At 37.9% G+C, this 55,642-nt stretch overlaps 3 protein-coding genes across 7 annotated transcripts; 2 read left to right on the top strand and 1 right to left on the bottom strand.

The window, feature by feature from the left end:
* Window positions 1–15,107: 15,107 nt before the first annotated feature.
* On the top strand, window positions 15,108–16,969 carry LOC103413078 (uncharacterized). Its single transcript, XM_008351569.4, has 2 exons — window positions 15,108–15,493; window positions 15,847–16,969. The coding sequence occupies exons 1-2, from the start codon at window positions 15,431–15,433 to the stop codon at window positions 16,576–16,578; spliced, it is 795 nt and encodes a 264-aa protein (XP_008349791.3). The 5' UTR covers window positions 15,108–15,430; the 3' UTR covers window positions 16,579–16,969.
* A 2,771-nt stretch (window positions 16,970–19,740) lies between these two features.
* LOC103413077 (DNA ligase 1) lies at window positions 19,741–27,405 on the bottom strand. 3 transcript variants are annotated; one of them, XR_011573006.1, is made up of 18 exons: window positions 26,609–27,396; window positions 26,215–26,331; window positions 25,579–25,680; window positions 25,382–25,498; window positions 24,923–25,153; window positions 24,700–24,794; window positions 24,155–24,242; window positions 23,681–23,812; window positions 23,348–23,460; window positions 22,941–23,042; window positions 22,792–22,853; window positions 22,455–22,526; window positions 22,278–22,351; window positions 22,136–22,192; window positions 21,218–21,295; window positions 21,031–21,108; window positions 20,803–20,952; window positions 19,741–20,122 (listed from the first exon to the last, which is right to left on the bottom strand). XR_011573006.1 is itself a non-coding variant. In XM_070807889.1 (17 exons), exons 1-17 carry the CDS (start codon window positions 27,218–27,220, stop codon window positions 20,884–20,886), a joined length of 2,199 nt encoding a protein of 732 aa, XP_070663990.1. In that variant the 5' UTR covers window positions 27,221–27,405; the 3' UTR covers window positions 19,741–20,883. The 3 variants fall into 3 exon arrangements, 1 of the variants encoding a protein (XP_070663990.1); XR_011573007.1 differs by having other exon boundaries at window positions 19,782–20,122; window positions 22,459–22,526; window positions 26,609–27,369; XM_070807889.1 differs by having other exon boundaries at window positions 19,741–20,952; window positions 26,609–27,405.
* Window positions 27,406–34,354: 6,949 nt separating this feature from the next.
* LOC103448049 (protein SOSEKI 3) lies at window positions 34,355–38,688 on the top strand. 3 transcript variants are annotated; one of them, XM_070807890.1, is made up of 7 exons: window positions 34,355–34,436; window positions 34,846–35,094; window positions 35,211–35,280; window positions 35,379–35,503; window positions 35,693–36,575; window positions 37,849–38,155; window positions 38,264–38,688. In XM_070807890.1, the coding sequence occupies exons 2-7, from the start codon at window positions 34,905–34,907 to the stop codon at window positions 38,336–38,338; spliced, it is 1,650 nt and encodes a 549-aa protein (XP_070663991.1). In that variant the 5' UTR covers window positions 34,355–34,436; window positions 34,846–34,904; the 3' UTR covers window positions 38,339–38,688. The 3 variants fall into 3 exon arrangements, with proteins under 3 accessions (XP_070663991.1, XP_028944431.2, XP_028944432.2); XM_029088598.2 differs by lacking the exon at window positions 34,355–34,436 and having other exon boundaries at window positions 34,443–35,094; window positions 37,849–38,156; window positions 38,266–38,688; XM_029088599.2 differs by lacking the exon at window positions 34,355–34,436 and having other exon boundaries at window positions 34,443–35,094; window positions 35,379–35,494; window positions 37,849–38,156; window positions 38,266–38,688.
* The last annotated feature ends 16,954 nt before the right edge of the window (window positions 38,689–55,642 follow it).

Here is a 55,642-nt window from a genome sequence, read left to right on the forward strand (position 1 = left end):
TATTGATTTTAAATATTAGGGACCAAAGTTATGTGTTATGCAAATCTCAATAATCATTTTGACTAAAACAACCTTTTTAGAATAAAAACAAAAGGAAAAAACTAAACATTAAACTTTTTTGCTTTGTATACTTAAAACTCATAAAGAAATTGCAAAATGATTGTTAAGATCACACAAAGAAACAATTTTTTTTGCTCGACACTTGACGGGTTATATTTTACTAAAATGTGAATATTTAATAGGAATAGAAATTAGAATAGAAGGATAAATATTTTGATAAATAACTTTACACTTCTTTTTGGCCATTAATGTTTATGACATTTCTTGATTAAGAGTGATGTGACCTTAACTGACGTGGATTTATATTTAATATTATAAATAATAAAATCCAGAAGAAAAAGGAAGAAAGAACTGTAAGTGTGGATGCAAATTTCTTCCTCTTTGATCTTGGACAAAATTGCACCTACAAAACAATTAACACATTTGGCTCAATGCCAGATCTAAGTTTGTGGCCATCTCCTTACTGTTCTGCTCAATGCTTTGTAGTAGAGTGATGATACTTGGCTTGATGACATTGGGATGAATGATGGCTTCTGAGACAAATGCCAAAGAGAAATGAATATCACCGGTTGCTCGTCTTTTGGTGGTGCGATATGCCCATAGACATCCGGGGAGTTCGTCTGACCATTTTCCCTTCTTGTTGGTAAAGGATTTCTTGAGGCAGTCGAGGATCATCTTGTTAGATGCTTCAGCCTGCCTATTGCCTTATAGATATCTTGGCATGGACATGTGCTGCTTGAAACCATACTTTTGGAAGAACTTCACCAAATCTTTACCCACAAACTGCGGGCCGTTGTCAGTGATGATGGACTGTGGGATGCGAAATCAGAAAATGATGTACCTCTATATGAAGCGCTCTATGTCCATCTAAGTCATAGTCGTCAAGGGCTTTGCTTCTATCCATTTGGTGAAGTAATCGGTTGCCAAGATCATCATGCCTCTGCCCTCAGTAGCAGGCTGCATAGTTCTTACCAGGTCGATTGCCTACTGTATGAACGGCCAATGACTCGTCTGTGGGTGTAGCTCGCTGGCAAGCAGTGCTGGTACCGGTTTATAGCGTTGGCAGTGGTCGTACTTTTGTACTAACTCCTTAGCATCTTGGTGCATGGTAGTACTAGCCTGCGTTAAAAGCCTTTTATGCTAAGGATCAGCATTCGGAGTGATTTCCACAAACGCCTTCGTGGATTGAGCTTAGAACCTTTAGGTCGTCAGGAGGTGTTAGGTAATGGAGATATGGTCTAGTGTAGAATCTTTGGATGAGAATCTCTTTCCACATGTAGTAGCGTGCTGCCTTTATTTGGAGCTTTCTATACTCTAACCTTTTCGCGGGAAATGTGCTATTGACCAGGTAGTCTATAATAAAACTTTGCCAGTTTAGAGTTGTACTAACCTGTGACACTTCGGCTGCTGGCTCCGCCTTTATGGTTGGCTCGTCTAGATACTTCACTGGAATAGAGCGTTTAAGTTGGTGGTTAGGGGCGGAGTCTAGGCCTACTAATGCGTCCACGTGAGCATTGTCTGCTTATGGAACTTGAGTGAGGGTGTAAGTCTGAAACACCTCAAGTAGTCTGGCTAGTGATTAGCTGGAAATCAGAATGAATTGCGAGCTTTTTCACCGCCAAATCTTTTGCTATTCGGGGGCCTGTTAGTAGGGTCTCGTACTTTGCTTCGTTGTTGGATGCTTTGAAGCCTAGAATGATCGTTTGTTCGGGTATCAAATCGTCTGGGGTGACAAGGACTACGCATGCTTTACCTTTGTAGTTAGGTACGCATTCGATATACAAATGCCAGAAGTCTTCATCGGGTGGAGCAGGTGCAGCTAAGGTATGCTCGACTACTTTCGAGGCATCGTTGAGCTGCTCTGTTGTGTTATGAATGCGCGGCAGGGAGTAGTGGAGCTGAGATCATGTTACACATAGTAGGAGATACTCAACTGCTGGTATTGGACCATTCTAAAGCTAAATTATGGAGCAATGGTCGGCTAGGGTTGTGTGACACGCAGTAGGAGGTGGTGCTCAAATGCCGGTACATGTTGCTCCTATGTAGAATCTTTTAGGGTGACGAGGACAAAACTTGCTTCTGAATGTGTCCTTCTAGTATTTGTCTGCCCTTGGTGTGTCTTTTGGGCCGAGTTGTTACGTTTGTCAGAAAATTTTGCATCCGCCAGGGTCTATGCCTTTATCGTCGCGCATTTGGATTAGGTGGAACAGTATGTCATGAGGATGACTGCATGTGTTTAAAGATGAAGCTTCCGGGTTGCAACAAATATGGCCAAAGTTAGGTTTTGAATTTATGATAACATCGATGAGAGCTTTTGAACTATGGAATACAAGTAGTCGGGCCCTTAGCTCTTCTCGCATGCTGGTAGACCTTATTGCTGCTTTAGATACCATCAAACATACGAATAAGTCATCTGCTACTTCCGTTTTGGATATTAGGGAGGTGATGTCGGGTACTTCTTCAAGTCCTTGAATATGCATTGGTGAGCCGCGTCCTAAAGTGCATGCTTCTCTGCCAAAGCAAAAGAGTCTGTCAGAGTTTGATCTTCTTTCATGATCAATTTTCCAAATAGCGGGTGGTCTGCTAGAAGTCTTTTTTGGAAGATTGCTCTAGCTATCGAGTCGTTGCATCTGACTATCGTTGTCTTCTCTGTTTTGAACTTCTTCACATAGTCGCGAAGTAACTCTTTTGGGTTCTTCTTGACGTTGAACAAATGGTTGGACTTTTTTTTTATCGAGCGATAGGATGAATATTCTTTGGTGAAAACCAAAGAAAGTTCGTCGAAACCCTGGATGGATTGTGGCGATAGGGTGTAGAACCAATCTTGCGCTTCACCTTGTACAGTGGTGGTGAATATCTTGCACATGAGATCGTCGTTGTTTTGATAGAGGATCATTGCACTTCAGTAGTGCTTTAAGTGTCTCTCCGGGTCTTCATCCGATTTGAAGGATGTGAAATGTGGCATGCTGAAGTTGCGTGGAGGCTCTACCTGCTCGATCTCGTCCGTGAAGGGTGACCTGCTTATGTTGGTCATGTTCCGTTGTAGTGCCTCGTTGGCGACCTCTTTGCATTGGAAATTACGCAATCGTTTAGTCAAGAATCTCTCTACCTCTTCCTGAATTTATTTTTGTTAGGGTAACGGAGCTCTCAGCTACCCCCAGTCGTGACTTGCTAGTCTAGGTTACTCTTCCATGTGTTTGGCTCGTCTATGCTGTGGATGCAGTACGTGTGGTACGACCCTAGCAGGCGAGAGAGTTCTTCGCAGGCTACCAATTGAACTTGAGCTAGATTGAGTGACTGCTTCTCTCCGTTCGTCGTGCTGCCTACTCCGATGTGGGGTGGAGAATGCTCATTGCGGGCTTAACTAGGAATGAACACTTCCCCTAGAAGATTGCTTATGTTGACTATCAGAGTGTGACTTCAACCATGAATGTACTCTCGTCCAATGGCCTAGTCGAGAATGCACGTTCCTCCCCGCGCTAAAACGGGAGTATACCGCTATTTTGGGGCCCAATCGGGATTCTACATTGCCCGTATGCTCGGTTCATGACTGGTCGAATGGCTGTTTGTCAAGACGCTATTTGAGAGGTTCTTTGTCTGCCCTTGTCCTACTTTAGGACACCTCGTCTAGGGCAAGTTGCATCTCAATGCGCTGCAAGAGCTGGTTCACCAAGGTCGTCTGCTGTGTGAAGGCGTTCGTCAATTCTATGACTTGTCGAGACAAGTGTTGTTCTCTATTTGGGTTAGAATAGCTTGGAAGGAATGCATCTCCTTGAGCAGTGGAAGTGTGGTAGACTTTGAGCGCAAGATTTAAGTTGGGAAATGTCAAATCCGAAGAAAAATGTGGTGAAAATGCTCCCGGTTCGATCGTCAGTCCGAAAATTTGGAGCCGGGACAGTTGAACTAATCTTAGATCGATTTGGGCTATTTGGAAGGCCACAGAAGTGGGCTGCTCAGTGCGTGATGCATGCGAGTGTGAGGTTTGGGTCGTGGCTTTGGTGTCATAGGCCTTGGATGGCACGGCTCGGGCCGTGGTGGTGACACCATGGACCTTGCCGTGGGTGGCTACCGTGGTGGCCATTGCGGTGGTTGCCATGGTAGAGCTTTGTGGTGATGGTGCCGCTCCATTTATTGTCACGTTTAGCCTCGTCGTTCGCCATGGTTCCGTCTTTTGAACATTGGAATTTTCGTTCGTTGAAGTTTCTAAATTTCTAGCCATTGTACTTTTCTTTTACGTTTTATCAAAGAATTTTTGTAAATAAAAAATTCTAAAAATAAGAATGTACGAAAAATCTACAAATGGACAAGAAAATAGAAAACCTTGGATGCGAGAGTTTTTTACGAGTGTGGGACTCAACTCTTAATGAAAAGTACCAATTTGTGGATGCAAATTTCTTCCTCCTTCATCTTGGACAAAATTGCACCTACAAAACAATTAACACATTTGGTTAAGGCCAAAAGCCTCACGTGCCCACGATGAATGGAGGGGTTTGGCCGAAGAACCTCCAATGTCAAAGTTAGAATTTAGAAAGAAAAGTGTTTAAAGAGTTTTTGGAATTTTGCAAGAGTCTAGACCTAGGTTTTTAGAGAAAATGGGGTTCAATATATAGAGCATGGTTGGTCCACCTTTTGAGAAAAGGTGGTCGGCCTTTTGGGGTATTTTTGTGTGAAATGAGTGATTTAATTGGTAATTAATGAATTAATTGGGAATAAATCCATTAATTAGCCAATTAACTCAATTTATATGGAATGTTTTGAAGGTTATGAAATAATTACCTTGTGGAAAATATAGGATGAGGATGGATGAAATAACTTTCAATTTGTTACCTATTTCGGGTATTTTTGACTTGATTGAGGGATGATTGTCCACTGCTCGCATGTAGGAATCCTGATGTGCCTTGAGGGTAATTTTGTTAATTTTACCCAAAAATCCACGTGTCGCCTCTTGATTATTTTTTGCTTCACAATAAGCGTTCGAACTTTAAAGTGAGAGGGTGGGTAAGACATAAGACACCTCCATTGCTTTGCCATCTTATCCAAGTCTTTTTTTGGAACTTTAACGAAAAGCTCATAGTACTGTTCACTTTAACGAAAAACCATATTTTTACACTAAAAAGTCAATCCTGGTACTATTTATTTTACCCTTTATTTTGTCCTTATCGTTAAAACTTAAAGTTTTCAAGCATTTTTCAATAGTTTTTTTTTTCTTTTCTTTCTCATCTTTGGTTAAAACACCTTCTTGATCTCTTTATTCTAGAAACTCGTGTTATTACTATTAATCGAGAGATATTTTTTCCCTCTAGTTCAAATTATTTTCACATTGATCTTGCCTTTTGGCCAATGAGGGAAAACATCGTTTTCTACAGCCTAATTTATCACTCAAAAATAACAGGAATGAAGAATGAGAGTTTGGGGTTTAGTTTTATTTACCAAACAAAATGATTTAAAAGATTGAGTGATAGCTTGATATGTTTTGTGTGCATTTTAATTTTGTATCAATCGAATCAAATCAACATGTAGTGAAGACGATAGATTTTTCTCGGTCTTCTCACGTTCGTGGCCAGTCTCTATTTCCTGGATTTCATCGTTGTTTTGATTTTTTTTTTCTTTTGAGTTTTATTCTATTAGTTGATTCTTATATGATAGCAATAATGTAGTTTAAATTTGCTTTCGGCGAGAATCAAACCTAAAACCTATTACAAATGAAGAGGGATATCATTAGTCCATAATATTAAATGGCAAATTCATGTCATTTTGAAGTTTAAAATTTTAAACATTACTTTGAGTCAATACCATTAAATGTTATAAAATCTAATGGCTAAAAAAGAACGTAAAAATATTTGTCCCTTGATAATATTCTTATTTAGTATCATATATTCATATATGATACTTGACAAATAATTATAGTTTATATAATATAACATATTAGACTGCATATAATTATATATATGTACAGGTCTTTTATGCAAATGAATCTCTATTTTTTTTTCAAAAAATAGGGATTAGGTGTGGAGCCCACTCCACATCGAACTTCAACGAGCCGAACCGTCTATTTATAAGTCTCGTTTTATAGACCATCCTTACAAAAATTCAATTCAATCCGAAATCATTTGTCTATTTAATTATCAAAATAAAATTTCATTGTTTCTTATATAACAAAGTATTCATTAATTTCTTTGAACTCAATTAGATGTCTTAAACATTACCAATTTGGCTAATACTTTGCAAGGATGATCTGTAAGATGCAACGTAAAAATAGACGGTTCGGATCGTTAAAGTTTGATGTGATGTGGACTCCACAATTAATCTTCATTTTTATAAATAAATTAAAAAAAAGAATCTCTTCCATTAAAGGTTTCCTATAACATTCAACGGTCTAGATTTTATAAACATTTTGATAAACATTTTTACACTTTCTTGTAACCTTTAGATTTGTAACATTCAACGGTCTAGATTAAGAGTGATGTGGAGAGTTTTAAACATTAAATGACTTGGATGATGATGTGGGATTATAACTAATAAAGAAAACACTAATCTAAATAAAAATTAATATCTAATAGGATAAAATTGAAAAAACCAACAATCAAACTTTGAACATAGCGTAAAAAATAAAAAAAATAAGAAAAACAAAAACATGAAAATACTGTAACCTCCATCTCCCTCCCTGCAATGCTTTGGATGAAATCTCCTCTTTCATTTTATAAAAAATGAACCCCAATAAATAACAAAAAAGTAACGATTTAAAAAAAAGGTGATATCAGTGAGAGGATTAATACTTAGCGGAAATAAATCAAGTTGTTTGTTTGATTCGAAAAACTAAAAAAAGTAGAAAAATCATCAATGACCTAAATCGGCAAAACTAAGAAGATTTTGCAAAGCCTAATTTAATCACCCTACATATATGAACAATAATATACGGTTTAGGGCTTTGTACGTTTTGATTATGTAATAAAAATTCAAAAGACTAATAGCTTGATTTGTTTTAGAAGGTATTAAAATTTCATATCAATCCTATGAAAGTTGCAGACCTCATCAGAAAAGAGGGACATGGAGGTTACACCGTTACAGTACTTCAAATCAATAAGGTTCGACCTCCTTTCTTGTTTGCATGCTTAAAAGTTAAAACTAGGGTTTCTTCATTTTTAATTTTATTTTTAATCACCTTCCATATTTTATGCTTTTTGAATTTTATTTTTATGTTTATTATTAGTTAAAATCCACTTAAACATCCATGTCATTTAATAAATGAATATGAACCTTTGATGCTTTGTAATCTAAATGTTTAAAAAAAAAAAAAAATATTCGTCTTCTATTCCTATATATATATATATATTTATTTATTTATTGATCTAAACCTTTCAACCCTACTGCCCTTCCCTTTCTTCGAACTGCAACAGAGTGGAAAAGTTGGAGGTGTCCGTGGTCTTTTCATTTAGTTGGTCTGATGCTTAAGTTTGCAGCTTCCTAGGGTATCGTACATATATATATGCAGCTGAAACATGCCAAGGATAATCGCACCACAGATGTGACATAAAGGTTCGGCGCCCCATCTTATATTCTTTTTTGAAATTTCGGGTTGTTACCATGGATGTTTTTCCCTCCTCTTTATCGAAATTTTAAAACTAATATTTCCCCAACTAACTGATATGAACTAATCGAATCTAATAACCCACAAAACACAATTAACATATTATAATCGATGATAGTGACTTCAGACCTACAGGCCGTACACGTATCCCATACTGAACAGGATACGTATGCAAAAAGAGATAGTATTGTTAGATCACTAATTTTTTTGGTATATCAAGATTGTCGTGATATTGTGTTAATCTCACTTAAATTGTAGACACGCACATATGTTTTATTAACTTATAAGTTTAACAAATCTATATTATGATACATGAAATAATAATATTACGTGATAATGTTTTTGATACACATAATATTGTGAGCAGGTTAAAGCATATTGCATAAAATAATAGTTTCAAGCAAATAAGTCTAGAATTAGTCAAATGGAAGGCCCTCTCCTTTCTTCCAAGGAGGACTTTATAATCCTGCACAGAGGGGGTCCGTTACCTTTCTTTGGACAAATGCCAAAATATTGGTGGGAAAGTTTGGTTACCAGCTCTTTTTTTTTTTCTGACCAACGAATGAAAGCAGCTCACTTGACTATATATCATTATATCTCTCTGTGTAAACCAATAAGAGACAGTGTCATAAGTTAGGAGCATATTTGAGAAAAAATATTCAAAATAAAACTAATGAAAATGGTTTGAAAATTTTGAGTTATAACGATAATGACAAAATAAAAGATAAAGTAGTATTAGGATTAACTTTTTAGTATAAAAATATGATTTTCCTTAAAGTGAATAGTACCAGAAGTTTTTTTATTAAAATTCTCAATATCCAAGCATATATGTATGTTCAGGCTTTAGGGTTCACTATGCTTAGAAGAAATGCACATGCTTTGGTTGCTTGGAAAACCTTCGAAGTCAAACACGAGAGCCACAAGATGTTTATATATATCACATGCTGGATTCCTAGACATCACATAAGGTTTTGTCAAATAATACATGCTACTTCTTCTTCTTTCCTTTTTTATTTTATTTTATTAGTCATGCATGCTGCTTCAATTATTCTCCACCTAGATATGGCTAGCTACGGTGCAACACTAGCCAAACTTCCTTTGAACAATCGTTAACTAATGTGATTATTTTCCCCCTTGGAATTTTCAAAAATAAGAAGAAAGGCAAAACAAGACAGTTCAGACATTACTAAATATATAATGTCAAGTCATTTTTTTTTTCCAACAGAATCCTCTTTGGATCATTTTGGTAAAGATCCGTGAATCGTGTCCGTTCATTGTACATTGTACGGTCATTTTTTGTCAGGTACGTTTTGTGTCCGTTCATCGTACATTGTACTATCAGTTTTTGTCAGGTACATTTTGGATGTAATGCAGGTGTGGTTGTGTTCAGTTGGGAGGAGAAAAAGATGCGTTAGTCTTCTTTTTTTTTTTTTTTTTTTTAAGTTTTTAATTATACAAAAAATAAAAATTGTATTTTAATTTAAATATTTTTAATCCACGTGGCATATTGAATTAGACTTGTAGGGTCCAGTTATGTGTCATGTCATCACTTAACAGAATATTTGACGAAATTGTAATGGAAGGACTAGATTGATTTGCAACACCCATTTTCAGGGACTACTTTGATTGATTTTCAATTTCAGGGACCATTTTGATGGGGTAAGTCAATTTCAGAGACCATTAGTGATAAAAACCCTTACTAAATATATAATGTCAAGTCATAGTTTTTTTTTTTTTCAACAGAATCCTCTTTGAATCCTTTTGGTGAAGATCTGTGAATCGTGTCCGTTCATCGTACATATTATGGTCAGTTTTTGTCAGGTACGTTTTGTGTTTAATTTTAAATAAAAATATTTTAAATAATTTCTGACTACACGATGTATGATGAACGGATACGATTTACGAATTTCAGAAAGCCTCACAAAAAGGATCCGGCGAGGATCCGGATTTTTTTTTTTTTTGACAAACAATCGCTTTAATAGATTAAATTGTTATTTGTTAAGGAGAGAGAGATTGATGAGGATCAAACTCGCACATGATACATATGTATGATTGTTTTTCACCAATGCGATAAAGCGCATCTTTCAATCCATTATTTTCTTTAGAACAATACAGTTTGACAATATATACATAAAATGATGAATATCTAAAATACAAATAGTAGCTACAATGAAGCGTATGAAAACATTTCAAAATATCAACAACAGCTTCTAAAGATAAACTCATTCTATATTGACAAAAGTGTGCAAGCTATCAAGTTGGAGAGCAACAGCATTGTTCTCTAAAAGAAAAGAATTCGACAGCATTCCAGGGACAGAAGAAAACATATGTCGCATGAGACGACCGCAAGTAAATTGTTTAAACCATGAAATCAAAAATTCTCTCGAATTTCCAAGTAGAAGTTAAAGAATCCTACCTAATATTAGCTTTAAAATTTACTTTAATGCGACTTATTCTTATTAAAATACTAATTAACAGAACCAAATTTTTAATGAAGACTAGTCAGTTTCTAGATTCTTATGCTTATACCGTTCAGACAAAACCTATATATACATTCTTTGCAATATTTACCCTAATCATAATAAAAGGAAGACTTCTGTGGCCTCATGCCAAATCAAATGCTTCCACGTGGTAAGCATTTGGAGCATCGCAATTGAAAGTTGAAACCATAATTTTCTTAGTGCTCGTACCTACGGCGGGCATAAAAACGTGAAATCGTAGAACTGGTTCAGCTCGGGTTGGAACTGAACCAACCGGTCATATCAATTTCGGTTTTGATTTTTATCTCTACATAACCGGTTTGGATCAAACTGAATTGTATTATTAATTAACTTTTTTATTTTAAATATAATCCACATTTGGCCTTTGTTTTTATCTGTCTGTTCAACCTAAATATAAAAGTTCATACCTAAAGCTCTCAAACTTAAGCCCAAATAACTTAACATTGCCAACCTTGCAGAAAATCTAGTCAAAATTTCAAATCCTAAGTCATGATAACCTCTCATTCATCTCCCAGCCGTCACACTCTCTCTCTCTCTCTCGATCTCTCTCGATCTCTCTCGATCTTCATGGCCTTTGCTCCCTCCTTACTCATCGATATCTCAAAATCTCCTCACTTGCTACCAAAATTTCCACCTTATCGATCTTCACGGTCTCTCGATTTTCTGCTTCTTCCTCTCCCACTGCGATTTAGGCACCGAAAAGGTGATGACAAGAAAAGAAGATGAAGCAGTGCATCCGCTTCCCTCCTCTTCCTTGTTAGATTGTCACACTTCCCTCCTTAGATATGCGGCTTCTGTTTTGGCTTTTCACAAAGGGTAATTCTAGGAAGTGAAATTGTAAACAAAATTTACAAATTAAATTATGTGTCACCAAAATGAATGAGAATATTTATCAACGTTTAAACAGTAATCCAATTATCAACTTACATGTCATTTAATTTATATATTTTTGTCTATAAATTTAATCTCCATAGCATTATCATTTCATAAAACCCAAAAGACCAACCAAACAATAAATGAAATGAGCTAAGGCCTAGAACCGGTTGTGAATCGAACATCTGAATTGTTCGGATCAAATTCGATTTGGTTTTTGTAACTAATATTGATAAGAACTGAATCGGACCGAATTGTAGCTTTTCTCTGTTCCAATTCTAGTTTGAGAGGTAAATCGGACCAAACCAAATTCTGTCCACCCCTACTTTTACCCATAGTCATACCTTAATTTGTCGAATACTCATAGCAAAAGGAAATTTCAATGGAAGGCATATTCAAATGTAATTGATTGAAGAAGAGGAAAAAAATTGAAAGTACAGTTTAGACAGTCCTCGTGCAAAAACAGAAGAAGAAAGTTTTAACCAAATTAAATGTTCCATTTTAAAATAGGAGTCTCAATATATGATGTTCTGAGACTATCAACTAAAATGGTTCAAATAAATATAATTTGACGTAAAGTAATACATATCGAATTATAACGAGAGTATTACTTTGTCTTTGTCATCGTTTGCTACATATTGTCATACAAGCTAAATAAAAATATTAGAAGCAAGAAAAACTTATTGTTGTGAAGAAGGAGCAAATGAATAGGAAGAACAAATGAATAGGAAGAACAAATAAGAAAGGTGCAAGAGAGAAAACACGGGGAGGGTTTGAAATTGGAAGAACGAATAAGAAAAATGCAAGAGAGGAAGAAGAAAACATGGGGGAAAGTATATAAAGACCATTATTCTGTCGCTTACAACGGACACCGGGTTTTAAAATATTTAAAAAAACTAAAATCTATGTCACTCATAATCGACGCAGGCTTTAAAATGTTTAAAAACAATAAGGACAAGTTTGTGTGGCGTTGAAATAAGGACAAGTTTGCGTCGGTTAAAACTGACGTGTCCCTGACAGTCTTGACAGTCGTAGCAGGCGGCCTTGAAATAGGACAAGTTTGCGTCGATTCAAACCGACGTGAGCCTGACATGTCAGTGCACTTGGATGTGGCATCGAAATAAGAAAACTTTTGCGTCGGTTAAAACCGACTCCAACACTAAACTGAAAAAGCTCTTCCAGTCGTTTGCCCCTACACTTATACTTTATGTCGCTTAAAAGCGACACCAGTATTTAAAAATATTAAAATGTATGTTTACGTTGGTTTAAAAGCGACACCAGTATTTTATGACGTTTATAAGAGACAGTAGATCCGATGTCATGTTCATTTAGTGTCGCAACTGTCTTGTGTGCCACTATATTAAATTAAACCGACACCACCCACTGACACTATAAGACCATTTTGTAGTAGTGGCATAATAAGGGACATGGTTTTAAAGAATAAGGAGTTCTCGTACCATTACAAAAGGTTTAAGGAACGTTTGGGAATTGGTATAAGATATAGTTATCCCAATATTTCTTTTTGACAAACTAGTAGATATTTACAATTCACCTACTATGTCACAAGAAAGTTCACTACTAAAAAGTTTGGGACTATAAAGACTTGTTTCATTCAGTTTCTTTTGAGCTTAACACAATCACAATGATACTAGTCACAACTAAGTATGGAACTCATCAAACAATTATGTCATCTTATCATTTATGTAAGTTGGACTTGTAACCTCTTTAAGGAGAGATAAATACTACTAGGCTAAAAGTTAGTTGGTGATGGGACCATGATTTTCCAAGGCAGAAGTAAGGCTGATTGAAATACAGTTACCTTAAAAGTATGATCATAGACTCAATAGCTCCGAGCAGAGCTAGATCAGACGAAGTAGCGGTGCCACCATCACCTTGTTTGGGGGCAATAGGCGAAGTTCGAGCAGTTCTGCTGGTATGACCACGCTTGTTCCACAAAATACCAGATGTGGAATCAATCAGATCATTCATATGTCTTGAAGTTCCTACAATCTAGAAATTGGTATGCACCGCAAGTAATCACAACTCCTAAGAGGGTGCAATATCTACTTCTAGATATCCTCTAGGATTCTCTTGACTTAGAACGATGATTCTATCCTAAAAATGTCACTCTTCCAACGTATAAATACACCCATCTAGGGTTTATCTTTGGTAATGCAATCTTTGTGTTCTAACTCTCTTGCCCATTACTTGAGTCTTAAAACTTATTTACTAACTTGATTGTCGGAGAGTCTTTGGCCAGCACACCCATCTCGCGTCTTAAGCTTGTTCACAGTTATTCTTTGTTTTGCAAGTTACTCAAATTCGTGCCTTCACCATCTGCGGCGATGTGTAAGTTTGGTTCCAATAATTGGTGCTTTCATTGAAAGTGAACTCATATATCTCTTAACCAGATCACTCTACAACAAACATGACTGCTGAAAAAAATTTTGAACGCCAATGTTAACCCTGTATCGGAAAACAATCCACTTTTTTATGCATCTGTTGTCCCAATGACAGGAAACCCACTGCCTGACACCTCTGCCACTCCTGGAGCAGGTAACAACCCGCAAGAAAATCGTACATCATTGATCCAAACAGAGGTCCTTTGCGTGACGGCCAAATCACCAACATTGCTTCTAGAAGCAGGCTTCGAGCCCCACATGACTCTCCCTCCCTGAATGCAACAACGGCACTAAGAACGGAACTCGTCACTTGAGGTTCTATGAACCATAATCTTTTTATTAATATACTCTCATCCACCTATATTATAACACATAAAATCGTACATCACATGACACGTGTTCATGGTACACTTAAAACTTGTCTCTGCAATGGATATGTGATCAATTTGTCTTGATGGCATATGTGACAATTATATTTGTCTCATAAAAAAATTGTCACTCGAAGGTTTGAATCCGGACTCAGTTGATTAAAGAGGAATGCCCTAACGACCAGGCAATCCACAACTTACATGGAGCAGTAAAATGAAGTTGTCTAGGCATTTGACTAATCCTTTGGGGGAGTTAAACCAAACTGAAAACCTGGATGCATTGTTGCCTCGTGAGAGAAACTTTCATAAAATTGATTTACAATCACCATTGTACCTCGGGCCACTCATACAAGACCATGTTAAGAGAGTTTACTCATAACATTATATTAGTTATTAGTGACGTCATACTGCCAGCTACTTTTTCTATGTAATTTCTTCTCCTAGGTTACATTGTCACAATTCGAAGGACAAACCAATTCCCTTTTTTTTAGTACAGAATCCGTCGATTTTGAAAAGTTTGCTAATATGTGAAAGTGAATAAAAATATAAAAAAACAAAATAAAATAAGGAAAACTAATAAAAATGACTTAAAAACTTTGAATTTTAACGATAAGGACAAAATAAATGGTAAAATGAATAGTATCATGATTGATTTTTTAGTGTAAAAATGTGATTTTTCGTTAAAATGAACAGTACCGTAAGTTTTTTTTTGTTAAAATTTCCAATAAAATATGGTTACTGTTTGCTTCAAATTCTGGTGTTTAAACACTATTCACATGTCACACAAAAGCCATTTACCAAATATAATGGAAAAGCATACCCATAATTTATAAACTAAGGTGTCTTATCAAGTTTTGTGCTTTTTTTCAATTATAATTACCTTTAACATAGTAAAGGCTTTTTCAGAAATTTGGATGAAACATTTTCTGCAGAATTTCTTTCCCATTTTGTACAAGTTGGTGGAAAAAGTAAAAACATGGTAAGACTGGTTTCTTACTCCCGCTTTCATCGCTGATTTACGATTCCCCGCGCTGGTTTGCTCAACAGTGACCCTCCACGCACCCATCCACATAGCCATATTGGGCATTAGGGATTTGGATCCTCTCCTGAGCTAATGGAGAGGATCCTCCTGATCCATAATGGTAAATCCAACGGTTATAATTATTATAACTTTAAAGGAATCCTCCTGTTTGTAACCGTTGGATAAAAATCCAACGGTCTAAGATGATGGGTCAGGAGGATCCTCTCCATTAGCTCAGGAGAGGATCCAAGTCCGGGCATTAGGACTGACTGACTGACTGACTGACTAGTGACTGTCCCAGACAGACAGAGAGAGAGAGAGAGAGAGAGAGAGAGAGAGAGAGAGAGAGAGAGAGAGAGAGAGAGAGGAATTGGCCTTCGGGTTGGGTGGCCTTTTTGGCCTTTTGCCTTTTGTCCAACCTCCTCCAGTGAGGAAGAAAAGGAACAAACAACAGAAGAAAACAGTTCACCCAAAAAAAAAACAACAGAAGAAAACAGTGACTTGAGCTCCTTGTTATAAGACCTAGAACCACCACTCAAAACCCCCACCTCTCCTCTATCTCTCTCTCTCCCTCTCCCACATACACTTCACTTTTGGTTCCATTTCTTCACACCAGCATGAACAACCACCACAGCAGCAGCCCTCTTCTTAGCAGTTGGGCTTACTACTGCCAAGGAAAGGTACCAAAACAACCAAAAACAAACACAATTTTTGTAAATTTTCAGCTTCTTTGGAGCTTTCTGAACTTATAGTCTAATTTGCTCCTTGAATTTGCACAATGGGGTTTCTCCACAATTTCATTCCCAACTTTCAATTTTACATCTTTACTTGGGTTTTGGTGAGCTTCTCATTATGCAAATTTAAGCACGTCCTGAGCCCTCGGGCGGAGTGTCCTGCTAACCCGAGGGCTCATGGTGTGCTTAAATTTGCATAATGGGGTTTCTATTTCTAACAATTTGAGACCCAAAACCTCAAATTTTATTACTTTTCTGAAATTTTTGCTAAAAATTTACAAATTTTTATGATCACACAGAGCATGGAAGAGTTGAGGCAGTCCCTTTTGTACACAACCGTGGAGCTTGAGCAAACAAGAGCAGCAGTTCAAGAGGAGCTAAGAAAAAGAGATGATCAGATATCCCATCTCAAAGATCTGCTCCAAAAAGCCATCAGAGAAAGAGATGAAGCCCAAGGCAAGTGCCAAAGACTCCTCCTTGAAAAACTCCTCCAACAAACCCAGCAGCAGCAACACCAGCAAACCCAGCAGAATCAGCAAACAGCTCCTCTCTCTGGAATTTCAAGCATTGAAGACGAACCCAGAAGAGGAATCGACTCTAACAATGGCTTCTCCTCCTCAGATTGTGAAGAAAGCATTGTTTCTTCCCCAGTTATTGACCCAATTCAGCAAACCCAGCAGCTGCCACCACGACCATCTTTGCCACACCCATCAGTGGAGCTGCTGCCTGAAAAGCCCCTGCCTGAAAAGGGAAAGCTTTTGCAGGCTGTGATGAAAGCCGGTCCATTGCTTCAAACCCTACTTCTGGCAGGCCCTCTGCCGCAGTGGAGACACCCGCCGCCGCCGCTGGAGTCGTTTGAGATCCCCCCTGTGACCATTCCTTCACCACCACCTCAACCACCATTGCACACCCAGCTCCAGCACCAAGACTCCTCCAACGTTAACTGCGGCATAGTAAACAGAAAGAGAGTCCTCTGTGATGGCTCTGCCTCTCCTCCAGAGACCAAGTTCCAAAGGGTTGCCCTCCGCTGACTCTGCAGCTGCTGCTTCAGATTATTAGTATTAATCTATCCCTTATTTTTACAGTTTGATATTTTAAAAAATTAATACAACTAAAAGGTTAGTGAGGATGAAAACAAAACCATGAATTTCCAAAATTTCATTTGGGTTTTTGTGACCGATCCATCTAGCATTTGTACAGAGAGAGAGGTTTGTTTCCAGGTTAACTCAGTGAGAGAAGGCAGTAAAAAATTCAGAGAGCTTTGTTTGTTTATTGGGGGTTTAAATTTGCCTATTTTCTTTTTAGTCATTCACATTCTATTTTGGTCCATAATGTGAAAGGGGACTTGGAATTTTATCCAAATTGTTGTGGGATGGAAAATGTGACTCTGATTCTAGTTCAGTAAATTAAGTTGATTGTGTTTGTGTCTTGGTCGGACGGATAACGCGTGTCGGAAGCTCTGCCCCGGGATTTCTGTAGAGTGAGACGAGCAAATCAAACACTAAGATTGTAGGTGTGGAGTTGTTGTATTTTTGGAGAAGATGGGTGGTGTGGCCAACAACCAGAAAGGTTAAGAGCCCTGCTTGTCGGTTTGAGTGGAACCCAAAAATCAGAATCAGGATCTGCTACTGGTGTGATGTATGATTATATATATTTACAACATATATATATATATATATATATATATATATTTGGGGGGAAGCATGATTGTTCAAGTCCAATCCCCATGTTGAATTCTCTCAACATCAATATTTGTTTTCCCTCCTTTCTAGTTTAATTTTTAATTCTAAATTAACTAAAGCATTTTTTTTCTTCTAATCTGCACCCACTTACTTGGTTATACTTAATTTAGCTTAAGCCTTTATCTCTCAAAAGTGGAGCAAATGATTGCAGGTTAATCCTACTTGCCAATAGCATTTCATTACTAAAACATACTCAGTTGACTTTGCAGTTGCTAATTCATTGGCAATGAGCAATCAGGGCACAAGTTAAGTTCTCCCAAAACTTACGAGAGAAAGGACTTGGATTGTCTGCCGTCCTAGTTGTGGTGCCCTTCCATACCCTCCTATTTTGTGCGGTCACGGTTAAGCTACGTCAATATTTTATATTAATTTTTTAATGAGATAATAAGATAAAAAATAAGTAAAATATAAAATATTGACGTGGCTTAACCGTGATCGCACAAAATAGGAGGGCATGGAAGGGCACCACAACTAGGAGGGTAGACAATCCTTGTCCCGAGAGAAACTCAGTTGCAACGAGGTGTATACAATTTTTTTTCTTATCTCTCTTCTTACGTGTTGTGACTTGTAACAAGAGAGAGATCGAGAGAAAGAAGCATATGTATATTGATAAGGAAAGAACTTGGCTGTTGAAGAATTTAGCAGCCAATCCTACTTACAACCAATCCGGGATGGACATGTGTCCAAATTTTTGATTAAAAAATCAAAAAATCAAAACTTGAACACTTGTCCATCCCGGATTGATTGTAAGCAGGACCGGCTGCTGAATTTACAGTAGCCAAGTTGTGTTCTAATACATCTTGTTGCAGCTAAAGTCGTTCCGCTAAATGAAGGTAGAAGCCCAGTTTAATATTCCAAGTGAAAATTGAGAGCCAAGTACAATATTTTCCATCAGTTGTGGCACCATCAAATGCTATTTAGGTAATATTAGTAAGTTTTGGTAGATAGAAGTTATGGACCAATTTTGGTTGTATGCAGCTCAAACAGCTGCAGTCCTTGTATTTATCTGACTTAAGCCACAAGTGAGTCAGGTGACAAGACATTAGGTTTTCAATTAGAAAACAACTCGACTTGCACATGGAGACATGTCACATGTGACCTTCCAAACCAAAGCTCTCTAATATAGCAATTCCCCGGCCCATACTTTTCTCTTGTAAAGTATGGTTTGTTGTTAAAATGATTACATTTCAATTAGATTGTGTTTGGGCGAGAGATTTTCACTTCTTAGGTCCAGTTATAATTGAATGGATTACAAAATGTTAGGCTGAGGAGGTTAAGAAGACTCTCTATGAGCATTACAAGGGCATGCGAGAGGGATTTGCAACTAGCTTTTTTAAGTAGGAATTGACAAATTACTCACATATCTTTTGTAATGCTCATGGAGCATGTTTGTACCATATTTGACCAATCTCGAAACTACTGAGCACCGGTCAATGTTATACCGTCAAGGATCCAGAAGATTTTCCTTCCAACTAGGAAGCCAATCACAGCGCGACACGTGTCGACATCAGAAGCCAATCACAGCGCGACACGTGTCAACATCAGAAGCCAATCACAACACGACACGTGTCAATGTCAGAATGAAACTAGAAACTCTCTTCTATAAATAGAGATCATTCTCTCACAATATTTCCTAATGTCATTTGTACTAAATCATTCACTAGTACTCACTAAAGGAGAGCTTGAACCTATGTACTAGTGTAAACCCTTCACAATTAATGAGAATTCCTTTACTCCATAGACGTAGCCAATCTGGGTGAACCACGTACATCTTGTGTTTGCTTCCCTATCCCTATCCGTTTACTTACTTATCCACACTAGTGACCGGAGCAATCTAGCGAATGTTACAAACTTAACACTTTCTGTTGTACCAAAGTCCTCGCTGATTTTGTGCATCAACAGAGCACATTCTCAATACTTTAAAAACTTATTCCTGATGTAAATATTTGAGACATTTTAATTCAACCTAAACTGCAAGAATGAGATTTGTGAACTTTAGAATAGAAGGAGAGTATACTGATCTAGCAAACTTAACTAGATCAAGCCCATGAGTATTTTTTTAAGCGTACTTAGAAGACAACCATGTGGCGTTACTATTCTACTCAAAATATAGCTTGTGGATTTGTTTTTTATTAATATATCTTAAAAGTTAGACATATCAACTATATCGTCTACTCTTATTAAAAACATAGAATAATACTTCATGTGATTTGTATTTCGACTTATAACACGTAAACTAAGTGCTAATAAGTTCAAACTTGCACATTATACTTTTATTATTATACAGTTTAAAACTATATAAAACATGGGATTAAATTATATAGTAATGTAGTAGTGGTTTACAACCACAAGAAGAAAGTTCCTTGGAAGCCACAGTGATTGCAATTTTATTGCCCATCGTTCGAGTCATCATCCAAATTTGAAAACGTAATGCCATAGGCTTTTCAAATCTACACCAATGATGTCACCTATATTTCATAATCCAAGAGTACTTCCACGTTCCAAGTACAATTGATAGCAATACCTTACCCAATAATAATACATACATAACAATAATTATGCGACTGTTTCAAATTTTCTTTTAATTGTACACATTTAACAAATAAAAACTAACGTGTATCAACGGTCGACAATAAACCACACTTAGAACAAAAGTCGAAAAAGCTAACATTTCGAGTAACAGAGAAGACTTAAGGACCAAACAATTCCACATCAATAATGCACTTGAAATCTTCACCGGAGATTGGTACCGGAGTTGAAGGGACTTGAAACTTTCACCGGCCAGCCCGAACCGTGCCCAACCCTACTAATAACTCGAAACAGGTAAAAGTTTCTGGAGGCAAATGTGAAAAACCCAGAACTAGTTAGAATATTTGGACCAAAAGGAAAAAAAAATCCAAATCCTGAAGCGGTGGCTGACTAAAATCATTGCTTGTTCAACACGGCAGAGGCTGAAGGAATGGAATATTCACTGGTTTGAGTGTGACCCTCTTGACCAACAGCTCATGGTTCAAAGGATTAGGACAAGACCTCCCTAATCTTAATCCTAATTCCATCCCTTCAAACTGGAAGCATCTCTGTCACATCCCCTTCTTCTCCTTTGTTATCATTACATCTTAGAACTAGGACTTCTAAACCATTCTATACCTTACATTACCCTTCTTTTGGGGTTTGAAGATTTGATGCAGCCATGTACTCAAGTAACATGGCGGAATCGTGTTTTTAGGCGCAATGTGTTGAAAAGGATGTAGACAAGCACACAAGACAGCTGTGTTTATGCTATTATGAAAGAAATATGCTAGGGACAGTTGCCAAGGCGTGCGACAATGTTTGTGCACAATATGAACTAGAGAGTTTCGTAACAAACAATTAAATCCTAAATGATCAGCAGCCCAATATAAAATTCTCAATGTTTTGACTCCTCTATATGTAGCCATTGGCACCAGACTCCTCTATATGTAACGCTTAAACTCTATCGGCCTAAATTTTAAAAATTCACATTGAGATACTCACATGGGCGGTATCAACATGACTGCAGCTTTCTTTACACAGAAGACATCTCCAGAAATGTGTGAAATGATGACGATTTGTTCCCTAATCATCTCCGTTGTCATTTTGATTGTTTGAATGGTTGATGGCTTGAGCATTATACAACTCGGCTACCTGAACTTAGAACAAGTGTGTGAGAACAGATACACATCAATATTGTACAATTTTGTGTTTCAAATTAACTTTCTTCACCTGTTCAGACGATGTGGCTTGCTCTGGAGGTTTATCTTCCCGAACACGAATTAGACGTGGAAAGCGGAGAGAGATACCCTGATCTCACGTGCACATAGAATTAGATGAAGAAAACACATCATCTAATTCACATTTCACAAAGTAATAGCAAATATTGACAAGTAAAAGAAAATAAAATCCAGTTAACCTTATTAGCATCCACTATGCCAACTGCAGCACGATGAACGGGGCTAATAGTCAGGTCCGCAGCTTTCACCTCCCAAACCTGAGAAAAGAAAAAAAAAACCTAGATGTTCAGGAATGCATACCTATTAAAATTGCGGTCACAAATTTTTTTTATTATTAATGCCAAAATGTTCTTTCTTTTTATGGTTGAAATACCTAGATTCTCAGTAGATAACAAGAATATTCTACCTAAATATTAAGAAAAAGGATAATTAATTTCTGCATGCATCTGTAAAGGTGAAAATGCCACAAATTCAATCAGCACATCCTTTTGAGGCTAAAAGAAAAAAAGGCAATTCTTGTAAGTTTGAAAAGAGCATCATTCCATGAATTTTGATAGTAACTTTTACTTGTATCAAAAACAGGATCAATCTAGTCTATTGTATTGGTTTGCTCAAAGATCTATCTGTACAGCTTAAGAATCCAAACTACTGGTCGGATCAAATACGGTCCAGGATGTGCTTCAACAACCAGACTGGGGGTGACTCATGCATCTTTAAGTCTCACTATTCTGGCCAAGTTGAAAACGGGGGCTAAATAAGCCCTACTTCTCTCTTTGTCAACACTAATGACGAGAGCGCTACTGGTTTCTTCTACCTCTTATAGCTGATGGAGGTGTACAGGTGTAGCATTAAGTGATAATTGGGACTGGTGTCAGATCTGGGAAATCTTTTATAATATTACATGTTTTTTTACAGCTAAATATGGGACAAAAATAAATCCAAGCCAAGCAAATATTCCTAAAGTAGTCCAAGCCAAGCAAATCCTGTATATCAAACATGCCCTTAATGTGCAAAATGAACTCAGCAACACAATCGAAGTGCTGAGGGAGTTCTATCACAAAGGTATATGCACAGAACAAAAAGGCAATGATTATTACCTCTGAGGGATCAAACCATACATCTGGATTCAATGAATCAGAATACCTATAATATGGCTGGAATTGACAAGAACACAAAATTAGCAAGAGAATCCAAAGAACAAAATACATAAAAATCAGACTGAAAGAAGGAATCATAGACCTTAGGTTTGGGTATCATTTTCGTAAGGAGACTGGCAGAGCGTTCTTCAAGCATTGCTTCGGTGAGTCCAGTGCCTGTATAGCATCAAGATATACAGCAGACCGATCAGTAATAGGTACAACAGATTTGGAAATCACTGAAAAGGTTGCAAACATGTACATAACAAATTGCACTGACCTACTTTACAAATGCTTTGAAACTCTTCATTATTGCTATCATAACAAGCGAGGAGGAATGCACCATAGACACCTAAGGAAGACCAAGATCATGATATCAGCTCCACCTTGTCTTTCAACTTAAGAATAAGATGATGATAGTTTAAAGAAGAAGAATATTGGATCACCGATACACTGAAGATAAAACTAATAGATGTAAATTGACTGGAAACTTTTAAAGGGTGTTGCCTTTACGTGGAAGAAAAATGGAAGAATTTTTAATTATTAAATCCAGAAAGAAACATTTCAACAGAAAGTGCCTGTTCATTCAACTGAAAATGCTGTTTCATTACAGTTACCTGTACGTTTTCCCCGGCCATGGAAAGCAGCAATAGGTACCAAGTCTAGTGAGTCCCCAATACTGAACGGCATAGCAAACGAATAAATAGAAAATTCACAAAGCTTTATCAGGATTACTAAAATGGAAAATGCTAATTGTATCACTCACCTGTCCATGTAATCTTTCTTCAATTTCAGCCAGTTAAGTGACCGCTTTGAAGGCTCGTAGGTAGCATCTTTGTTCAATGTTTTAATAATTAAACCCTCGGAACTGCAATCCAGGATGAAGGAATAACGTAAGAAGGGCATAGCTTAATGAGAACAAACTTATACAGGTAAAGTAAATTGGGATGCAATGCAAGTGAAAGGCCAAACCACAATTAAAGTAAATACTAAGACAGAAATTCATAAATGAATTAGTAATATTATTTTCCACCTTCATGAAATGTATTTGTGCACAATTTGCAACCCTAGTGTGATTCAAATCCAATGTCAGCACATTTACGAAATTTGAATTACTTTATTTAATTTAATATCCATTTTCCCCCTGAAAAGTCAAAAGAACAAAGTGAATACCTTGAACTGACAGCAGCATCAAGAAACTTTTGTATTTCATCTATATCATTTGATGTTAAGGCTGTGGCAAACTGAAAAAATCCAGCTTCTTCCACAAAAGAGTCATACAGACACTGCACAAGGCAACAACAGACTCGGGTGTAAGAAAATATTATTACTTTCTGGTGTAAAAGAAATAGTAAATTTTGACATCAATTCGTTTTACTCTACTAAATTTCGATATGCAGGACTTGGATATTAGTTATTAATTTCCAGAGAAGCCCAATTGCTTCCATCCAAAACAGAAATAACCGTAAATTGTAAACTTAATTGAGAAGAAAGAAAAAGTTATACCTCTCTACGAACTTTCAGTTGTTCCTGAATAAGTGGTCGGCCATTAAGATACAACATATCAAAAGAAAATATGCAGACTTCAACCTTGATATCACTCACGCTCACATTTTTACGAGGTCTAGTGCTGAGTACCTGAAACGATAATATCTCGTTAAGTCTTTTAGATAGAAAAATAAAAAAGCATTCAGAAAACATTATGATATTTATGCATCATCATTAGTGAAGCCAGAACAGGAGTAAATAGCCATATATATGCTTTATCATTATGTGAAGGAGGTGTAGAACAAGGGTCAAAATTTGAGGGTAACTGCTGCTCTTCCGTAAGTGCTTTACTCAAAATGTTTTGAATTACATTTGAGAAGATTTCTGGGACAAAAACAAATATGGAGTGAGCCAAACTCCTATAGGTGGGTAGGAAACCATCATGAAGAGCACCAAGAATAAAATCTGGACTGCGGTGAGGAAATAAATTACCTGGAAGGGCAGAATTTTCTGTTTTTCACGGTCGTAAGCAACAATTTCGCAATCCAAAACAAATGATGTTACAGATGACTTCTTTAACCTGCAAGCTGACAGAAAACATTAGTAGATAAAAATTTAGGAGCACAATTAACATTCTGGATAACATGAAGTTGCAACCATAGAGCTCTTTCATGATAAAAAACTAACTTTTCACAACTAAACTAGTGAAATACAGGTCGGAAAAATTCAAAACGCATACCACCAGACCACAGACATTAAGTCAAGCATCAATTTGTGTAACGTAACAGATGCCACATCACCCTAAATTTATTAAGTCTAACTTTTCAGAAATATTATTTACCTAAATTTATATGACATTAGTTACATTAGTAGTGACGTAGTCATAGAAGACAGATTCCCAAAGAAATTTGAAAATAATCAGTTTATATCACGAGAGAAGACAAACTTTTGGATTTAATTCTAGAGTAACAAACTCCCCACGTATTCTCACACCTAAGTTCAATATGCAATATCATACAACCAAGACAGAAGCGTACCTCGACACTGCAACAACAACATCAGGGTACTTTCCGGTGTTTCTTTCAGCATTTCGACTGTATATCTCAACCGAACCATTTTCCATGAAATGTATCTGTAAGAAATGGGGACGTTATTGTAACCAGAAAAGAAGGAAAAAAAAGAAAAAGGAAGCACACGATGGCACACAACATATCACAAAGCAAACAAGATTACATGCTGGAATTAACAAGATGGTATCACCTGGGCACGTTCTCCATCATACTTGTATTCACATGTGTATTCTGTATCCTGAAACTTCTGTACAATCTCAGATACCCCTTTAGTTGGTTTTGCTAGCATAGGTCCAACTGGGACACCCAAAGTAAAGTTGCATATCTCTGGAAGATTCCACACGCCACCACTTAAAAGGGCAGGGACGATTTTATCGTAATCAGGAAGCAGAGAGTACACTTGCTTAACTATTTTTGCAGCCTGACCAGTCAAAATTTTAGAGAACGTATTACAAGATAGAACTAAAGACCATCAACAAAAGATCAGTTCAGCTTGTAGCTGATTGGAAATACTTATATTTTCATAAAATCAAGCATACTTGTATTATAGCCAAAATCAAGACACTAAAGGATCATTTGATCTAACAAACTTTGATGGCATGAAGATTCTCTAGAACTGCATCATTTGATCTAACAAACCTAAACTCACCTCTTCTAGAGGACTCTGAATATGAGGAGGTGGTGTAGAATTTTTTTCAGTATACACTGCAGCTTGTCCCAATGCAGCTAAAAGAGTCTGCTCTGCCAATCCAATTCGCAACTTTGTCTACAAGACAAAGCACTTAAACCTTACAGTGGGCTAAAAGGAGTCAACAACTGAAAACTACTCTGTGACCGAATTGCAACCTGAAGCAAACGGATCAGATATAAGGGTTCACGGTCAGTAGCAGCAACAAGAAGTGCCTTGATATGGTTTTTTTTCCTCTCCTGACTATCCTTCCCAGATTCCTGTTAAATTTCAAAAGCAAGGGTAAGTTAATTACAAGAAAAATATCCTATAATATAAAAATTTAACCCCTCCGCAGAAGCTTCGTATCTTATCCACCAGTAATGGTAAAATTACCTAAGAGAAAAAAGTTCACCAGCTAACTGCATCCCGTACAGTATAATATTAGCTTTCATAATTCATAATATACAATAATCGTCCTTTTGTTTCTAGTTCTAACTAAAAAGAAAATTTCCAAACAAAAAGTTCTTTTGAGAAGAAACATAAAGGCAGTGTCAAGGGCAGTGGACTTTGATCACCACCAAATTTACACTCACACATTGTTTTGAAAATGTGATAACTTATCAACAGAATCCATATAAGGTAATAGTACTCGAAAAGGCCAAAAAAAAATCAATTGAGAAAAAAAATTGTACTTATCAACTCCGGGCCCCTACATAAAGCAGCTCATGGCAAGACAAGAAGAGGCATCAAGATCAATATATCAAAGTATTAAAGTGTCGGAGGTTAGGTTTGGAAATATGAAGATAGATCACCTTAGCAAGTTGACGAAATGTACTGAAAACCTTGGCGACTGTTAATGCATCAGGCTTGTGCATCGTAGATTGAGAAGAACGGTTTCCATTTGCAACACGACCCAGATCTCCCCTTTCCTATAAATTTGAACCTCATTTATCAGTAAAGAATTTTAAACAACACCAAAAAATCCCACACAAATCAACTATGTCGGGCAAAGATTTATGACTTTTCGGTTCTTTAACCTTCCCACATTATATCATGAACTAGATTGCACATACATTATAAACAACAACCCAATTAATGATAAAAACACACTTTTTTTAGGGTAATGATGAAAACTCACACTTGATCACACAAAATCGATAGACGATTCAAGATTAAATGGAAACACAAAACCCACATTGGTAATACCTTGTATTGCTTCTTCACATGCGCTTCAGTCCTCCCACAGGCCTCTGCAAGCGCCTTAATAATCGAACCGTCGCCAATTCCAAGCTCCAAACCCTCATGCGCTGGCGCAATCCTATTGGCCGCAAGATAGATCATAGGCACCAAATCCTCAGGCGTGGTGTACATTACAGTTCTCAACATGTTACAAACAATATCCGTGATCACAATCCGACCTGTCTCTTTGTCAATCAAATCGAAAACCAAACAAACAAACACAAAAGGAATCCTCTCGCCCTGGCCCCAATTCGCCACCAATTTAGGGTCAAATTCCCTGCCTTTCTTCTTCAATAGCCGCATTCGGCTTTTCAATTCCTCCGTCCGCTCCTCGGCACCCGCCGCCACACACACTTTCTTCCCTGCCGGAACTACCTCGCTGCTGCCACAGCTCGGAGATTCTGGGTCTTGGGTTGTGCCGGCACTTTCGGGCGCAGATAGCAATTGGGGTTTTTCGATAGGATTAGTGGAGTCTAGGGTTTTTCGCTTCTTGAGGGAAGAAGGCTGGAGCTTTTTCTTGGCGGCGGAGGCTCGGGCGCCGGACATGAGGACGTCGAAGGCGGAGGGGTGGGAGGACATGGCACGAAGATTAGGGCTTTGGGGGGAGAGGGAAATGAGAGGAAGAGAAGATGGTTTAGGGCGGAAGAGGGAGATGGGCTTGTGTAGACGGCGGCGAGAGCGGAGACAAAGACATTGAGGACTTGGGAAAGTGAGGGTGTGAGACTCAAGAGATAAATGGCGGGAAATGTCGTTGAGGCGTCTAACTAACTATCAAGAACACAAGAATGCATTTAATTTATTCTCGTAATTGTTATTGGCAGTCCAAACGTCATAATCGATTATTTAGAAAATAATACTAGTTCTAAAAGTATTGATTTCTTTGGAGTTTAACTGTTTTTTAGTTGAATATTATAAGGATAATGATTGATCTTGTCAATCAAGATTCAAATGAAATATGGTGAAATAAATATTAAAACAATGTGTAACCCTCAATTTATAAAATTAAAAAAAAATGATCATCAAATTGTCAACCTCGAAAAATCGACAATCTCATAAGTTTGGTTGTTTTTTTCGGATTTTTTATTTGCTTGCCGACCTCTAGTTTTCACACTATATATAAGTCTAGTCTTGTAATTCAATAGAGTTATGTTGAATTTAGTATGATAAAGTGTGATGAATTTGCTACAATTGCGAGTTTCGTTTTCATTTTGGTTTTGTGACGTGCTCTATAATTTAGAGAGTCATAAATGCTTCAGTTAGGAAATTGGATTGAATTTTGCTCCAAGCTGTCTTAGCCGCCAAAAAGGAGATCTTTTAAGAGCAACTCCATCCTTAGAGCCCTCCCCCTTGGTAATCCAATATTAAATCCATCATATTGAACAGTAACTGCCTTTAATGAATAGTAATTGTCATTAATGAATAATAATTACTTTTTGCATCTCCACATTTGGAGCCCTCCCCTGACAATAGGTAATAAAATATTAGTTTTTTTTGTTTGTTTAAATAATATAAAATAAAAAAAAACATGGAAATTGGGCTGCAGGCCCTCGGCCTGACACAAAAAAATAAAAAAATGCCTGGCCCTCGAGCTGCAGGCCTTTCAATTCCCCACCCCCCTTGTGCTCGGGCTCCCACCCTCACTCGGGCTCTCCAAGGCTGGAGGGTTGTCCATCGGGCCTTAGACCCTTTCCTAGTGCCTGTACCCCGAGCAATCCACAATGGTGGACTTGCTCTAAGCATGATAAAGTTCAAATAGCACAAAGCGTTTCCAAACAATCTTTCCAATTTGCCTCAAAAGCAAGAAGCAGTGCATCCTCATTATCTTCTAGTCTCTACAACCCTACATGGATACAAGGGTTTCACTGAAAAGAATTTCATATTTCAACATTTGCACTTAAAAACACGATCTACAATTTATGTAGAGAAAAATTAGCATGTGAAAATCTCAATGTCACTCTGTACAAAACCAAAACAAATCTCAAGATTGCTAATACCAAAGTAATAGCGGAACAACTTAGTGTAATTCGTAACAATTTGGTGTTTATTCATAGATTAAACATACATATTTATAGAACGAATGACCATAAACTAGTACAGAAATTGAGGAACAGGCAAAGAAACGCGGAAGGTCATAAGGTGATATCGTGGATGATTCCTAATCATTGATGTAAGTGTGGAGACAACCACATCAATGGCCGGAGTCAACCATGTTTGCACACATGGGCAACCATCCTAAGCGTTCTCAATTTGAATTAGAGACAATTATTCCGTTGCAAAGTTATCTTTGCAAACGTCCTGTTCGCGTTAGGAATTTCCGTCGGGGATGTTTCCTGGTCGACGAGCACACAGCTCCCCTGGAGGTTGGCGCCGGTTGAGGACTGTTGTCGGGCTTTGTCGGGCAAGTCTCGTCGGGCAAGACTCTTCGGGCAAGGCTTGTCGGGCAAGGCTGAAAGAGAAGGACAAAGTTAACTTTGAGAGGTGCCTTTGTAGGGCCTTAGGTGTAGGCCTTGAGGCTCATAATCAAGGTTAACTTTTAGGTGCTCAGGCGTGCCACTGCCATCTTCAGCATGGCAGATGTGAAATGGATGTCGAGTTTTAGTTGTATGTATATATTCGAGAAACCGTGTTAGTTATAACAGGTGCCTTCGTGGGGCCTTAGGTGTAGGCCTTGAGGCTTCCCATAAATAACTAAACCAGTGCCCGAACACATCATATTTGTTCTCATGATTGTCGGAGTTTTGTAACTATTATACCATCTGATTACCCGAGCCTAAGAAGTAGAATGATCCAAATAGGTGCCTTTGTGGGGCCTTAGATGTAGGCTTTGAGGCTTCCCATCAGAGTTCATTCTTATACTTAAACTCTCTAGACCGCATAACGAAATGAATCCAAATGGATGTCTTTGTGGGGCCTTAGGTGTAGGCCTTGAGGTTTTCCATCAGAATCCATTCCATGCTCAAGCGTTCTATGGTAATCATAATATAATAGAAATAAAACTAGAGGGTAGGTCGATTACTTGCGCCCTAAGTAACTTCGGACTTCTCGTTTATCAAGGACTGTCGTGGATGGGTTAAGTCCACATAAAGTTCTTTTTTATGCCTTGAGGCCAAGGACTTTTCATTGATCAGATTTACATGCCCGATGGCTTAGGAATTGGATCTGATTTGAACGCTTAAGATATATTCAAATCGGATTCAAGTATTGAGAAAGCCTTTTAATAGTCATATTGCTAGAAATAACTTGCATATAACTGGATGTATACAACATATTGAAAAGACAAAAACAAAGCAAAGAAGGTCGGGCAAGGTTAAACCTTATTGGGTAAGGCTGCTCATCTTGTAGGTTCCTATCTTTGTAGTTTTGTCAAGGGTCTGAAGGCTTTAGAGGGATAGAGAGAGATTACAAAAGATGAATCGATACTACAGCAAGGTTGAACAGGGTAGCAGAGCTATTACAAAGGTTTGGAGGGAGAGTTATCCCGCGAGGGATGAAGGCTTGTCCCGAGAGGGATGAAGGCTGACTACAGCTTTGTTTTGAAGGCAAATCTGACTTTGAGCAGAGTTTGTGCTTGCATTTGTTTGTTTGTTTGAGTGTCCTTATTCCTGGATTTTCTTTCTTCTTATATAGACAACTCGGTTTGGGCTTCTGTAGCAGCAGCTTTGCCCGAATGCGGTTTGAGGGTGATGACTCATCAGCTATTTTACATGTAATGCCACCATAAAGTGCTTTATGGGCTGTGTAGCTGATCAGTCTACACCACTTGGCCTTTGGGTAGGTAAGCAAATGGTCTTCATGAGCTGCACCAAGTCAGAAAAGGCCTTTCCCTGCCCTCTGGGCTTTGACTGGGCTCTGGCTATTTTTCCCTTTGGGCCTTCTTTCGGGCCAGCTCCTTCCTTGAGCCCAAAGTTCAAGTTTTGATCCAAACACGTCCTATCGTTTTAACAAAAATATTTGAGATATGTTGCACCTTCTATCGTTTTAAAAGTTCACATTGAGATACTTACACGTGCTGTATCAACATGTCTGCATATCTCTTTACACAGAAGCCATCTCCAGAAATGAGTAGAATATGAGCACTTTGTTCCCTAATCATCTTCGATGTCGTCTTCGGTGCCATCTTTGTACATGTTGGCAATCTGAACTTCGCAGAAGTGTGTGAGAAAAAATATCCATAGAATACAATCTTGTATTTCAAATTAACTTTCTTCACCTACTTCAATGATCTGGCTTGCTCCAGAGATTTAGTGTTCGTTTGGAAGTGTTTTTAAAATTGTTAAAAGTGTTTATAGTGAAAATGTTTATGGAACTATTCCTCAGCAAAAATGCAAGAGAATCTCGGAAAAATACTTTAAGTGCCTTTAGAACCGAATAATATCCGTGCTAAAAGCGTTGGGACAAAATGATATCAAGTCTAGCACTTAGAAGCAGAAGTACAGACCTGCCCATGTAATTGTCCTTAACTGCATTGTTTTGACAACCAAAAAACATATGAATAGAACTTCTAAATTTCATTAACCTTCTAACTTTCTAACCGGAAAACTTCCGTTACTAGAGATTAAGGGGGAAAAGAAGTTCATTTGACAGAGTCCCAAGCACGCAAAAAAGTAGTTCACTTAGTGTGCTTGTTGTCTTCAGTCAAACCATGTTGCACACATTTCAATAAATATCGATCTATGCTTAAGCAATATGATGAATGATATTGAGAGAATTTGTCTAGAAAACATTACATTTCAAAAATTGTAAAAAAATTGGAAGGAAATGCATTGCATGATGGATTTAACTGATTTAAGTTGATTATATAGTGAGCTGGCAAACATTGTGAGTGTAGAAAATATGTAGTAATTAATGAAAGAAGTTTAAACACATCATAATCATTTATATATAATGAATTAGTACAATATTTTACACTTTATATATTGCATGGTAAGATACATGAATGACTTAGTACCACATAGAGTTCCTATCAAGGTCTAAAATATCAATGATATTGGAAATATCGGTAGTCCAAAAACACGGAAATTTCGATGAAAATATTAGGATAATATCGATATTTTAGACCTTGGTTATAAGACACATGTATAGATATCCTTAATTAAGCATCAAAGGGCACAATCAACTTTTTGTAATGTTCACATGTATTTTTTTCAATACTCCGAGTGGTTCTGGAACTACCTTACTCCCAATATACATCACGCACCATGTATAAAGGGAATCATCCATAACATTTGTGTTCTGGCTTCCCATCAAGGGTATGTCGTGTTTAAATTCTCTCCTCGATGTGTAGTAAAGCTACTCATGAAGTGGTTGCCCTTGTGTTTAGAGAACAGAGTGTTTTTAGGTGGGATCAATTTGAACCCATTTGACTCCTTAATATTTTAGTGGCTGATACAATAACATTGGCTGATGCTATAACATTGGCTTATCTTTGTGAAAAGAAAAGAAAAAATAGAAGATGAGTTACTTATTAGTTTAGGAGAACTTTCTTCATGTCTAAGTTTCTTAACATGAAAAATTATTTTGTTTATCTTTAATCTATTTTAAATTAAAAAATTATTTTGTCATCTAGTACTGCGGTTTAGTGGTATTCCTCTTCACTTGTAAGTGAGAGGTCTTATGTTCGATTCTTGCAAAATGCGAATTTGAACCACATCATAACTAGCCCATTGTGAAACTAAGTCCAACCCCCCTTCACCTTTTTTACACTTTTTACACTAAGGGGAGGGGAAAGTTCGGTTATACCATACAATCAGCAACCTAATTGGTATCGAATTCACCAACCATAATATTCAAATATTAGACCTTTCACTTCCAAATTAAGATAAATATCACCAGATCGTACTATTAAGTAATCACTCCCCTCACTTTTAATGTAGGTTATATCGTTTCGTTTGTTCACAAAAAAAAATGAAATTATCTTATTCACCTAGAACTTGTAGCAAGACAGCACGTGTCCTTCAATAGGATAACTTTGAACCCGTAACCATATTTAATATTTTTTTCTGCTAACGTTAATGTTTCTATCCGTATTTGATTATCAATAAAATCAATTTATGGTTTGTAAAATCTCTAGATACAACATGAGGCCTACAAACAAATACTGAAATGAATAAAATGTTTGAAGGCCCCAATCTATGACACATGATAAATGACATTGATAATACAGCAATGCCCTCGATAACAAGCTACTCGGTGCCATGTCCTGTGGGATTTTGAATTTTCTAATATTTTGGACCATATGGCGATGATCATCAATTAATTTAAAAAGTTGAAGAACATTACAAATATTATTACCACTTAGTACTACGATCTAATCGTATTCCCTTTCATTTGTAAGCGAGATGTTTTATATTCGATTCCTGCCAAAGACGAATTTGAACCACATTATTGCTAACTCGTTGTGAGACCTATCCTACTCTCTCACCTTCTTAATGCAGATAATATCTTTTGTTGAAAAAAAAAACATTATAAACATTATTTGGCCAAAAGATTAATTAAAAAATGATAAAGAACGACGATTCTGAAATAAGGGAGCAATAATATTGTATTATGTTGTTCATAGAACAAACAAAAAAAAAGATATTCACCAAAAGTTATGCAAGATTTGTGAGATTGTCTTTACAAACTTCCTACCACATATATTTGACCATTGTTTTTTAAAGGGGGAATGGGGAAGTGATTTCCTCTTACACATTATTATATATTATGACATTTGAATTGAATACAATTTTTTCTTAATGAAACGATAACGTTAATAGGCTAGATACTTAGTTGTTAGGGGGAGAGGGAGAAATCAGTGAAGATCAAACTCGTATTAGGGTGCACAAATATGATTATTTTCCGGCACTGAGATAAAACATCATCTACTTGAATTGAATAATCTAAAAGACAATCAAGAGACAAAAATAAATAGAGGTGTGCAAAAATAAGAAAATGGATGTGCGAAAATAATTTCTTATTTTAAAGTATTATTCCAACAATTCGTCGATTACCTTAATGTTAATGTCTCATCTTTAATGCAGGTGCTATCATCATTCAACTGACATCTAAGCTCGTGAAGGTTATTATAGAGTAACAATTTTGGCAATCTCAGTTTAACTTATAACACACACATTGAAACAAATGATAACGGAAACCCTCCGAGTCTCCGACCAAGTTGACAAATTATCTTAAACAATTTGATTTCGTGTCAAACACACGGTACGGTATACTAAGTTTCATAAAACAATTGATTGAAAGTTTGAAAAAAATAAAATTCCAACAAATTATATTATAATACTTGGTGTACCAGATTGTGTTCCCGGTATACTGAAAAATTTCTATTTGATTTCGTGTCAAACACACGGTCCGACACACTAAGTTTCATAATACAATTGATTAAAAACTTGAAAGAAAAAAAAAATTCAACCAATTATATTATAATACTTAATGTATCAGATTGTGTTCTCTGAAAAATTTCTTGTGTTTTATATTGACAACATGACAAGATTGAATAATTTACCCTCCAAGTTGTAGTTAAATAGAAGCAAGGTGAAACTTTTGACTTCATTTTTGACTTCATCTTTATATATAAAGACCATTCACTGTCATCAGAAAGAATTTTAATCATCCCTGGCTTTCACATGACAATAGGGTAAAAGTTAAAACTGTACAGAAAAAAAAAAAATATATATATATATATATATATACATGTAAAATAATACAAACATGGCAAAAGCTAACCAAAACCAATGGAAAAGCAGAGAGACAGAGAGAGTCGTCCCGTTGAAGCCGAAGCAGCCACTGTTCTTTTTCTCCGGTAATAAATTGTGCCTTTTTTTTTGTTTTTCTCTTTGAAGCATTTTATCAAACACTTTACACGCAGTCGTAAATACAACATATATACAGACGCATATATGCTTGCACGCTGCAGAGTCACTGTGTGTCGCCAAACTCTCTGCAAATGCCTTAAATGCGGGCGTCCATTTCCACTTCCTCCATTTTTGATCAGCTTCTTCTCTTTGTTTCTTTCTGTCTGTGTTTTCTTGTCTCGTTGTCTCTCCCATTCTCATATACCAAATTTAGATTCCTGATTGGTTTCAAGGGTTCCAACTCTCTCACACTACCTCTTCTATCCGATTTACTCCACCGTTCAAAAACCCACAATTTGTTTTTCTGCGGTTTTCTGACTGATCTGAGCCGCAAATCCGCCATACTGGGTTTTGCAGGTTTTGGTGACGACCCAGAAGCCAAAAGCTTTAATTTTTTTCAGAAAACGAAGGAAGCAATGGAGGGTAGGATGAAGAAGTATAGCCAAGTGAGTCCGGAGAGGGCGAAAGTGTGGACTGAGAAGTCGCCCAGGTACCATCAGAACCGCAAAGTTCCTGTGGTTTACTATCTCTCTCGAAATCGGCAGCTTGAACACCCCCATTTCATGGAGGTTCCTGTAACCTCTCCCCAGGGGCTCTACCTCAGAGGTATTCAAAGTTCAAATTGTAAAAAATGAATTTCTGGGGTTTTTCTTGGTGGGGTATTTTGATTTTCTGGATTTGTTGAGGACTTATTTGTGAATCGTAATTTTGTTTGGTTGCAGATGTGATTAATAGGCTTAATGCTCTGAGGGGCAGAGGCATGGCTACCATGTATTCATGGTCTTCTAAGAGGTGAATTTCTAGTCCTTTTTTTTTTAATCCCAAGTTTTTGAAAATGGTATCTTTTAAGGCAGTTTTGTAATTACTTTGGTTTGGTTGAATGAGTGCAGAAGCTATAAGGGTGGATATGTCTGGCATGATCTCTCTGAAGATGATCTGATTCCTCCGGCCCATGGAAATGAGTACGTACTCAAAGGTTCTGAGCTTTTTGAAGAATCGAATTCAGGTAAATGCGGTACGTGATTCAATTTCTCATTGTTTGGTTGCTAGGAATTGTAGTGAATGATTTCAAACTTGTCATTTAATTGCACTCAGAAAATATAAGTGCTTAATCAGTATTCACCATAATTTTCGATTCCATGGATAAGAAATTTAAGATCCTAAATGTGGATAATTTGTTTATTCATCTATTGTTTCTGTCCAGGTCGGTTTAGCCCGTTGGCAGAAATAAAAATCCAGAGCTTGAAACAATTACCGGAACCAGCATCTTCTAGAAGCCAAGATGATTCTTCATCGTCGTCAAGTTTGAATGGGAAGGAAACAAAGCTTTCTCAAGAATATGAGCTCTCTCCTCTGGTTCAACATCCCGAAGGCTCTTCCAGTGCATCTCCAGAGTCTACGGTTGGAAAGAATTCTTCGTGGGGCGGTTCACTCAGCTTGACAGAGTACAAGGTTTACAAGAGTGATGGTTTGGCTGATGCTTCTACACAGACTGAAGAAAATGGGAACAAACCTAAAGCATCAGAAACATGTACAAGGGGTGTTTCCACAGATGATGGATCATTAGAACCGGATTGCAGTTATTATCATAATCGAGTGCTGTGTGTGAAAGAGAACTCTGAGATTTGCAGTGATTCAGTTTCCCCTCCTCGGTCTTCCCCCAGCCCATCTTCATCAGGTGGGAAGACTGAAACTTTGGAATCCCTTATTAGGGCTGATGTTAGTAAACTCAATAGTTTTAGAATAGTTGAAGGGGAAGACGTACGGATGCAAAACAATCCAAGGGTTAAGGCTACTAATGTACTTATGCAACTCATCTCGTGTGGTTCAATATCAGTGAAGGATCACAGTTTTGGTCTTATTCCAACCTACAAGGCCCGGTTTTCCCATTCCAATTTTCGCTCCCCATTATTCTCCACTAAAGTAATGCTGGGAGAGCTGGACTGCCTATCAGAGAATCCAAGGCTAATGGGTTTGAGATTGGAAGATAAAGAATATTTTAGTGGGAGCTTGATTGAGACTAAAATGCTCAAGGAGGAAGATGGACGTACAGCTTTAAAACGATCATCTTCATACAATGCTGACAGGTTAGCCTAGTCCTAAACTTATCTTTCAGTTCTTTTAGAAGTTTACACACCTTTTGTTTTAAACCATGAGTATTTTAGGGTCATCTCCTAACATGTAGTAGTAAGATTGAAGTAAATTTAGTCAAAATCATACTTAGGATGGTAAAAATTGAGGTGCAGGGCTGTTTATTAGGGAACTTATACAGTTTACTTTGATGGTGAAAGCCAGGGATTCAACCAGAGTTAGGAAGTTTCTTACTACCTACCAGAATGTCAATTCTTAAATCTGTTGACTCAATTATAGAATTTGAATGCTTTAAGATGGGACCATACGTACGAAGATCCACAAATCTAGGGCCATCAAACCTTCCAAATTGTGTTCTAAGTTGATCAACTTGAGCTTGGGTCCCTTGGATGCTGCTTCATTGTTGTCGATGCAAGTGAATTTTTAACTCAAAGGTTTGGTATATCACGCAAACAAGAGAGCACAAATTTGATGCAAGTGCTTTATCAAAAGTATGATCGGTTCAATTAGGCTTCTCACTTCTGAACATCTAAGTTAGGCCTGTTCAAGCAACGGGAAACCTTGAAGTAACAAGTTTAAGTTGGCTTCGGTTTATTAGGGTAGACGGGAAATCTTTTTTTTTGTCAAGTAAAGAGTTTAGCTGTGGTAACTTTATAAATGTGTACTTTTATGACTTTTGTAATCCTCCATGTTTTAAATAATTTTCCCCTTGTCTCTGGATATAGGTAAGGTTAATCTCATTGAATTTGTGCTGTCTTGCCTGTGTGATATATTTTGGTTTCTCTTCTTTATGATGAATGTGCTTCTACTGAAATTTTAATGAATCATAAAACCTAAACCTGTTAGATCAGATGTTATCACAGTTTGACGCTAAAATAAAAAATTATGTCAAATCATGAGTTTTTCTTTGATCTGAACAATTAATGACGCAGATTCACTTCTTTCTTTTGATAAAATGATCCGATTCATTTCTGATGCTAGCTGAAACAAATTCATGGGGCTACATGTCCCAGGTCCACCTAGTTGCCATCTTTTGGAGTTCCTCTTATTTGGGGATAAGTTTGTCCGAGTATTCTGGAGTTTTTGTTATAAAAGTTATGTGGGTAATAAGAAAGGATTAGCCTCTTTGGAATTTGTTGATTGGGAATTATTTGTATCTGTTTGGAAGGGTGGTCATCGCTTAAATGGCAACTGTCCATATTTCCGATAGCATCATACTTGCAGTTGTAACTATTTTATGGTTCAAATGCTGAACTTATCAACTTGCAGAAGTTGTAAGAAGCTGGATTCAGTAGAGGACAAAGAGGAGTCTACATCAGGACGTTCGAAATGCATTCCAAGATCAATCAAAGCTTCACTGAACAAGCATCCACGAAGTGAATCTATGAGATTCCCCATTTCCGATAAGCCAAGGAACTCCTCAGATAGAGTTGATGGTGCACATATCAATACCCACAGCGTATCCAATGGAGGTAGCAAAAGAATCACAGACCCTTCATCTCTTAAAAAGCAATCGAAAAGGTTAGATTCGTTTAGAGAAGAGAAGGAGAAGGAGAAGGTGATCAAAATCGAAGAAAGTTGAGTGCCGAGTCCTCCCCATTTTCACCCTGTTCAAATTTATTACCATAATCCAGTTTTGTTCTTGTCAATATTGGTTGACATTTTGTTTGTTTTCCGCCAAAACAGGCTTGCTTCTGGAGCTCGGGTTATAATCCAATCAAGAGCACTTTTTGATACCACTGCGGTTGGCAGTTCGTAGACACCAGTGCTGAAGATAAAAGCAAGGGGTAATTTTTCAGGTGGTTTGAAGTTCAAATGATGTAAACTTATTGGCGGGTAAGGCAAAAGGTAAATTTTTTGTATATCTGAAAAGTAAAAAGAAAGGAGCAAATCACTTATTTGCAATGGGGATGGTCCTGGTTGTTGGTGGACCTACTCCATTTCCTGAGATATGGAGTTGAATTTTTGGGTGGGGTTGTTCAAAAGGGTTTTCTTTTCCCCTTTTTATGTAACTAGGGTTTCAAAATCTTCCTTTTTACTGCCCTGCTTTAATTTTAGAACAGTTTCTCTAGCAGCAGCATGGTTTAGGTGCTGCCTGCTATTACCAAAGATGTGTTTCAGTCTCTCACTCTCTCTTTCTTTGGGAAATTACGACCCGTGGATGGTGCTATCGACACAACCATTTTCAATTCTCACATACCCTTCTTAATTTTCGACTGTCAGAATTGAAGATCAAATGACAGAAATTAACAAGCGGAGAAAAATGTGTGTAGATGGCACCACTCATTTTGGCGAAATCTACAATGCATTAATGTTGAGTTGATTCAACCTGTCAGACATGATTGTTTCATCTAAACATTCAAATTCAGTCATTCAGCTTGAGCAATGTATTGCATTAAGAGCGCAACTTACATGAAACGGATTTACTATACTGGTGTGAAAACGGGTTTACTATACTAATTGGGTTCCAACATCTCATTGGATTCCTTGTGTCTTGTTGTAAAGTGGTTTGACTCTTGGACAAAAGGTACTTTTGACTCTCATTTCTCAAATAAAAAATGTCCTTCGAAAGCTCAAAGCAACTTTACCCTTGTTGACAAACTAGATCTCTTCTTTTAGGACAAAGTAGCTTTCCAGGAAATGGGGTATGGGCTGTAAAAAAAAAGTACCAAATCTGGTCACGTTCGAGACTTTCCGAATTCTCCATTCGAGTATAAACATCATATCAACCATGTTACATGGACATATTAGTTCCAAATATCGACACATATTGGTAAAATTAGCTTGAAATTGTTGAGTCCCCATATCTATATGCTGGTTTGCATCATATTATTGCTATGATGTCGGTTTTTTATACCAATACGTTAGTATAGTGTTATTATTAATACGATATTGATATCTGATTGCGATATTGAGGTTTACATCGTTCGAGTCGCTCTATGTGCTCAGTCCGGGTCATGTGCAGCGTATGGTGGTTATACATGTAAGTAGTAGGGTCTGTGGGAATAAATGAAGTGTACTGTATATGGGGACCTTTCCTTGAAATTTCTTTTGCTTTTTCAAGGCAGTGGAAGCCATGAGGGATGGGATTGAGAATAATGTTTGGTTTTTCTCTTTATACACCAAGTGCAGGGTTTTATTTTTTTTTGTTTTATTACTCTTAGGCCAACAAGGTTGGATTTACAAGGCATTTTAGTTAAAATAGTTCTTACGATTGACATAACTCTTCAATTTGGTTCTTAAGATTTGAAATCGATGAAAATGGTCCCTGAGTTTGTCTATTATCAATCATTTTGGCATTTTCGTGGAAAATCTCCACTAAATAAGAAAATAAAAAAAAACAAAAATACTCTCAATTTTTGACAAATTATTTTGACTTGTTTATTAAATTGAAGGTATTTTGCTGTTTCAGTCCCTATTTAATAAATTTTTTCACGGAAAGACTAAAATGATTGACGATGAATAAACTCAGAGATCACTTTTATCGATTTCAAATTTTATGGACCAAAATAAAAAATTATGTCAATTTTAAAAACTATTTTGACTAAAAGCCATTTATAATAAAAGCGACTGTTGGGTGAGTCGGTCTTCCAGCGGCCTGTCTCAGTGTTTTGCATGTTAGGGTGGTGGAGACTGGACTGGACATGGACTGGACATGGACTGGATTGGATGGATTGGATTGGACTAGAGAGTATTTGCGTTGCATATCAACTATCAAGTAGTAAAGTCCTTTCTCGTGTCCAAGCAGTGACTATACATACAATGTGATTGCACGTGTTGGATCTTAGTTTGTGTTTAAGAGGGACAAGGATTGTCTGCGCTCCCACTTCCGATGCCCTTCCGTGCCTTCCTGTTTTGTGTGGTCACGGTTAATCCACATCAACATTTTATATTGTTTTTTTTATAAAGATAATAAGACAAAAATGAACAGTAATATAAAATGTTGACGTAGCTTAACCGTAACCACACAAACAGGAGGGCACCGGAAGTGGGAGGGTAGACAATCCTTGTCCGTTTAAGAGAGCCTTGGCTGTCCCGTCAAGATTTTTCTACCATGCACGACAAAATCACGAATGAGAATCCTGGAAATTCTCAAATCGTGTACATTTATCATACATCATGCAGTCAGAAATTATTTTAAATATTTTTATTTAAAATTAAATATGAATAGTATATGACGAAAACTGATTGCACGATGTACGATGAACGGACACGATTTGAGGATCACCAAGATCCTCACAAAAAGGATCCAAAGAGGATCTTCATTCCAAAATCACACAATAATTTGCACAAATCTAAAGCTTATTGCAATTGATAGATTGCTCGGTTACGATGATATTTTTTTTTTAAATTAGTGCGTCTAAAATTTAAATTGTCGCTTTCATATTTAGTGTGGAATATTATTTGTACTAAAATAAATAATAATCTTAAAACGCTTCTTATTCAATTGGGCAATTTTGTTGTATATTAGAGAAAGTGTCATTCTCACAGTCAGTGCTTTAGAAAGATACTCTAAAATTTCTATAAACGAATACTTTTGAGACTAAGAAAGATAATTATTTGAGAGAGATTTTTGCTTGACAAACGATTACTCACATTAAGGGGATGAGAGTGAGCATAATCTCATAATGAGCTAGTAATAATGCGGTTCAATTCGCATTTGGTGATAATTGAACTTAAGAATTTTCATTTACAAGTGAAGAAAAATACTATTAGATCGTAATATTAAATGACAATTTTAAAGAGATATTATATTAATAAAAGAATAATTAATTAATTTATTGATAAAAATATTTATTAATTAAAAAAAATATTTTTGTCATAGGCCTATTTAACTAAAAATTATAGACGGAAAAAAGAGAGGGTCAGATTCGCGTTGGCATAAAGTTCAATCCATGTGGGACGGGGTTTCACATTATGCTTCGTTGGATACACAAGAAAGGATAAGATTAGGAATGAGGATACCCGAAGTAAAGTAGGAGTAGCCGAAATTGAACTTCGTTGGATTTGTGGGCACACAAGAAATGATAAGATTATGAATGAGGATACTAGAAGTAAAGTAAGAGTAGCCGAAATTGAAGGAAATATGAGAGAAAATAGGTTACGGTAGTTTAGACATGTGAAACGAAGGCCTACTAACACTTCGGTTAGAAGATGAGATCATGGGACAGAGATACAGGGCCGGAGGGGCATAGGAAGACCTAGAAGAACTTTGAAAGAGACTCTAAGAAAAGACTTAGAGTACTTGGATCTAACAGAAGATGTGACACAGAACCAAGTGCAACAACGTTCTAAGATTCATATAGCCGATCCTATTTAGTGAGAAAATGCTTTGTTGTAATTGTTGTTGGCATCTTCTGTGCTTTTTTTGTGCAATATGAATGAGACTTTTTTGACAAACTGATTGATCACGTATTTGTTAATGTTTATGTATATGAGGATGAATGTATTCTTTAATTTTTAAATTTATTGGATAAGTTTTCGACCCGCAGCATCGGGCGGGATAAATTCTTATTTTCATCTAAAAAGCTTATTTCATCTGACTTTTCAAAATTTTAGATATAGGGCATGTGGCTGGACAAAAGATGGCAAAGGCTAGACTAAAACTAGATGTCAGCATCACTCACTGTGGACCGCATTTACAATTGGATACTCAGCTAGAGGCTCCAACTTTGACTGAACATCAATCGGAAATATCCTAGGACATTTGATTATAGGAATGGGAGGAAGGAAGGTTCTAAGAGAAAGGCTTCTCATTTTTTTATAAAAATGGAAATTAAAAGTATAGTTTACATTACATTGAATTTTAACGATTCGAATCGTTTATTTTGTAAGTTGCACCTTATAAATCATTATTGCAAAATATTAGCCAAATTGGAAATATTTAAGACATCTATTTGGATTCAAAGAATTTAACGAATATTTTATTATATAAGAAACAATGAAATTTCATCTTGATAATTAAATAGGCAAATAATTTCAGATTGAATTGAATTTTTGCAAGAATGATCTATGAATTGAGACTTACAAAATAGACCGTTCAGATCGTTAAAGTTCGATATGGAATGGGTCCCACACTTAATCCTCATATATATATTTTTTTTCAAAAAAACAGAGAACTCTTTGCATAAAAGGCTTGATGAAAGGAAATAGAAATTGAACCACTGATATTTCATTTTTATATTATCTATTCTAAAGTTGGAGGGCAATTGGCCTGTTCATGGCTACAGTAAAACAAATGTGCCTCGATTTCACTCTATTTACAACGATGCCAGCCAAATTAGGTTGGGTCGGGAAGGTAATTCTCAAAAGTTCAGAGGGTGATTTTGTCTATATGGTTTAGCATGGAGCCACTCGATTTCATGATATTTACAACAATACCAGCCACATGGGGCTGGGTTGGGAGGGTAATTCTAAAAGTTCAGAGGGTATTTGTCTGTTTGGTTTAGCACGGATCGCTGGGTTACACGCGTGCACTCTCCTCTCATCTCTTTCTACGCGAGCCCTCTCTCATCTCTCACTCTTCCTGTTTCTGTCCTTCTCAAACCCTAGTGGCCACAACTCCATCTCTTCCGTTTCTCTCATCCCAGAACGGAAGAAAGATGGAAAATCAGGGCTCTTCCATTTGCTTCCACAGATTTCTTGAGCTTTGGATCGCTAGCCTCCGTATGAAGGTTCGTCTCTCTCTCACTCTCACTTTTGTTTTTTCAATTCGTGATCGAATTTTCTTTCCAAGAATATTAGATCTATTGCCTTCGGGAAGAAAATTTTAACCTAGAAAAGCTTGGTTTTCAGGAAATTATCAATCCTGTAAGTTTTTCGAGTCTTACATCTTGGGGGTTTTGTTTTGCTCAAATATGGGGTTTTGTGATTTTGGATTTACAAATAGATTGAAATTTCCTTTTATTTATTTATTTATTTCATCTTGGGTGGGCACTTGAAAGCGAAAACTGCAACCAAAACACGAACCAAATATAACCACATCGAACGGTTTGGTTTTGCCGTTTCAAAACGGTTTCGGTTTGAAACCGAACCGAATAGGGAAAAAACGGTTTGGTTTCAATTTTGGCACTTCGAAACCAAACCAAAACCAAAACCGCATACCTTTATTAAATGTTAAATTCTAATTGGTTATTTTCATTGAGTCCATACATTTCGTATGGACTCAACCACATCATAACATGGCTACATAACCCTTTATTTTCTTTCTTCTAGTCCGTAGACTCTGTGTACTCTTTCTCAACTTTATTCATCTCTCTCTCGGTCTCCAGTCTCCAGTCTCCAGTCTCCACTCTCTAGACGCTCTCTCTCTCTCGGTTTCCCTTTCGGCCTCCTTTCCTCTTCATTCAAGGATTTCCAGCTCCTAGCTTCTAAATTTCAGAGTGCTAATATGGTAAGAACTATGATTTATAACTTGTTTTAGTTAAATTTACTTATAGATTTGAGATTAATTTTAGGGTTAGGTTTAGGGTTGGGTTTTGAATCAAAAGGGTGATTTGGCTTTTCGTTGGTTAGTCTTTGATTTTTCTTCGTTCATGAACATTAGAATGTCAATTGAAAGCATATATGATATTTGCATATTGGTGACATGAGAATAATGGGTAGATAGGTTTCTGCCCAGTATAATTTATTAATTTTAGTAAATTTTTACACAAAAAAATTTAATGTGCAATTGTGCATACATTAATTTAGTATACATATATTTTGTATGTGTGTTTGTGTAGCAGATGCCTTACATTGCTTTTGCAGTTTTTTGAAGGCATTGTTTGCAATCGATTGCTCAATTTATCAACTTTTCCAGTGGGTGTTTCTAGATGAAAATTTCTTGAAGGCATTGTATGAATTATGTTGTCATCAATTAGGTAACGTGAATTTGTGATGGTATCAGATCCTAAACTTACGCTATCGTGAATTTGTGATGCACCGAGGCAAGGAAGTCATTAAACAGACTGTCTGTTGGGCAAGTCCTTGACAATATCATCTACAATTTCTGACTTTCTGTGAGAAGGCTTTGGCTTAGTAAGCCAAAAAGTGCTCTTCAAACCGCACTTGTATTTTGGATTTGTGAACATGAATTTATTAACTTGGTTGCCTCAAGTTGAATTATTTTGTTGTGGTCCTTGTGGATGTGAATTTTGTTGTCATCAACTAAGTAACTATAATAATTTTTTCAAACGATGAAACCAAACCGAACCGAACCAAATGATTTGGTTTCATTTCGGGTTTAGCCTCAAAATAGTACTGAACCAAACCGTAAAAACTTGTGGTTTTGATTTTGGTTTCATTCAAAATTGCACCAAACCGAACCGCGCCACCCCTAGCCACAACTCCATCTCTTCCGTTTTTCTCATCCTATAACGAAAGAAAGATGGAAAATCAGGGCTCTTCCATTTGCTTCCACAGATTTCTCGAGCTCTGGATCGCTAGCCTCCGTATGAAGGTTTGTCTTTCTCTCACTCTCACTTTTTTTTTTCTTTCAATTCGTGATTGAATTTTCTTTCCAAGAATGTTAGATCTGTTGCCTTCGGGAAGAAAATTTTAACCTAGAAAAGCTTGGTTTTCAGGAAATCGTCAATCCTGTAAGTTTTTCGAGTCTTACATTTGGGGGTTTTGTTTTGCTCAAATATGGGGTTTTGTGATTTTGGATTTACAAATAGATTGAAATTTCCTTTTTTTTTTAAAAAAAATTTATTTCACCTCCCACTCAGAACCTGATACTCGGTGACCTTTAGAGCAAGCTTCATTCTCTCTTCTTCTCCAACCATGGTTCCAGATCCACTGGGCATCAAGGTGAGTTTGATATTGGCCATATTTTTAGCTTTGTTAGTGCATCTAATTTATTTTTTTTGGATTGGTGGTTTTCAATTTAGGGATGAATATTGTGTTTAAAATTTTCTTTTGTAAGTTTGGGGGTTGTGTTTAAATTTTGCCTTTCTAATTTTGTGGGTTTTCTGTGTGCTTTTGGATGATCTGATAATTAGACAAAATCATGAATTAATTAAATGTGGTGTCTTCCTTTCTCCTCTGTTTCTTTAGTTGTTGGGTGAAAGTGAGCATGGGTTTATGATAGAGCTATTTAGGGGTGGTTTGGGAGTGAGGTGCTTAAAAAAAAAGCACCCATGAAAAAAAGCTGTGAGGGTTTTAGGTGTTTGGTAAACTAAAAAAAAAGGGCTTATTTTGGAAGCTGCTGTGAGAATAAGCTGAAATCAAAGGAAAAAGTTGAAGCTGCTATTTGCGGCTTTGGAAAACTGGTTTTTTTTCAAAGCACACGGAGCTACAGTGCTCTTTTAATGAAAAGACCCAATATCAGACTGATTTTTTTTCCGAAAGCACTTTTACAAAAAAATTTACCAAACACTCTGTTGCTTTATTTCACAGTTGCTTATTCTCACAGCACAACCACTTATTCTCACAGCAGCTTTTTTTCAAAGCACAACAATACCAAACCAGCCCTTAAAATGATAGCTGGAGAGAGAGAGAGAGAGAGAGAGAGGGGGGGTTATATAGTAGGTGTATATAGTGACTCAAAAGTTAAGGCATACTGACAGAAAAATGCACAGATTGGTATGGTAGAAATGAAAAAACAAAGAGAGAAAAAATTGAACCTAATAGAATATAGAAAATTAAGTGTTTAGGTGAGTTGATATCAATTTCAGATATGTAATCGTTGTGTAATCAATTTGAATACAGCAGAGAGAGAGAGAGATTACCAACAAAAAAGGTGACCGTATATTAAAAGCGTTGTAAATTTTTTTCTCTCCGGGTTGCGTGAGAGCTCTTCCTTCTTCGTGAGTTCCGCCGTGGTGCGTTTCGTCCTTAGGGCTGTCGATTCTTTGCTGTCTTGAGTCCGGTGGGTTGATGTCGTCTTACTGGTTTCGGTGCGAGTAGGGGATTGTTGCTCCAGATCCGTTTGGGTGCTGGGGTTCTCCTGGTCTCGGAGCGATTCGGTGACGTGGTTATTCGGACCTTTGGGATCTCTGAGCGTTGGGTCCCTTTGTTGCTTTGGAGGGCTTCTGGTGCTTTTAACTCTGGGAGTGTTAATTTTGTTGTCAGGTTGGTGGCTGTTTGATACTACTGCAGCATTGATTTCGTTGTGCAGTGGGTAAGCTTTAACTTCTCTTCTGTCTTTTCTCGATGGGTGAGGTAGCTATATTGCTTGCTGAGTTGGGGATCTTGGCCATTAATTCGATCCCCAGTGCTTTTGGGTCCATTTGGGTGGTTGGGAGTCAGGAATGTTTATTTTGAGCAGAGCGAATTTAGGGTTTTTCACTGTGGGTAGTTCTATCTACAGATCGTATTTTAATTTCCCTGGTGTAAGTGGGGTCGAGGGTTTTAATGCTCAAATTTCTTCTCTCGTGAATGGTTGGGTCAAGGTCGTTCAGTCTCTTCTGCATCTGCTATACCAGAGATTGAGGGGTAATTTTTGGGGACGTACTTTGTGCTTGTGGCTCTTTTCGGTGCATCTCTTAGGTACTATTGGATCTCACTGGTATCATTTGTTAGCTTGGAGGCAACTCATGGCTACTCTAGGGGTAGCGGACCTTGTAGTTCAGCTGGAAGATTCCTTGGATTTAGCTGCCTTGGACCATGGTGTGAAACTCGTTGGCAAGGTCTTAGCAACCAAGACTTTAAACAGATGGGGAGTGCGAAACATTTTTAACTCGGTTTGGCGAGAATTTGGGGAGGTCGATATTAAATGGGTACGAGAGAATACCTTCATAATATCGGTCCAGGATGAGAGGATGGCTAAGCGAATTCTGGATCAGGTACCTTGGGCTGTTATGAAGAAAAATTTCTTTGTTAAGAAATGGCTTCCGGACCTCGCGGTGGAAGAAGTGCAGCTTGAACTTGTTCCTTTTTGGGTGCAGATTCGCGGTGTGCCATTGGGGCTCAGTTCACTGGCGAATGTTAAGCGTCTAACTCAGACTGCTGGACAAGTTCTGGAGTTGGAGGACCCGGCTAAGGCACGAGGCTTTTTGTGGGTCAAAGTACTCGTTAACACGATTGCCCCTCTGATCACTGGTTGCTGGTTGAGACGTGAATCTAACCGTGATAGGTGGGTGGAGTTTCGCTACGAAAGATTACAAGACTTCTGCTATAAATGTGGGAGTGTGGACCACCTCAATACTGAATGTCCTTTTGACATTAATCCTGGAGGGGAGGCAGGATATGGCGAATGGCTAAAGGCGCCTCCAATTAGGGATGAAGTTTTCATTGCAAGACCTTCAGTATCGGGGGTTGGAACACGAAGGCTAGCTGGAGCCGTAAGGGGTGACGCCAGTGGAATAGATCGGTCCAGGGGTAGTGATTCCAGGCTGAATCAGCAACGCGAGGTTCTTCCGATGATGGCAGGGTCTGGGGAGGCCTCTCAATCGCAAAGCTGCGACACGAGGAAGTGGAGACGGAAGTTGAAAACTCAGGATATTTGTAGTATGGCTTTAATGAAGGAGACCGACGATCGCAGTCCCGCTCATTGGAACACTTTGGGTCGTAATATTTCTCAACAGGATGTACAAGACCTTTCTCCTCATGGGGAGCGGGAATCGGTGGTCATCAGTGCGGGGACACACCAGCACTCTGTATCTAGTACAAACTCATCGGGCTTACTATCCACTATTGCAGGGGAGGTTCAAGGCACCTGGTTGAATCCACGATCTGTTCTCGCGGAGGCTAGTGGCATGAAAATGGGAGGTGGGTGTCAATGCTGGGACTTGGTTCAACATCCTTTTAAGAAGGTCAGGGGCTTACATGATCCAAGTGGCAGTTCTGGGATAATGGGGGAAAATTGGCAAGGGCTGACTGTCCAGGAACGCTGCTTGATGATACAACGTGCGGTTTACGCTGAGGTTGAGCCCTCAGAGGGTTCTAGTAGGAGTAATCGTGTAATGGCCCATGTCGAAACTAAGTTGGTGGATGAGCAGCATCCGAGTGTGACGCAGGAAGCGGGCATTGTAGCTCGGGGTGGTGGCGGCTGGCCCTTAACAGCCGCAAGGCTACCATGAATTACCTATTTTGGAACTGCCGTGGTCTGGGGTCGGACACTGCAGTTCGAGCTCTTCATGGGCTTATACGACACAACAGACCCTCTCTGATTTTCTTATCAGAAACTAAAATGAAGAGTCATAGGCTTGATGGCTTGCAGAGACGTATGCGATTCTCAAATGGTTTTAATGTGGACCCAATCGGAAAGGCTGGAGGTTTGAGCTTGTGGTGGGACGATTCTCTGGAGGTGCAAATTGTCTTCTCGTCCAGGTCTGTGATTGATTCTATTGTCAGATTTGATGGTATCCATCAGTGGGTGCGGGTTACTGGTGTCTATGGTACTGCTTACTCTGGTGAAAAAGCTGAATTTTGGGCTTGGATGCAATCCCATTTTTCTCCATCTGATGTTCCCTGGCTCTGCGGTGGTGATTTTAATGAATTCATTTGGGATTATGAGAAGTCAGGAGGAGTGGCGGTTAATTACAATCGGCCTCGGTTTTTGGCGGATTTTATGAATGCTACGGAGTTGTTTGATCTGGAGTTCAAGGGCCCTGCCTTTACGTGGAGGGGTTTTAGGCGAGGGGAGTGGGTGGAAGAACGCTTGGATAGGGGTCTTATTAATGGGCTGTGGCAGGAGGTTTGGCCCAATTCGATGGCCTTGCATGGGCCGGTTCTGGGATCTGATCATTGCCCTCTGATTATTAAGTCTAAGGTAGATGGGCCTAAACGGCGGAAGTTGTTTCGTTTTGAGGCTTTTTGGGCCAGGGAGGAGGATTGTAAAGTGTTGGTTAGTGATTGCTGGGCTTGGCTGGGGGAGGCAGGGGCTCTGAGTTCATGGGCGTCTAAAATCAACGATTGCAGGTCTCGCCTTATTCGATGGAGTCGCAATAAATTCAAAAAGCGCGGCCATCTAATTGAGGATCTCTCCCAGCAACTCGGGGTGCTTCAGGAAAATTGGGGCCCTAACTTTTCTGCAATTCAAGAGAAGTCTAGAATGATTGATGACCTCCGCGCTCAGGAGGAGAGTTATTGGCAGCAACGATCTCGTGTCCAGTGGCTACGTGAGGGTGATGCAAATACTAAATTCTTCCATCAATCTACACTTCAACGTCGCAGGCGGAACACGATCTTCACTCTGAAGGATGGTGATGGGCAGTGGGTTGAGCATCCCCGCAGGGTCCGGGAGTTAGTTGAGGATCATTTTATTTCCTTATTTCAGTCGGGGGGGGGGGTCCAAGGAATTGGGGTTCTATCTTGGATTGTCTTCACCAGGATGTCTCTGAGGCAATGAATTAGGAGTTAATTGCGCCGGTGTCCGAGCAGGAAGTTCAGGAGGCAGCGTTACATATGGGCAGTCTCAAAGCTCCTGGGCCGGATGGTTTCCAAGGGATTTTTTATCAATCCTTTTGGGAGCAGCTGAAGGATGATGTTAACAGCTTGATCAAATCTTTGATGCATGGAACTGCCAACCCGTGCACGCTCAATGCTACCCACGTGGTTCTAATTCCTAAGGTTTCACATCCGAAAACGGTTTCGCAATTTCGACCCATCAGTCTCTGCAATTATTCTTATAAGGTTCTGTCTAAAGTTCTTGCGAATCGGTTAAAGGGTGTTCTGTCGCACATTATTTCTCCCTCTCAGAATTCCTTTGTGGCTGGTCGGATGATTCACGATAATGTTGGCATAGCTCATGAGCCTTTTCAATTCTTAAAAGGGCGAAAAGCTAGAAATAAGTTTGAGATGGGTATTAAACTGGATATGCAGAAAGCATATGATCGTGTGGAATGGGACTTCCTTGATGCTATTATGGCTAGGATGGGATTTTGCAGTGACTGGAGGCATTTAATTATGAGGTGTGTGTCTTCGGTGCAGTTTGCTGTCCTCCTTAATGGACAACCCGGACAACAGTTTACTCTTTCTCGGGGTCTAAGGCAGGGGGATCCTCTTTCCCCATATCTATTCCTGATGGTTGGAGAGGTCATTTCTTCTCTTCTTCAAGAGGCGGTGGATTTGCATATGTTGGACGGAGTGAAGATTGGAGCATCGGGGCCCGTCATCTCTCATATGTTTTTCGCGGATGATACTCTTCTTTTTCTAAAGGCTAATACTAAAAATTGTCGGAACCTGGTGGACATTCTGGGAAGGTACTGTGAGGCTTCTGGTCAGCAAGTTAATCTGCAAAAATCGAGTGTCTACTTTGGGGCGAATATTTCTATGCAAGTTTCCAATGAGTTGGTTAATGTTCTTGGCATTCCTGCGGTTGCTAATCCTGGCACTTATTTAGGTGTTCCAGCTATTTGGGGGCGATCCAAAAAACGTGGTCTTGCTTATATTAAAGGAAAAATTCTGGGTAAGTTGCAAGGTTGGAAGCAGTATACTTTATCCCGAGCTGGGAAAGAAGTCTTGATCAAGGCAGTTGTTCAAGCAATACCTGCCTACCCGATGCACATTTTTAAATTTCCCGCAATTGTCTGTCAGGAGTTGGATGCTTTGGTGGCTGGGTTCTGGTGGGGCAGTCTTGGGGACCGGAGGAAGACGCATTGGGTTTCTAAGGCTGTTCTTGGTCTTCCAAAGATGATGGGCGGTCTGGGTTTTCGGAATTTCGGTGAATTTAATGACGCTTTGTTGGCTAAGCAGTGTTGGCGGTTGATCACTGAACCGAATTCCCTCTGGGCTCGAGTTCTGAAGGCTCGTTATTTTCCGTACTGTTCATTTTGGGATGCCAAAAAAGGTGGCAGGGCTTCTTGGGCTTGGAGTAGTATTCTGATTGGTAGAGAGGTTTTACGGAATGGTTCTCACTGGCAAATCATGAGTGGAGCGGATGTGCGTGGACCGCTGGCTCCCATCTTTACCTGTGGGGCATCCAGTTCCGATTGGGGAGGTTGCGGTTACTCCTAGCTTGCGGGTTCAATCTCTTATTCGGCCAGAGTCACATTCATGGGATTGGGGAGGTTGCGGTTACTCCTAGCTTGCGGGTTAAAGTTCGATATGGAATGGGTCCCACACCTAATCCTCATATATATATTTTTTTTCAAAAAAACAGAGAACTCTTTGCATAAAAGGCTTGATGAAAGGAAATAGAAATTGAACCACTGATATTTCATTTTTATATTATCTATTCTAAAGTTGGAGGGCAATTGGCCTGTTCATGGCTACAGTAAAACAAATGTGCCTCGATTTCATTCTATTTACAACGATGCCAGCCAAATTAGGTTGGGTCGGGAAGGTAATTCTCAAAAGTTCAGAGGGTGATTTTGTCTATATGGTTTAGCATGGAGCCACTCGATTTCATGATATTTACAACAATACCAGCCACATGGGGCTGGGTTGGGAGGGTAATTCTAAAAGTTCATAGGGTAATTTTGTCTGTTTGGTTTAGCACGGATCGCTAGGTTACACGCGTGCACTCTCTTCTCATCTCTTTCTATGCGAGCCCTCTCTCATCTCTCACTCTTCCTGTTTCTGTCCTTCTCAAACCCTAGTGGCCACAACTCCATCTCTTCCGTTTCTCTCATCCCAGAACGGAAGAAAGATGGAAAATCAGGGCTCTTCCATTTGCTTCCACAGATTTCTCGAGCTTCGGATCGCTAGCCTCCGTATGAAGGTTCGTCTCTCTCTCACTCTCACTTTTTTTTTTTCAATTTGTGATCGAATTTTCTTTCCAAGAATGTTAGATCTGTTGCCTTCGGGAAGAAAATTTTAACCTAGAAAAGCTTGGTTTTCAGGAAATTATCAATCCTGTAAGTTTTTCGAGTCTTACATCTTGGGGGTTTTGTTTTGCTCAAATATGGGGTTTTGTGATTTTGGATTTACAAATAGATTGAAATTTCCTTTTATTTATTTATTTATTTCATCTTGGGTGGGCACTTGAAAGCGAAAACTGCAACCAAAACACGAACCAAATATAACCGCATTGAACGGTTTGGTTTTGCCGTTTCAAAATGGTTTCGGTTTGAAACTGAACCGAATAGGGAAAAAACGGTTTGGTTTCAATTTCGGCCCTTCGAAACCAAACCAAAACCAAAACCGCATACTTTTATTAAATGTTAAATTCTAATTGGTTATTTTCATTGAGTCCATACATTTCGTATGGACTCAACCACATCATAACATGGCTACATAACCCTTTAGTTTCTTTCTTCTAGTCCGTAGACTCTGTGTACTCTTTCTCAACTTTATTCATCTCTCTCTCGGTCTCCCCTCCAGCCTCATTTCCTCTTCATTCAAGGATTTCCAGCTCCTAGCTTCTAAATTTCAGAGTGCTAATATGGCAAGAACTATGATTTATAACTTGTTTTAGTTAAATTTACTTATAGATTTGAGATTAATTTTAGGGTTAGGTTTAGGGTTGGGTTTTGAATCAAAAGGGTGATTTGGCTTTTCGTTGGTTAGTCTTCGATTTTTCTTCGTTCATGAACATTAGAATGTCAATTGAAAGCATATATGATATTTGCATATTGGTGACATGAGAATAATGGGTAGATAGGTTTCTGCCCAGTATAATTTATTAATTTTAGTAAATTTTTACACAAAAAAATTTAATGTGCAATTGTGCATACATTAATTTAGTATACATATATTTTGTATGTGTGTTTGTGTAGTAGATGCCTTACATTGCTTTTGCAGTTTTTTGAAGGCATTGTTTGCAATCGATTGCTCAATTTATCAACTTTTCCAGTGGGTGTTTCTAGATGAAAATTTCTTGAAGGCATTGTATGAATTATGTTGTCATCAATTAGGTAACGTGAATTTGTGATGGTATCAGATCCTAAACTTACGCTAATCGTGAATTTGTGATGCACCGAGGCAAGGAAGTCATTAAACAGACTGCCTGTTGGGCAAGTCTTTGACAATATCATCTACAATTTCTGACTTTCTGTGAGAAGGCTTTGGCTTAGTAAGCCAAAAAGTGCTCTTCAAACCGCACTTGTATTTTGGATTTGTGAACATGAATTTATTAACTTGGTTGCTCAAGTTGAATTATTTTGTTGTGGCCCTTGTGGATGTGAATTTTGTTGTAATCAACTTAGTAACTATAATAATTTTTTCAAACGATGAAACCAAACCAAGCGTTTGAAACCAAACCGAACCGAACCAAATGATTTGGTTTCATTTCGGGTTTAGCCTCAAAATAGTACCGAACCAAACCGTAAAAACTTGCGGTTTTGATTTTGGTTTCATTCAAAACTGCACCAAACCGAACCGCGCCCACCCCTAGCCACAACTCCATCTCTTTCGTTTCTCTCATCCTATAACGGAAGAAAGATGGAAAATCAGGGCTCTTCCATTTGCTTCCACAGATTTCTCGAGCTCCGGATCGCTAGCCTCCGTATGAAGGTTTGTCTCTCTCTCACTCTCACTTTTTTTTTTCTTTCAATTCGTGATCGAATTTTCTTTCCAAGAATGTTAGATCTGTTGCCTTCGGGAAGAAAATTTTAACCTAGAAAAGCTTGGTTTTCAGGAAATCGTCAATCTTGTAAGTTTTTCGAGTCTTACATTTGGGGGTTTTGTTTTGCTCAAATATGGGGTTTTGTGATTTTGGATTTACAAATAGATTGAAATTTCCTTTTTTTTTTTAAAATTTATTTCACCTCTCACTCAGAACCTGATACTCGGTGACCTTTAGAGCAGCTTCATTCTCTCTTCTTCTCCAACCATGGTTCCATATCCACTGGGCATCAAGGTGAGTTTGATATTGGCCATATTTTTTAGCTTTGTTAGTGCATCTAATTTATTTTTTTGGATTGGTGGTTTTCAATTTAGGGATGAATATTGTGTTTAAAATTTTCTTTTGTAAGTTTGGGGGTTGTGTTTAAATTTTGCCTTTCTAATTTTGTGGGTTTTCTGTGTGCTTTTGGATGATCTGATAATTAGACAAAATCATGAATTAATTAAATGTGGTGTCTTCCCTTCTCCTCTGTTTCTTTGGTTGTTGGGTGAAAGTGAGCATGGGTTTATGATAGAGCTATTTAAAAGGATAGCTGGAGAGAGGGAGAGAGAGAGAGAGAGAGGGGGGGGGTGGTTATATAGTAGGTGTATATAGTGACTCAAAAGTTAAGGCATACTGACAGAAAAATGCACAGATTGGTATGGTAAAAATGAAAAAACAAAGAGAGAAAAAGTTTGAACCTAATAGAATATAGAAAATTAAAAATTGAACCTAATAGAATATAGAAAATTAAGTGTTTAGGTGAGTTGATATCAATTTCAGATATGTAATCGTTGTGTAATCAATTTGAATACAGCATGTGGAACACTTTGTATTCAGGTTGTCTTTTTCTCCCCTTTTTTTTTTCTGTTTATTTAACTTCGGATTGGCTGCTTTATTTGTTTTTCTAGATTATATATTTTGATCTTCTCTAAAAGCTTCTGTATCGTCCACCGTCACCTGCTTCTGCTCCTCAACTTGCTTGATTTTTTACATGTGTCAGCAATTGATTGCCTTCTTTTGGAAAAATGCTAATGGAAAACTGAATTTGGGTTGTCTGATTAATGGTTTTTGTTCTTCATTTTAATAACATTTTTGTCCATTTTCTCCAACTCTCTCTTGCAGCAAAATCACCGCCACCACCCAACAAACCCATGATCTGGAATTTCAATTACTGTGCATGGAGGGAGGTAAAGTTGTTATCTTTCTCTACAGAGTGTAGATTCTTTATTTCGGGTTTCATTTGTTTGTGTTTTGTTTTCTTCGTTGGCAATATTGGTTTTTTTTTGTTAATTGTTGAATTGGAGTATTGGGTAACCTCAATTTTGCTTCAAATTGTAGTAATTACCGTGCAAATTTACATTTTTGTGTGAAATTGGAGAGAGTTTCGGTTTTGAAAGTTATATTTGCAAATATAAAAAGAGATTATGTAAAAAACATGGAGGAACTAAATGCGTGTTTAATTGCCATTAAACGCTACCTTTTAGCTATGTAAATCAAGAGGATGGCTCTGCAAAAGGAATTGTTTCCTCTCTATTTTTTCTCCGACTTCTTTTTTATTTATTAATATCGGTTTTTCTTCGTTTCTAAATGATTCTCATCAGTTTTTTTGCAGTTATCTGTGGAGGTTTAGTTGAACATGTAGACAATATC

The sequence above is a fragment of the Malus domestica genome, chromosome 11, assembly GCF_042453785.1.
Source record: "Malus domestica chromosome 11, GDT2T_hap1".
NCBI lineage: Eukaryota > Viridiplantae > Streptophyta > Magnoliopsida > Rosales > Rosaceae > Malus > Malus domestica.

Excerpts from the sequence above, each read along its gene's own strand:
- LOC103413078 (XM_008351569.4), top strand. The coding sequence starts at position 15,431 with ATGAACAACCACCACAGCAGCAGCCCTCTTCTTAGCAGTTGGGCTTAC. Across the intron at positions 15,494-15,846 it reads CTTACTACTGCCAAGGAAAG|AGCATGGAAGAGTTGAGGCA; the intron begins GTACCAAAACAA and ends ATGATCACACAG.
- LOC103413077 (XM_070807889.1), bottom strand. The coding sequence starts at position 27,220 with ATGTCCTCCCACCCCTCCGCCTTCGACGTCCTCATGTCCGGCGCCCGA. Across the intron at positions 23,813-24,154 it reads AGAAAATTCTGCCCTTCCAG|GTACTCAGCACTAGACCTCG; the intron begins GTAATTTATTTC and ends TTATCGTTTCAG. Across the intron at positions 22,352-22,454 it reads TCAAAGCATTTGTAAAGTAG|GCACTGGACTCACCGAAGCA; the intron begins GTCAGTGCAATT and ends GATGCTATACAG.
- LOC103448049 (XM_029088598.2), top strand. The coding sequence starts at position 34,590 with ATGCGGGCGTCCATTTCCACTTCCTCCATTTTTGATCAGCTTCTTCTC. Across the intron at positions 36,576-37,848 it reads TCTTCATACAATGCTGACAG|AAGTTGTAAGAAGCTGGATT; the intron begins GTTAGCCTAGTC and ends ATCAACTTGCAG. Across the intron at positions 38,157-38,265 it reads GGTGATCAAAATCGAAGAAA|GCTTGCTTCTGGAGCTCGGG; the intron begins GTTGAGTGCCGA and ends CCGCCAAAACAG.